This window comes from Scylla paramamosain, chromosome 15, assembly GCF_035594125.1.
Source record: "Scylla paramamosain isolate STU-SP2022 chromosome 15, ASM3559412v1, whole genome shotgun sequence".
NCBI lineage: Eukaryota > Metazoa > Arthropoda > Malacostraca > Decapoda > Portunidae > Scylla > Scylla paramamosain.
This window is the reverse complement of record NC_087165.1, coordinates 1,627,549-1,699,637: the sequence shown is the minus strand read 5'-3', so window position 1 is coordinate 1,699,637 and position 72,089 is coordinate 1,627,549. Positions and strand designations below refer to the sequence as shown.

At 40.7% G+C, this 72,089-nt stretch overlaps 1 protein-coding gene across 1 annotated transcript; it reads right to left on the bottom strand.

The window, feature by feature from the left end:
• Positions 1-13,030: 13,030 nt before the first annotated feature.
• Positions 13,031-53,241, bottom strand: LOC135107266 (uncharacterized). The gene is made up of 6 exons (XM_064016927.1): positions 53,094-53,241; positions 31,641-31,754; positions 31,347-31,442; positions 31,084-31,198; positions 26,784-26,962; positions 13,031-13,700 (listed from the first exon to the last, which is right to left on the bottom strand). The coding sequence occupies exons 1-6, from the start codon at positions 53,108-53,110 to the stop codon at positions 13,541-13,543; spliced, it is 681 nt and encodes a 226-aa protein (XP_063872997.1). The 5' UTR covers positions 53,111-53,241; the 3' UTR covers positions 13,031-13,540.
• Positions 53,242-72,089: the final 18,848 nt, after the last annotated feature.

Below are 72,089 nucleotides of genomic sequence, written 5' to 3'. Positions count from 1 at the left end.
AAGTATTTCTTGCTACCCATAAAGATCCTTTGCAGTGATGTTTTCCTTGTCCTCATTGGCCTTCACCTTCATAAGGGTTAGAGACCTGATGGGGTCCCTCCTATTGTTCTTGGACACCATGCCTCCATGCTTGCATCTCGCCTACTCAAACTATGCCAGCTGTCTATTCTTCTTGCTGAAAGTTTGCCTACATTCAGCCTGTTCCTAAAAAGAGTAACTGTTTTAATCAATCAAACTACCATTCTATTGCTTTAATTTCCTGCCTCTCTAAAGTTTTTAATCTACTCTCAACAGGAAGACTCAAGGCTGCAAAGCAGCTGAACAATTCACTGGTGGTCTTTCCATGGCCAGGGGGTAACAGCAGGCGCCGTCTTTGTCTGGAGTCTGGGGCAGGAGCGGAGGTGCGCCTAAGTGAAGGCTGGTCGGTAGTGGCAGTATTCTGTTGACTGCCTTGGGTAGATGGTGTGGGACAAGGATTCTCAACAATGTCCATGTCTTCCAGGGAAACTAACCCGTCTTCCACCACGAGAAGGTCCTCGGCAGGCATGGTGCTTTGTCTTGCTGGGACAAGCACGTGCCGACCACTCTTTGTTAAGAGGCCTGGTTAGGGTTGCTTGCTCTTGTCATCTAAACTATCAAGGCTTCCTATTTGTGGTTGACAAATCGTGCCTAGACCTCTCTAGTAGCCACTGATTAGGCGTGATCACTCAAAACCACTTCAGATTTCCGCTTTAAGGTAGGCGCACACTTGTTCGCATCGTACGGACGGCACGCATCGTACTCATCGGATTGTTTTTGGGGTCAGCGCACATTGGTCCACATCGTACGCACGGCACGCATCGGACGGATCGGATTTTCTGCGCACATTGTCGGCACTGGACCATTCACCACCCGCAGTTGTGAAGCTGAGCTCTCTCTGGAAGGACATACTCCGTATTTTTCTAGTGTATAAAGTTGTGAAAATGTTGAACAGTGATAGTGAAGAGGAAGAAATTGTAGTGGTTAGCTGTATGCTGGCAGAAGAAGAAGAACAGAAAGTTAAAAAAAGGAAAACATGGATTCACAACATAAACAGGAAAAGGCTGGAATTTGGAGAAAAATCTAAAAACAGTCAGTGAGTTAATATAACATTATATATTATGTATAAGCAAAGCATAGCTATGCAAACAGAAAAAATAAAATAAATACCGAAGAAGGTTTGCATCCGACCGCGACGGCGATCTGGCTGCAACTGACGATGGGGTCGCACATATGCCGGCAAATGCCGTAGAGGCCATCCGCATCGTTCGTACGCATCGGATTGAATGCTCTTTCGGGGATCCTCATCGGCATTGCCGATGTCCGATGCATACGACGCGGTCAAATGCACGCAGACCCATTTGAAATAATGTAAAGAATACTAAAATCCGATGCGTACGATGCGTGCCGTCCGTACGATGCGAACAAGTGTGCGCCTACCTTTAGAGGGCAGCCACTCATGTAAACAAGCGGAGTGGATAAAACTGCGTCCTTCCGACACAGCGGGCAGGACGCATCTGCAAAGCCTGATTAGAGCAAGTGGATGATGCGAGACTAGTGAGAAAGGTATTTCTGTGGAATGTTAGTAGCAGCAGTTGGGGGAAGAAGTGTGTTAAGATGGTAGTAAAAGAGTGGTTTGAAAAGTGGTTGGGCTTTTCAATGATTTGAGGGGAGGCATGTTGAGAGTGACTGGAGTATGATTGTCAGAAATGGGGAGGGTTTAGAATGGGATATTAGAAAGTGGAAAAATTGAGATAGACAGGGTGAGAAGCATGTAAGATTGAAGAATAAGATGAAACATAAGAGTACTTTGGAGTGGTATAGAGAGAAAAAGACCCCAATGTGGTATGAGGGAAGCATGGGTGGTGACCTCTTCCGGATGAGGGCACAGTGTATGGATGTGAATACAAGGAATTACAGATGGTCTGAGTCCTGCAGCAAAGTGTGCCAAATGTGTGACATGGGAGAGGATGAGACGGTGGAGCATGTGGTGCTTGAGTGTGTGAAGTATGCCAGACAGGAATGAGATGATGCAAGTGGTGCTGAGGGAATTGGGGCGTGCTAGAGTGGAGAAGACAGGAAGAGAATGGATGGTATTGCTGCTGGGACTGAGTGGGAAGACGAATGAAAGGATGATTGAGGCTGTGAAAGAGTTCCTGGAGAAAATGTGGCGTGCTAGATGTAGGAACTAGTGGTGGGATAGATGCTGTATGACTATGTATGCTGTTTTCTGTTGTTGTTGTTGCTGTTTTTTTTTTTTCTCCATCCCACAGGAGTGCCGATGCAAAGGCCTGACTTGAGAGGAATCCTGAGCTCCCTGTAATATCAAGATTCACTAGCCGAGTTAAAAGCTCGTAGTTGGATTTCAGTTCTGCATTGGCAGCTGGACTGACGGTTCACCACCCGGTCGGTGCACACTGTCACGCTCCGAACAGCCGTAACACAGCCCGCTGGCTCACACCGTGTGCTCTTTATCGAGTGTTCCGCGTGGCCGGCAGAGTTTACTTTGAAAAAACTTGAGTACTCAAAGCAGGCTACACTGATAGACCTGTGGAAGAGTGTGGCAGTGCCAAGTATAATGTATGGTATGGATGTGATTGCATGGAATGGAAGTGAAATTGAGAAGTTAGAAGTGGGCCAGAATAGAGTAGCAAGGATGGCACTGAGTGCAACGAGGTACACAGCAGTAGAAGCCTTGAGAGGTGATATGGGATGGAGCACCTTTAGGGAAAGACTCACAAAAGCCACACTTGGTACAAGATTAGGCTTCAGAGAATGGATGATGCAAGAATAGCAAAGAGGGTGTACCTGTGGAATGAAAGTGGAAGCAAATGGAGGAAGAGGTGCATGAGAATGACAGACAGGAGCGGATTACAAGTTGTGTGGAAGAGAAGAATGGCTGGGAGGAATCAAAATGAGCGTGAATGGGTGATAACAAGAGGAGGCAGAGTGGGAGCTGAATGGGATGTGAGAAAATGGAAAAATGAAATAGATGGAGAAGTGAAATGTGTGGGACTGAATAAATGGAAGATTGAGACGGAAAGAAAGAAGATCCTGGAATGGTACGAGGAGGATGCCCCGATATATGAAAGGTGGTATGATGGAAGCCTGGGCGGTGATCTCTTCCGAGTGAGGGCACAGTCTATGGATGTGAACGCAAGGAGTTAGAGATGGTCTCAGTCCAGCAGCAAAGTGTGCCAGATGTGTGACATGGGAGAGGATGAGACAGTGCTGGAGTGTGTGAAGAATGCCAGAGACAGGAATGAGATGATGCCAGGGATACTGAGTTAGGGCATGATAAGAATGAAAGAGTGGAGAAGACAGAAAAGGAATGGATGGTGTTGTCGCTGGGACTGTGTAGAGAGGCAAATGAAAGGGTAATTGAGGCGGTGAAAGAGTTTCTGGAGAGAATGTGGCGTGCCAGATGTAAGAACAATTAGTGTAGAGGATGTTGTTCGTTTTCTCTTTTTTCCCTTCTACAGGAGTTGCCGATCCAAAGGCCTGGCTTAGGAGTGATCCCGAGCCACTTGTACCATTAAGATCAAGATCAAGATAGCCATTAACTGCCAGATAGTTTTCATATTGGTTGAAAAATTGAGGATACTACAGCAAGGAAAATGATCATCTCAGCGGATAATGACTGACTGATTTTTCATAAGTGAAATATCATATAAGATTTTTTTGGAATATAAAGGTTTATTGCAATAACTTACCTTCAAAATTGAAAGTTAGGCAATGACATGTTTACGGCGGTAAAATTACGATGTATTACGATTAGTCTTCTCTCTCTCTCTCTCTCTCTCTCTCTCTCTCTCTCATTAATCATTAAAGGATCCAATATATATATATATATATATATATATATATATATATATATATATATATATATATATATATATATATATATATATATATATATATATATATATATATATATATATCGTCTACAGACACACTACATAAGCACACATCTATACTTCTCCATTCCTCCATTCTGGTCCATTCACTTCCCTTCCTAACCCCTCCAGACTCTCATGTACTGGCATTCTCCATCACCATGATTTCACTCTTTCACTGTATCACACATTCCAACTTTTAATATTTCATTACTTTCTCGTTTCCTAACTCTCCCACCCAAATATTTTAATCACATTAAACTATATAAAGAAATGATGGAAATCCTTCCATCATTCCTGTTCTCTTCAAACATTACTACTAAACATGGCTACTATTACACACTATGTAAAAACATCACCATGATGAAATTGTCAAGGCACAAAGTGAAGCAAGCTGGCTATGATGAGGGAGGCCGTGCCTTCTGACACTTTCGCCTTTGGCCATAATTCCTTGCAAAAGAAAGGACCATAGAATAGTTATATTCTAGGATGTCATTTAACAGCTCAAGGTAGGCAGAGGGTATGACTTCGAGAGAAAACAAACAGGCAACCATTCCCCTCAAAATCAGACCTCTAAATCTCAAAACTTTGTTATAGTTTTCTTTAATAGTAACTTCTTATAATTTTAATAAAATAATATCACTACAAAAGAAAATAAAACTTCGCTATTTCACTTTTTTTTTTTATTATGGATAAATAATCACAGATTATACTTTTATATAAAAATCCTTCGTTTAAAGAGGAATGGCATTCATCGAATACTTAACTGGTCAGTCACCTAGATTTTCACTGAGGCATATTTGACAATTTCTTCATTATTGCAAATAACTGCTATTATGAGTTACATTTCTGTACAAGATTTCTGTACAATATTTATTTTATTTTATTTATTTATCTTATTTATTTATTTATTTTATTTATTTATTTATTTTTTTTTTGCAGATGCGCATAGCACTGCAATGTATGCCACGGCATGGTAATAATCAAGAGACGGGACAACACTCCCTTTAAAGCTGCATCTTCAGAAGGAAGGATTGATAGACTTCCTAAAGTTTATATATTTTAAAATATCACAACTGACTTTTCTGTGAGACTATGAACAATACATAGTACACATACTGTACATGTAATAAAAATATCTGTTGTATTTTTTTATTTTTTTTTTATTTTAGATATAAATGAAAGCTAAAGTAAAGTGATTCTCAAATTTCGTTGCTTAAGGCCTGTCCACACCAGGAAACATTGTTTGGAAACGATGTTTGCAAACATTTTGCAGATAGTCTGCAAACTGTTTCTTGGAAACTTTGCAAAATCTGCAAAATTTGCAAACTGTTTACGAACTTTGTATTCTGTCCAGACCTCAGTTGTCGTCAGGATGCCTGTGAGTGTAGAGGTTGCTGCAGCAGCCTCTGTATTTTACTTATCACTTTTGCTAATATACTCAAGGAAGGGCAAGAAAAAGAAAAAAGAGATGGGTGAGGAAATTTTTAGAAAAAGGACCCTTTCATGGTGACTTGCTTCTGATAAATCACCAAATTTCTCCGGATGTCCACGACTGACTTTGAAATACAATGACTTTGAAATAAAATGCTGGGATGAATGCAGCAATTCAATAAGCTCTAGAGTTTTTTTTTTTTTCTGCTGACAACATAGTATTGTCACTCTAAGCAAACTGTTTGCAAACTGTTTGCAAACAGTTTGCAAACAGTCTTGTACAGCGAAGCTGCGAAAGGAGCTGAGGCATGCAGTTAGCAAGATCAGAAGAGCAGTTAGCATGAAAATAGCAGTAGAAGATACCTAGAGATGCAACATTGAGGCAATGAGAGAGGCTGAAGACAGTCAGTTGGAGGAGAGGAGTTGATGAGACGAAGCACTTTCAATTCCACATTCTTGAAGAATGGTATGAGTGGAATCCCCCCAGACATGTGAAGCATACTCCATACATGGACGGATAAGGCTCTTGTAGAGAGTTAGCAGTTATGGGGATGAGAAAAACTGGTGGAGACGTCTCAGAACACCTAACTTCATAGAAGCTGTCTTAGCTGGAGATAAGATGTGAAGTTTCCAGTTTAGATTATAAGTAAAGGACAGACCAAGGATGTTCAGTGTAGAAGAGGGGGACGGTTGAGTGTCATTGAAGAAGAGGGGATAGTTGTCTAGGAGGCTATGGTGAGTTGATAGATGGAGGCAGGGGCAGCTGGTCCATAGAGGCTGGTGGGCTGCAGACCTCCCTGTTTCAGCCTTACCAGGCAGTGATTAATTCATATAATTAATTTTATACAAATAAATAATATTATACTTTTATAGTCCATTCAGCATTTTTTTCATTGTTTTTTTTCCATCATTTTGTAACAAAATACTACCAGATTTGATCAATTAATTACAGAGTAAAACACTTCTTCCAGGATTGGCACAGCTCCAGCCTGATTGTAGCAGGGATGGAGTCAGTTGAGCCCTGCAATGCACCCTGAATGAGGAGTGTCAATCGCCCTCTGTGCTAGTTAAACAAATGATGCATTACGTCCGTGATTCGTGAATACTAGCCAGTGACAACCAAAGCTTAGCTTCAGTGTCATATCTACTTAATAACTTGATAAATATTCCTCATAGCTTTGGCAACGCATAAATTTTAAATTATGAGCCTATGAGTACAAAACGTAACATTTGTAATTCAAATAAAACTGCCTACAGCACGGCTTCATTAGTACTGTAATCTGAAATTATTATGCAGCCCCCACATTTTTTTTTTTTTTTTTTTTTTACCACGAGCCACCACTGGATGGAGGAATTGAGTTTTTGAGGCATGGAGTAATACTTAGTTTGCTCTGCCTCAATTAAAAATTTTAGAAAGATCACAAGTCATGCGTTCTGTGGCTTCCCCGCGTGAAATGTTTACTTCCTGACGAGTTGGCCATCTATGAAAAGACATGGAAAAGTTCAGTCTGGTATCATCAGCGTAGGAGTGGATAGGGCAAAAAGTTTGGTTTAGAAGGTCATTGATGAATGATAAGAAGAGAGTGGGTGACAGGACAGAACAAAGAGGAACATCACTGTTAATAGATTTAAGAGAAGAACAGTGACTGTCTAACACAGCAACAATAGAACAATCAGAAAGGAAACTTGAGATGAAGTTACAAAAAGAAGGATAGAAGCTATAGGAGGGTAGTTTGGAAATCAAAGATTTTTGCCAGACTCTATCAAAAGCTTTTCATATGCCCAAGGCAACAGCAAAAGTTTCACCAAAATCTCTAAAAGAGGATGACCACGACTCAGCAAGGAAAGCCAAATCACCAGTAGAGCAACCTTGACAGAACTGATGATAGAAGGTTGTGAAGTGAGAGATATTTAAGGATCTTCCTCTTGAGGATAGATTAAAAAAAAACTTTAGATAAGCAGGAAACTAAAGCAATAGGACGGTAGTTTGAGGGATTAGAACGGTCACCCTTTTTAGGAACAGGATGAATGTAGGCAAACTTCCAACAAGAAGGAAAGGTAGATGTTGACAGACAGAGTTTGACTAAGCAAGGTGCAAGCAAGGAGACACAGTTCAGAAGAACAGGAGGGACCCCATCAGGTCCATAAGCCTTCCAAGAGTTAAGGCCAGCGAGGGCATGGAAAACATCATTACAAAGAATTGAAATAAGTAGTATGAAGTAGTCAGAGAGTGGAGACGGAGGAACAAGCCCTGAGTCGTCCAAGGTAGAGTTTTTAGCAAAGGTTTGAGCAGAGTTCAACTTTAGAGATAGATATGATAGCAGTGGTGCCATCTGGTTGAAATAAAGGGGGAAAGAAGAAACAGCAAAGTTGTTGGAGATATTTGTGATTAGATGCCAGAAGTCATGAGGGGAGTTAGATCTTGAAAGATTTTGACACTTTCTGTTAATGAAGGATTTTTTGGCTAGTTGGTGAACAGACTTGGCATGTTCTGAGCAAAAATGTAAAGTGCATGATATCTTTTGTGGGCCACCTCTCTATCATGTATAGTACAAGAACAGGCTGTATTAAACCAAAGTTTGGAAGGTTTAGGCTAAGAAAAAGTGAGGAATGTACACCTCCATGCCAGACACTATCACCTTTGTCATACGCTCAACACACAGAGACGTGTCTCTAACACGGAAGCAGTAGTCATTCCAAGGAAAATTGGCAAAATACTTCCTCAAGTCACCAAACTAGCAGAGGCAAAACACCACAGGTTCCTCCTCTTAGGGGGATCCTGAGGAGGGATTGAAGTGATAGGACAAGATACAGATATGAGATTGTGATCGAAGGAGCCAAACAGAAAAGAGAGGATGACAGCATAACCAGAAGGATCAGAGGTTTGGAAAAAGTCAAGAATGCTGAATGTATCTCCAAGATAGTCAGGAATATGGGTAGGGTGTTGCACCAACTGCTCTAGGTCGTGGAGGATAGCAAAGTTGAAAGGCTAGGATGAAGGGAGAGGAAAGCCAAAGCTGGTGGTGAGCATTGAAGTCTCCAAGAATGGAGATCTCTGCAAAAGGGAAGAGTCAGAATGTCCTCCACTTTGGAAGTTAAACAGTCAAAGAATTTCTTATAGTCAGATGAGTTAGGTGAGAGGTATACAACACAGATAAATTTACTTTGAGAGTGACTGTGTAGTCGTAGCCAGATGGTGGAAAACTCTGAAGATTCAAGAGTGTGGGCATGAGAGCAAGTTGTTGCACACATAAGCACAACATAGAGCTTTGGATTGAAAATGAGATAGAGAAAGTAGGAGGGAACAGAAAAGGGACTACTATCAGTTGCCTCAGACACCTGTGTTTCAGTGAGGAAAAGATGAGGTTTAGTAGAGGAGAGATGGTGTTCTACAGATTGAAAATTATATCTAAGACTGTGAATGTTGCAAAGTTAATGAAGAAAAAGTTGAGGCTTCATTATGTGTTTTTTCTAGGAATAAACTAAAGGTAATATTATATAGTCAATACATTACATGTTTATATTGTTATAACTCAGGTTCAGCCCATCTCACAGCTGCTACTAACTTGGATCAGCTTCCCTAAACAACCTCATACATTACTTAGTGCAGGGCACAAAAATACTTGTATACAGGATCCTTATGGTCTCCAGTGATGACTAAATATGTGAGGTCTCTAACCTGTTTCACCCATACATAAATAAGGGAACACTACAGCAGCTGCCAAATAACTTCAACTTGCTGAAAAAGAATTGCAAAACCACGAGCTAGTGGGGGCACAGCTAGGACAAAGGACACACACAAGTATGAGGCTTATAATATTCTGTTAGCTACCTCCCACTAGATATAAAACCAAATAGAACATAACATGCTTCTGTTGGCAAGCAGTCAATTTACAATCTCCCAGAGGACAGGCAAGTACCACCTAAACATGGTAAAACCGAGGGAGAGAAAAACAACCACTAACCAACAAAGTATCTCTATATCCTGTGACTCCAAAGCTCCCAGCAGAGCTCCAACAACCAGTTGCATTTAACAACACAAAACACTAAAGATATGTGTGGACACTACAGCCAACAGACAAAAGAGGAGCTAGCCCACCGCTCCCAGATACACCAAGACACCAATTCCTTGGCCAGTGCCAAGTACTGCCTTGAATACTTACAAAATATCTAATCAAACAAAAGCCCTCTAACATATATATTACCCCTGGGTCTTCTTGCCTTTCTCTGCCTCTATCAATATCTAGGAGGGACACCAGCCAAGGGCAACAAAAATGCAATAAAATAAACCCAATGAGATGATGGTCCCCAAATAGGGTCCAAGACAGTAGTCAAAAATTGAAGGATAAGTGTCTTGAAACCTCCCTCTTGAAGGAGTGCAAGTCATAGGAAGGTGAAAATACAGAAGCAGGCAAGTAGTTCAAGAGTTTACCAGAGAAAGGGATGAATGATTAAGAATACTGGTTATCTCTTGCATCAAAGAGGTGGACAGAACAGGGGTGAGAGAAAGAACAAAGTCTTGTGCAGTGAGGCTGCAGGAGGGTAGGCATGCAGTTAGCAAGATCAGAAGAGCAGTTGGCATGACAATAGCAGTAGAAGATACTAAGAGATACAACATTGCAGCAATGAGAAAGAGGCAAAGACAGTCAGTTAGAGGAAAGGAGTTGATGAGATGAAAAGTTTTTGATTCCACACTGTCTAAAAGAGTGGTATGATTGGAACCCCCCCCCAGACATGTGAAACATACTCCATATATGGATGGATAAGGCCCTTGTGCAGTTAGCAGCTGGGAAGGTGAGAAAAACTGGCGGGGATGTCTCAGAACATCTAACTTCGTAAACCTGTTTTAGCTAGAGAGATGTGAAGTTTCCAGTTTGGATTATAAGAAAAGGACTGAGGACATTCAGTGTAGAAGAGGGGGTCAGTTGAGTGTCACTGAAGAAGAGGGGATGGTTGTCTGGAAGGTTGTGTTGAGTTGATAGATGGAGGAATTGAGTTTTGAGGAATTGAACAATACCAAGTTTACTCTGCCCCAACCAGAAATTTCAGAGATCAGAAGTCAGGCATTCTTCAGCTTCCCTGCATGAGTTGTTTAATTCCTGAAGGGTTGGACGTCTATGAAAAGATGTGGAAAAGTGCAGTGTGGTATCTTCAGCATAGGAGTGGATAGGACAAGAAGTTTGGTTTTGAATATCACTGATGAATAACAGGAAGAGAGTGGGTGACAGGACAGAACCAAGGAACACCACTGTTAATAGATTTAGAACAGTGACTGTCTACCACAGCAGCAATAGAATGGTCAGAAAGGAAACTTGAAATGAAGTTACAGAGAGGATAGAAGCCTTAGGAGGGTAGTTTGAAAATCAAAGCTTTGTGCCAGACTCTATCAAAAGCTTTTGATATGTCTAAGGCAACAGCAAAAACTTCACCAAAATCTCTAAAAGAGGATGACCAAGATTCAACAAGGAAAGCCAGATCACCAGCAGAGTGGCCTTGATGGAACCCATAATGGCAATCAGACAGAAGGTTGTGAAGTGATAGATGTTTAAGAATCTTCCTGTTGAGGATAGATTAAAAAAACTTTAGATAGGCAAGAAATTAAAGCAATAGGACAGTAGTATAAAGGATTAGAAGTCACCCTTTTCAGGAACAGGCTGAATGTAGGCAACCTTCCTGCAAGAAGGAAAGGTCAATGTTGACAGACAGTATTGAAAGAGCATGCATGACTAGGCAAAATGCAAGCACGGAGGCACAGTTTCAGAAAACAACAGGAGAGACCCCATCAGCTCCATAAGCCTTCTGAGGGTTTAAGCCAGTGTGGAAAACATTATTGCAAAGAATTTTAAAAGTAGCATGAAGTAGGGAGGAGAGGGAGGAAGTAGGGACAAGAGGGAAGAACAAGCCCTGAATTATCCAAGGTAGAGTTTCTAGCAAAAGTTTGACCAAAGAGTTCAGCTTTAGAGATAGATGTGATAGCAGTGGTGCTGTCTGGTTGAAATAAAGGAGGGAAAGAAACTAAGTTATTGGAGATGTTTTTGCTAGATACCAGATGTCACGAGGGGAGTTAGATCTTGAAAGATTTTGACACTATTAATGAAGAAGTTTTTGGCTAGTTGGAGAACAGACTTGGCATCATTTTGGGAAGAACAGAAATATAAAGTGCATGAGATTCTGGTGATGGAAGGCTTAAGTACCTTTTGTGGGCTACCTCTATAATGTATAGCATGAGAACAGGATATTTTAAACTAAGGTTTGGAAGGTTTAGTTCAAGAAAGAGTGAGGAATGTACACCTTCATGTCAGACACTATCACCTTTGTCATGCACTTGGCACACGGAGACAGGTCTCTAACACGGAAGCAGTAGTCATTCCAAAGAAAAACAGCAAAATACCTCCTCAGGTCCCCCCAACTAGCAGAGGCAAAATGCCAGAGTCAACTTTGCTTAGGCAGATCCTTAGGAGATTAGAACAATAGGACAAGATACAGATATGAGATTGTGATTAGAGGAGCCTAATGGAGAAGAGATGGTAACAGCATATGCAGAAGGATTAGAGGTTAGGAAGAGGTCAAGAATGTTGGACGTATCTCTAAAATGGTCGGGAATACAAGTAGGGTGTTGCACCCATTGCTCTAGGTCGTGGAGGATAGCAAAGTTGAAGGCTAATTCACCAGGATGAAGGGAGAGAAAAGCCAAAGCTGGTGGTGAACACTGAAGTCTCCAAGAATGGAAAGAGTCAGAATGTGCTCCACTTTGGAAGTTAAGTAGTCAAAAAATTTCTTATTGTCAGATGAGTTAGGTGAGAGGTATGCAGCACAGATTAATTTAGTTTGAGAGGGACTCTGTAGTCGTAGTTGGATGGTGGAGAACTCGTAAGATTCAAGAGTGTGGGCACAAGAGCAAGTTAAGACGTTGTGCACATAAATGCAACCCCCTAGCTTTGGATTGAAAATGAGGATAGGATAGAGAAAGTAGGAGGGAACAGAAACTATATAATACATCGGACTCAAGATGAGGGAGCAAACGGTTGTAGTTGAAATTAACAAGGGCAGATGATTAGGTAGGCACATAAGTTTTTTAAAGTAAACTGTTGAGAGCAAGCAGGCACTTATTGTGCCTCAGGCATCTTCTGTCTTCTCTCGTTCTCCCTCCTTCTCTCTCTTCTTGTCCTCTCTCTTTCCTTCTTACTATTTTGCGGCACATAACAGTATCTTCGTCACATAGTATCTTTTACGCATCACATCGCTTGTCATGTCCCTAGTTTATATAGCACGCTTCTCTATCTGAGCAAAGTAACTGTAGGTGTTGTAATCATTCCATCTACTGACTCATCATTGGGTCACTTCTCTAAAGCATGACTATCAATTTTTGTCCTCAGCCTGATAATGAAACAAATGAAATCAATGAAAAAGAATTCCAGATACATGGGTGTGTAATGTGTTAATGTCGTGATTACCCAGTAATGATCAGCAAATAAAAAAAATGACAAATAGATAAATAATTACATAAATTATACATGTATTACTATCTACTATGAAATAATTGGTTTAATGATGATGAAAATCAGGTGTTACAGATATTCATTCTTCTTTATAAGGATAATCAACTAAAGGGGATTCTACTGCAAAAAAAAAAAAAAAAAACATTGCATCTGCAACAGTAAATGGAATGTGAAAATCATTCATATTCAAAAACAGTATTTATTGGAGAGCTGGTTTCTCTTACAAAAAAAATCTACTGTTTAGCCTGTGATGCTTGGTTAATGCCACTTTGTGATAGTATCCCCAGGCAACCAGTCCTGGGTACCAAAGCTATCTCTTGCTATGGTGCCCCTCAAGCTTCTTATAGAAGTTTAAAGGGATATGGTTTCTATAAGAAAACAGATGCCCAAGTTACTGATAATAATATGATACATTAGGCAAGCATTCCAGCTCAAAGATGAACTTCACTAAGTTTGGGATAATCACACAAATTTGGTGAAAATTATATAAGTATAGTGTCACATACAAACAACATACCTTTCCATTATAAGTGTATGAGAAAAAATAATAATGATCTTGGTGGTGCAAGTAAATAACTATTGTAAAATCCTGGTTGGAATATGGGAATGCAGCAGAGTATTTGGTAAAATACTCTTCCCCTTCCTGTTGTTCATCCCTAGGAGTAGATGGGAAGTATGGCTGGAGGAGCACCACTACATGTAATCTTCCCTGACCTCCTGCACCAGCTTCATGTCTGATGGCATGATTGTGACACGATGAGCATGAATACAGCACATGTTGGCTCTCCCCAGAAGGCCAATCAAAAAGACATCGGCACTCTCCTGCAGAGCTTCCAATGCCAATGACTGAATCCTGCAGTAAAAAAGAATCATGTTTACATGTGTTAAACAGTGAAAGTTACGTAATTATAGTTACACTGTAATTTAAACGACACATTTATTATTGCAACTTCTACCCTCAAAAGATAGAATAATGGCTGATTACAAAGGTGGATTTAGTTTCATTCCACTTTCCTTCAGTTCTGCCATTCCACCATTTTTATAAATTCTCTTGATAGAATCCTCTTGAAATTACACTGAATACAAGTAGACCAAGATTTGATCCATCAAGTTGTAATGGTAGGAAAGTCAGCCTAACAAAAATTCATTTAGGCTTTTATGATCTCTTGTAAATTGAATGACTTTACCTACCTGCCAAAAGTTTAATAACTAGCATTGATCTCTCATGGACAATTAATCCTGCCATCGGGTAAATTTCTCAGTGTTTCCATGATGCTCCAGAGACCATGATGAATTAAATTTACACATACATCATTCCATTAACCTGTTTTTTTTTTTTTTTTTTATGTAGAAGGGGCACCAGCCAAGGGCAACAAAATTAGAAGAGAAAAAAAAAGCCCACTGAGGTGCTAGTCTAAAAAAAAAAAAAAAAATCAAACCTTAAAAGATTTTTTTTTTCTTTTTTTATGTAGGAAGGACACTGGCCAAGGGCAACAAAAATCCAATAAAAAAATATACCCACTGAAATGCCAGTCCAATAAAAGGGTCAAATCAGTGATCAAAAATTGATGAATAAGTGTCTTGAAACATCCCTCTTGAAGGAATTTAATTCATAGGAAGGTAGAAATACAGAAGCAGGCAGGGAGTTCCAGAGTTTACCAGAAAAAGGGATGAATGATTGAGAATACTGGTTAACTCTTGCATTAGAGAGGTGGACAGAATAGGGGTGAGAGAAAGAAGAAAATCTTGTGCAGTGAGGCCGCAGGAGGAGGGGAGGCATGCAGTTAGCAAGATCAGAAGAGCAGTTAGCATGAAAATAGCGGTAGAAGGCAGCTAGATATGCAACATTGCAGCAGTGAGAGAGAGGCTGAAGACAGTCAGTTAGAGGAGAGGAGTTGATGAGACGAAAAGCTTTTGATTCCACCCTGTCTAGAAGAGCAGTATGAGTGGAACCCCCACAGACATGTGAAGCATACTCCATACATGGACGGATAAGGCCCTTGTACAGAGTTAGCAGCTGGGGGGGTGAGAAAAACTGGCGGAGACGTCTCAGAACGCCCAACTTCATAGAAGCTGTTTTAGCTTCTATGAAGTCCTTCTATAAGGGGGACAGTTGAGTGTCATTGAAGAAGAGGGGATAGTTGTCTGGAAGGTTGTGTCGAGTTGATAGATGGAGAAATTGAGTTTTTGAGGCATTGAACAATACCAAGTTTGCTCTGCCCCAATCAGAAATTTTATAAAGATCAGATGTCAAGCATTCTGTGGCTTCCCTGCGTGATATGTTTACCTCCTGAAGGGTCGGACGTCTATGAAAAGACATGGAAAAGTGCAGGGTGGTATCATCAGCATAAGAGTGGATAGGACAAGAAGTTTGGTTTAGAAGATCATTAATGAATAATAAGAAGAGAGTGGGTGACAGGACAGAACCCTGAGGAACACCACTGTTAATAGATTTAGGAGAAGAACAGTGACCATCTACCACAGCAGCAATAGAACGGTCAGAAAGGAAACTTGAGATGAAGTTACAGAGAGAAGGATAGAAACCGTAGGAGGGTAGTTTGGAAATCAAAGCTTTGTGCCAGACTCTATCAAAAGCTTTTGATATGTCCAAGGCAACAGCAAAAGTTTCACCAAAATCTCTAAAGGAGGATGACCAAGACTCAGTAAGGAAAGCCAGAAGATCACCAGTAGAGCAGCCTTGATGGAACCCATACTGGCGATCAGATAGAAGGTTGTGAAGTGATAGATGTTTAAGAATCTTCCTGTTGAGGATAGATTCAAAAACTTTAGATAGGCAAGAAATTAAAGCAATAGGACAGTAGTTTGAGGGATTAGAACGGTCACCCTTTTTAGGAACAGAATGAATGTAGGCAAACTTCCAGCAAGAAGGAAAGGTAGATGTTGACAGACAGAGCTGAAAGAGTTTGACTAGGCAAGGTGCAAGCACGGAGGCACAGTTTCGGAGAACAATAGGAGGGACCCCATCGGGTCCACAAGCCTTCGGAGGGTTTAGGCCAGCGAGGGCATGGAAAACATCATTGGGAAGAATTTTAATATGTGGCATGAAGTAGTCAGAGGATGGAGGAGAGGGAGGAACAAGCCCAGAATCGTCCAAAGGTTTGAGCGAAGAGTTCAGCTTTAGAAATAAATGTGATAGCAGTGGTGCCATCTGGCTGAAATAGAGGAGGGAAAGAAGAAGAAGCAAAGTTATTGGAGATGTTTTTGGCTAGATGCCAGAAATCACGAGGGGAGTTAGATCTTGAAAGGTTTTGACATTTTCTGTTAATGAAGGAGTTTTTGGCTAGTTGGAGAACAGACTTGGCATGGTTCCGGGCAGAAATATAAAGTGCATGAGATTCTGGTGATGGAAGGCTTAAGTACCCTTTGTGGGCCACCTCTCTATCATGTATAGCACAAGAACAAGCTGTGTTAAACCAAGGTTTAGAAGGTTTAGGACGAGAAAAAGAGTGAGGAATGTACGCCTCCATGTCAGACCCTATCACCTCTGTTATGCTCTCAGCACAAAAATACGGGTCTCTGACACGGAAGCAGTAGTCATTCCAGGGAAAATCCGCAAAATACCTCCTCAGGTCCCCCCAACTACCAGAGACAAAACGCCAGAGGCACCTTTGCTTAGGGGGATCCTGAGGAGGGATTGGAGCGACAGGAGAAGATAAAGATATGAGATTGTGATCAGAGGAGCCCAATGGAGAAGAAAGGGTGACAGCATAAGCAGAAGGATTAGAGGTCAGGAGAAGGTCAAGAATGTTGGGCGTATCTCCAAGACGGTCAGGAATACGAGTAGGGTGTTGCACCAATTGCTCTAGGTCATGGAGGATAGCAAAGTTGTAGGCTAGTTCACCAGGATGGTCAGTGAAGGGAGAGGAAAGCCAAAGCTGGTGGTGAACATTGAAGTCTCCAAGAATGGAGATTTCTGCAGAAGCGAAGAGGGTCAGAATGTGCTCCACTTTGGAAGTTAAGTAGTCAAAGAATTTCTTATAGTCAGTTAGGAGTTAGTCTTATAGGAGTTAGGTGAGAGGTATACAGCACAGATAAATTTAGTATGAGAGTGACTCTGTAGTCATAGGCAGATGGTGGAAAACTCGGAAGATTCAAGAGCATGGGCATGAGAGCAGGTTAAGTCATTGCGCACGTAAATGCAGCATCCAGCTTTGGATCGAAAATGAGAATAGAGAAAGTAGGAGGGAACAGAAAAGGGGCTACTGTCAGTTGCCTCAGACATCTGAGTTTCAGTGTTCAGTGTTCAGTGTTCAGTTCTACAGATTGAAAATTAGATTTTAGACTGCGAATGTTACAGAAGTTAATGAAGAAAAAGTTGAGGGGGGTGTCAAGACACTTAGGGTCGTCGACAGAAAGGCAGTCCGACCTGGGGACGTTTATGGTCCCCTCCCCAGATGGGGACTCCGAGGCTGGTGTAGGAGTCGCCATGATGATTTTAAAATTTTTGAGTGAAGGGTGTGTGTGTTATTTTGTGTGGAGGAAGAGAGTTGTCTTTAGAGGGCAGGCTGTGACTGCCCCCTTGTGTTGTGAGACACAAAGGGAAACGTTCAGTGAGGTCACAGCTGGGTTTAATGATAAGTTCACAGCACCCCCTGAACAGTGTTTTAGACCTCACTGGGAGTAATTATCGTTTCGGCAGGTGTCTACTGGATAAAGTCTCTCTTTCAGCATGTAGTAATATGGACTGACAGTGAAGTCTGCCTGCACTGGATTAATAAAAATGAAAACAAAAGTCCATACATGAAAAATTGGCTAGAAAAAAAATATTGTTGATACAAAGGGACTTTGAATACCACTATATACCTACTAAAGAAACCTGGTTGATCTCTTGACCAGGGATATAACATTCCACAAACTATTAAATAGGGAGCAGAATCATTCCACTTGGCCTTTAGCTAGGATATTAAAATTATATCCTGATGAAAATGCTATCATTAGAATGGCTGAAATCATGGTTAAAGGACAAAGGACTCTTAGAACTATCAATAAAGTAATTCCGCTGGAGTACTCTCCTGAGCCTACCCCAATCAACCCTGCTGAGGTCAGTAGACCCAGAGGGTTGCCCAAGGTTCAGGAGAGAACAGATACTGAGATGTGGACCAGGCCACCCCGAGTAGCATCTCAAAGATACTGGAAGATGTGGAGGAATTTAATCCCAGGTGGTCATATTACCTGAATCTAAATTCAGGTAGCACCCAGCCCCAGGATGTGGAAATTTTCATGCATAATCATGCATAATATCAATGCATTATTGGTCTGTGTTATGATTTGTATATAAGTTGTAAAGTTGTGGTAAAGGGTAATTAAGATTAATTTAGTACAAACTAAGAATTAGTTACTAAATTAAATAAAAGCAAGATAGAAAGGTAGGAAAGGCATATAGCTTTTGTTCTGATGTGGCAAGCTGGGAGTTGACGAGGGAGCAAGCCTGCTAGCCAGCTCAGTAGTCACTAAGTAGTTGCCCAGCAGTCACCACTCAGACATCACCATCACAACAAGTTCTATTAAGATGTATTTTCCCACTCTACCAGTATTACTTAGTTAAATTCGCTAGGTTAAGAAGAACTTAAAAGCTTGGAACTATTGGATAATCTCAAGGAAGCATGTTAGCTATGAAAACACAGCCAACCATCAGCTTAGAACGCCCAGCGACACCAACTTGCCACTGATCCAAGTCAGCTCAAACCACAAATAAGTTATCAGTCATTTATAATTATATTTAGCAATGCTTTTGGTGATTGTGTGCATAGGCCAAAAAAGTTCGCACCTGAACGAATAGGATGTGCCAGTTTCACAGTTGGTTATATTTTCATTTTAGCATTCCCAACCTCATTGGATTACTTACCAAGGTTGGCAAGCTTGTATCACTCAAAATAGCAGTGTCAAAAAAAAACATAAACAAACCCATGTAGTGATGTCAACATGCACAAAAAAGAGAAATCTGCTTTCATGATTCATGAGCAAAAGCAAGCTCTCATGAGTCTGGTCACTAGTCATAGTGCTGATAAGAGTGACAATTATGCCCTCATTGGGAAGAAAAAGGCAACATTGTAGATGATAGCTGATGGGGATGGTGCTGCTCACCACACAAATGAGGCCAAGGCACTGCACCAGCTGAAGAAACCTTAGGGTTACCTCAGAAACAAATTAATATTTCATTGTTATTTATAACATGGAATACACAAATACATTTTAGCTCAGAACAAGTGTTTCCCTGATTGAAGAATAGCTCAACCCCACAGAAAATATATGAATTATATTTCATATTATTAGCCACAGGAGTGAATATTTCTGTCAATTGTAATATGAAATGGATTTTTTGGAAACTAACCCCATGGGCTAATCAGTTAAACCAGTTAAAACTGAAGTAATTATCCTCACTCTTTTAATTCTTTTTTTCTTTTTCTAGGCCTCCTAACATTTTTCAGTATGCCAAATTTTCTCTTAGAGTAGAAGAGATGTAACATCATAAAGTCCCCTTCTTTGGGAACCGAGAGAAGCAGGAATAAGGTGTAGGAGAGACAGGATGCTTTGGAATCTTATTTAAGAGGAAGAGAATACAATTAAAAAAGAACCTTTGAGTTAATGGTGAGGCATTCTAAAGTCTTGTAGACCCAAGCTCACCTGATTAGCTACTCCTGAAACACTAGTGTCATGGCCAGGGTAAAAGATAAATAAATAAATTCTGAAGAGAATGATTAGAGGTAAATCAGATATGCAGGCGTGCTACTCCTAAAAAAGTATTGCAGATAATATTGTACAGACACTGTATTATGACTGATATTATGCCTTTGACTGAACTCAAAATAAGGCAAAACCAGTAATAAGCAAAGCCTTAAAGAGCTTTAAAGATGCATGACAACATCACCAGTAGTTTTTTTTAGGACTGGTCAGTGAATATGAAAAACATATTCACCAATAAATAGTAGATTAATTTGCTGTTCAGAATAAAATTATATACATATTGTTAGGAGTTTCTGCTATAGTGTTTATTTCATGGTACAGACGGCTGCATCAGGGCACTGGTTATCTCTTGCAAGTTCCCATGCTTTTCTCGCTATTTTGGATGGTATCTAAATTTCTCTCTGTTCCAATGATAAAGCTGCAGTATTTCTCAGCTAATGTGCTTTAAATGACAGAGGGCAGGTACTATGTTGTTGTAGTTCCATGTAATGTCTACCATAATGGGGAAAATGCTAGAGAGCCATCCAATATAGTTGGGTAGCAGTTGTTAGATTTAAGATATAATATTTACTTCTAAGAAGTACACATTCAGTTTTCTATAATACAGTAATAAGATATTGTATTGTATCTAAGATTGGATTCAATCTTCTTACAAACCTTTATGTATGGGGTGTTATACCAATGTATGATATTCTTTTGTTTACCACATAGAACTAGACTGTTATGCATACCCTTAGAAAAAAGAATAAGGAACACTAGAAGACTAGGAGGACTAGGACTAGAAGGCAGTAGACACCTGCTGAAAACAATAATTACTCCCAGTGATGTCTAATGCATTGTTCAGGGGGTGCTGTGAACTTATCATTAAACCCAGCTGTGACCTCACTGAATGTTTCCCTTTGTGTCTCACAACACAAGGGGGCAGTCACAGCCTGCCCTCTAAAGACAACTCTCTTCCTCCACACAAAACTACAAGCACCTAATAACACACACACCCTTCACTCAGAAATCTTAAAATCATCATGGCGATTCCTACACCAGCCTCGGAGTCCCCATCTGGGGAGGGGACCATAAATGTCCCCAGGTCGGACTGCCTTTCTGTCAACGACCCTAAGTGTCTTGACACCCCCCTCAACTTTTTCTTCATTAACTTCTGCAACATTCGCAGTCTAAGATCTAATTTTCAATCTGTAGAACAGCACCTCTCCTCTTCTAAACCTCATCTTTTCCTCACTGAAACTCAGGTGTCTGAGGCAACTGACAGTAGCCCCTTTTCTGTTCCCTCCTACTTTCTCTATCCTCATTTTCGATCCAAAGTTGGATGCTGCGTTTATGTGCGCAATGACTTAACCTGCTCTCATGCCCACGCTCTTGAATCTTCCGAGTTTTCCACCATTTGGCTATGACTACAGAGTCACTCTCATACTAAATTTATCTGTGCTGTATACCTCTCACCTAATGCCTCTGACTATAAGAAATTCTTTGACTACTTAACTTCCAAAACTGGAGCACATTCTGACCCTCTTCTCTTTTGCAGAGATCTCCATTCTTGGAGACTTCAATGTTCACCACCAGCTTTGGCTTTCCTCTCCCTTCACTGACCATCCTGGTGAAATAGCCTACAACTTTGCTATCCTCCATGACCTAGAGCAATTGGTGTAACACCCTACTCGTATTCCCGACCGTCTTGTAGATACGCCCAACATTCTTGACCTTTTCCTGACCTCTAATCCTCCTGCTTATGCTGTCACCCTTTCTTTTCCGTTGGGCTCCTCCGATCACAATCTCATATCTTTATCTTGTCCTATCGCTCCAACCCCTCCTCAGGATCCCCCTAAGCGAAGGTGTCTCTGGCGTTTTGCCTCTGTTAGTTGGGGGGACCTGAGGAGGTATTTTGCTGATTTTCCTTGGAATGACTACTGCTTCCGTGTCAGAGACACGTCTTTGTATGCTGAGCGCATAACAGAGGTGATAGTGTCTGGCATGGAGGCGTACATTCCTCACTCTTTTTCTCGTCCTAAACCTTCTATACCTTGATTTAACACAGCTTGTTCTCGTGCTATACATGATAGAGAGGTGGCCCACAAAAGGTACTTGAGCTTTCCATCACCGGAATCTCATGCACTTTATATTTCTGCCTAGAACCATGCCAAGTCTGTTCTCCAACTAGCCAAAAACTCCTTCATTAACAGAAAATGTCAAAACCTTTCAAGATCTAACTCCCCTTATGATTTCTGGCATCTAGCCAAAAATATCTCCAATAACTTTGCTTCTTCTTTCCCTCCTCTATTTCAACCAGATGGCACCGCTGCTATCACATCTATTTCTAAAGCTGAACTCTTCGCTCAAACCTTTAATAAATACTCTACCTTGGATGATTCTGGGCTTGTTTCTCCCTCTCTTCCACCCTCTGACTACTTCATGCCACCTATTAAAATTCTTCGCAATGATTGTTTCCATGCCCTCGCTGGCCTACACCCTCGGAAGGCTTATGGACCTGATGGGGTCCCTCCTATTGTTCTCCAAAACTGTGCCTCCATGCTTGCACCTTCCCTAGTCAAACTCTTTCAGCTCTATCTGTCAACATCTACCTTTCCTTCTTGCTGGAAGTTTGCCTAAAAAGGGTGACCATTCTAATCCCTCAAACTACCGTCCTATTGCTTTAATTTCCTGCCTATCTAAAGTTTTTGAATCTATCCTCAACAGGAAGATTCTTAAACATCTATCACTTCACAACCTTCTATCTGATCGCCAGTATGGGTTCCATCAAGGCCGCTCTACTGGTGATCTTCTGGCTTTCTTTACTGAGTCTTGGTCATCCTCATTTTCGGCTGCCGAACCGATGAAGTACGTGCGTACTTCATCGGTTCGGCAGCCGAAAATTCACATGAAGTACTATGGTACTTCATCGGTAACGAAGGGGTTAAGGATGTTTATTTTTGCTTCTACTAATAATTCAGCAACAAGCCTAGTATGTAAGGACTTACCAGGACCTGACAGTGACAAGAACCACATATAATATTGGATTGTGTTTACAGATGAGTCAAGTGACAACCACAAATACATCAGCAGTGGTGCAGCCTCAAAGCAACTTTCCTTTAAGTAGGAACTGAAGTCTCTTTAGAATGCCATGGCCAGCCAAAGATAGGTTTGGCTAAGCTAGGTAAGGTTTAGTTTGGCTAGGTTAAGCTGTCCCCACTCATGAATTTCAGAATGCAATAGTTATAGGTGCTTTTCATATGATTGTAATATTAATTTCTGCTTGAGGGGGGAGGGTTATATGAGTGAAACTAATGCAGTTAGTAAGGCAGTAAAGCAAGTGAATATGGAATCATTTGGTAGACAGTTAAGAAAGTATTTGCTAATCAGGAGAATGAATTTTGCAGTCTTGTAAATACTGAACAAATATAGAAGAATGTTTTTATCACAGAATTAATGTATGAAAACTAATAACTAATAAAAATTGTAGGTATTACAAATGGAAAATCATGACCTCCCTAGCAGAAATTAATATTACAATCATAGGAACAACACAAATAATAACATTTACAATCTGAAATTCTTGAATGAGAAATTAAACCTAACTTAGTCAAACATCTAGCCAAACCTTACCTTGACTGGCTGAGGGCATTTTAAAGAGACTCAAGTTCCCAGTTAAACAGTTAAAAGAAGTTTCCCTTGAGGCTGCACACTGCCAATTAACCAACAACACCCAATCCCTGAGTTAACCAGGTGGTGATTCCCAATCCTCCCTCCTTCATTCTTCATTCTCCTTTCCTCATGTCTCTACAGCTCTCCCATGGAGCATCCCCTTTGAGTTTCTCTAATGTCTTGAGTAATTACAATACTTGAAATATATAGGATGGCAATCTAGAGCATTCTCACTACAGTAAATATTGTACAAAACCACAGAAACCCCACAGAGCTACAAAGGAGCTATAACATGGTATTTGCCCTCCCCCCCCATATTGAAGCACATTAGGCTGAGAAATGTTCCACCCTTAAAAAAAATTGAAGCAGAGTAAGAGCAATTATATATATATATATATATATATATATATATATATATATATATATATATATATATATATATATATATATATATATATATATATATAAAGAGAGAGAGAGAGAGAGAGAGAGAGAGAGAGAGAGAGAGAGAGAGAGAGAGAGAGAGAGAGAGAGAGAGAGAGAGAGAGAGAGAGAGAGAGAGAGAGAGAGAGAGAGAGAGAGAGAGAGAGAGAGAGATAACCAGAAAAGCAAAGAGATGGGCGAAGCTGTAAAGATGTTTGCTGTCAGCAGCTCCACTCACACTTCTGATTTTGATGCAAACCTCAATGCTTCACAAGAAGCATGAAAGTTGTTATTACATATGTAGTAGTCATTTCTCTTACTTTAAAAATTGCATATACTTTTCAGATCATACTACAGCAAATAACATGCATTTAATGCAAAAATTTGGAAATTTATTGTGGATCTCTACCAAAGTTCCAATTTTTCTAGTGCACTTGAACAAAGAGCAGTGGCCAAAGATGACAGTGGAACCCTATTACAGCTGAAAGAACCCAGAACTCAGTAAGGAAAGCCAAAAGATCACCAGCAGAGCAGCCATAACAGACAGAACCCATACTGGTGATCAGGTATAAGCATACCAGAGTGCAATAACAAAAAAAAAAAAATCACAACAACCAATAAATCAATAATGATAACCTTAACAGTAATAACCAGTAATCAATAACTGGTAATAAATTTATTCCCTGATAACAGGTAAGTGGTAAATCAATGTATCCAAAATTCCGACACCAGTGATAACAATATTGATATCTTAAGTAAAAAAAAATCAGTAAATCCAAATCTATATTTTCATCTTTACCTCAGAAAACTTAGAAAACCTTAGAAAAAAACATTCAAATTCAATGTTTATTATGTCTATTCACAAATGAAAAGTACTGTTTTAAGTAAAATAACTACACTTGATTTTGAAAGTTTAAAACTTCAACATGCTGGTGTTTCAAAAACTAAAATTATCAATTATCACTGGTTTGGAACCAAAAGTATTGGCAACACCGATGAATTGATAATGTGGGAAAAATAGTTATCAGATAACTAATAACCCAATATTGCTATTATGGTAAATTATCTCACTAATTTATTGTGATAACATCCACCTAAGGATATAAGGTTGTGAAGAGATGGATGTTAAAGAATCTTTCTGTTGGGGATAGACTAAAAAATTAAAGCAATAGAACAGTAGTTTGAAGGATTATAGCAGTCACCCTTTTTAGGAACAGGCTGAATGTAGGCAAACTTCCAGCAAGGAAAGGTAGATGTTGATAAAACAGAATTGGAAGAGTTTGACATGGCAAATTTTTACTTGGTACAATTTTGGAGAACAACAGGAAGGATCCCATTAGGTCCATAAGCCTTCTGAGGGTTAAAGACAGAGAGGGCATGGAAAACAACATTATGAAGGATCTTAATGGGTAGCATAAAGTAGTTGGAGGGTGGCAGAGAGGGAGGAACAAACATTGAATCATCCAAGGTAGAGTTTTTAGCAAAAATCTGAGCAGAGTTCAGCTATAGAGATAGATGAGATGAGATGGCACTGGGAGGAGGGTAGGTGGGAAAGAAGAAGTAAAGTTATTGCAGATATTTTTGGCTAGGTGCCAAAAGTCACAAGGGGAGTGAAAGATACTGACATTTTCTATTGATGGAGGAGTTTTTGGTTAATTGGAGAACAAACTTCGCATGATTCCAGGCAGAAATATAAGGTGCATGAAATACAGGTGGTGGAAGGCTCAAGTACCTTTTGTGAGCCACCTCCCTATCATGTATAGCACAAGGACAGATTGAGTTGAACCAAGGTTTGGAAGGTTTAGGTCAAGAGAGAGTGAAGAATGTATACCTCCATGCAAGACATTATCACCTATGTTATGTGCCCAGCACACAGAGACAGGTCTGACATTGAAGCAGTAGTCATTCCTTGGAAAATCAGCATAATACCTCCTCAGGTCCCCCAATTAGCAGAGGCAAAACACCAGAGACACCTCTTTAGGGGATCCTGAGGAGGGATTGAAGTCATCGGAGATGCAGATCTGAGATTATGATTGAAAGACCCCAATGGAGAAGACAGAATGACAGCATAAGCAGAGGGAATAAAGGTTAGGAGAAAGTCAAGAATGTTGGGCCTATCTCAAAGACAGTCAGGGATATGAGTTGGGTGTTGCACTTATGTTCTAAGTCATGGAAGACAGTAAAGTTAAAGGCTAGCTCACAAGTTTGGTCAGTGAAGGGAGAGGAAAGACAAAGCTTGTGGTGAACAATGAAGTCTCCAAGAAAGCAGATCCAGTAAAATAAAAGAGAGTTAGGATGTGCTCCACTATGGAAGTTAAGTAGTCAAAGAAATTTTTATGGTCAGAGGAGTTAGGTGAGAGGTATACAGCAAAGATAAATTTAGTTTGAGAGTGACTCTGTAGTTGTAGCCTAATGATGGAAAACTTGGAAGATTCAAGAGCAATGGCACTAGAGCAAGTTAGATGCAACATCCAGCTTTGGATTGAAAATGAGGACAGAGAAAGTAGAAAGGAACAGGGAAGGGGCTACTGTTAGTTGCCTCAGACATCTGCATTTTGGTGTGGAAAAGATGAGGTTTAATAGAAGAGAGGTGGTATTCTACAGATTGAAAATTATGTCTAAGGCTGCAAATGTTGCAGAAGTTAATGACGAAAAAATTGTGTGGGGTGTCAAGGCTCTTAGGGTTGATACAAAAAGAGCAGTCTGACCTGGGAACATTTGTGGTCTCCTCCCCAGATGGAGACTCTGAGGCTGGTGTAAGAGTTGCCATATTTTTTTTATTTTGAGTGAAGGGTGGATGTAGTTATATGAAGGAAGTGGGCAGGCTATGACTGAGCCCTTGTGTTGTGAGGCACAAAGAGAAACATTCAGTGAGGCCACAGCTGGGTCATTGGAAATTTCACAGCACCCCCTGATCAAGTAAGATTATTGTTTTGGCAGGTGTCTACTGCCTCTTCCTCCTTTGGCCATCCTTTACTAACATTCAGAGCAATGTTAGAATTTGTTTGTATGGACACACTGAGATAAGAATGAATAGATTATCTGTGTTTTTTCATAGCTAAAAGACTACTCAAGTGGCTATAACACAACAAAAAAGTTGCATGTGATTATAAAAAAAAGATATCTAGCAGTAGAATAATCATAAAAGTAGGCAAACCTGAGATCACGGTTGAGATCTGCCAGGATTTCTCGCACCAGCCGAGAGAAAGGCAGCTTGGGAATGAGTGTGTTCCAGGTGCTCTGGTAGTGGCGGATCTCTCTCAGTGCTACGGTGCCAGGACGACACCTGAGCTTGCGGGCAGGGGTGCTGCCACCTTTACTGGCTGACTTGGAATCCTGTAAGCAGTAACACAGATAAGTTACTGTGTTTGTTGACACATAAGACACAGGAAAAAATATACATTATGAAGCAAATAAATAAACCACCTGATGTCTAATGTGCTACAATACTGTGCCAATTTCCAGTCACATACTTTAAGAAAAAATAAAATAAAATGGAATAGATAAAAGAAAAGATAAAATACAGGTTTTGAGTGAAAAGAAAAAAATAAATATTTTTACTTCTAACTGCTCACAATGGATGGAAGTCTTAACGTTTGCCAGGCTGAGGAGGATCCCTCCCTATCACTTCCCCCTCTGATTAATTACCAGGAGGTGGGACTACCTGCCTATCTAGCCTTATGAGACTCTGAGATCCCATTCATGTTTTATCTGGTTGATAGCACTGGATGTGGATAAGCAAACCAACAGCGCTCCTCTCAAGCAGGTCCAGGATTCAGGATGAGTGACCAATGGTGGCCACCTTGTCTCACTGGTGGTGGTGAGGGTGAAGGGGTAGCCAGTGCAGCGTCCCTTGACGGTCCCTCATGGGCATCCCTTGACAATACCTCCAGCAGGATTGAGTTACTCCCCATGTCTGCCTGGGGGGTTACACTAGTAGGTGGCCTGGGCAGGAGAGTGGATGTCTGCCTGCTTGCGTGTTGTGGCCAGGAAGGAAAGAGGGAGGCTCGCGCAGTCCTGAGGTTAAGTGTTGGTATGGTTCTGTGCAAGCCTGGCAGATGAGGATTGGTTAAGGTTCTTATCAGCAATACTTAACAACAAAGGATCCATGCTGTTGTCTCCTTCTACCTCCTATACCTAGCTAATATCCTCCTCTGCCAGGTGTTGGCATGATTATGTCAAAGTACTCTCACTTTAGCAAATTACATTGTCCCTCATAATATGTTGTGTCCAGCATGTACATCTAGAACTTTCAAGAGGTGAGTGGAGTGTGGGTGAGAGACTTTTAGAGAAGACTATGGTAATCTCTACCTTCTCAAATAAAAAAAATGCAATACAATACCAATAATGTTGAAAAGAATCGTTATGCCAACTATTTTTTTCATCACCACATGTGCCTCTTCCTTTGCCTCACATCTAGAGCACATCTTATGTGCTCTAGATGTGAGGCAAAGGAAGAGGCACATGTGGTGATGTTGGTGCAAATATTACTGTAGTGAACTGTATGACACTAATAAACCACACTGAGTAATTCAAATCTCATGAACATGTTTCTTCCACACCATGATGAAACATAATGGATTCATGAATATTGTTTCTTCCACACCATGAAGAAACATAACTGAAATTTTTAATAGGCTTGTTCACTGAGCAGCAATGTCATTTGGTAGCATACTCGGAATCATGATCAGGCACATGTATTGTGTAATTAGAAGAAAATTTTTTTTTATGTTTTACCTTGTGTGCTGATTCCCCAGTCACATATTTCAAATAAAAAAAAAAAAATACTTAAGAAACAACTTTGTGTGTGTATATCACTTGCTGGTGTAACTTGAAGACTTCAGTATACCCAAAAGTTGCGCCCCCCACAAAAAAATTATTGGCTTAAATGAAAAATAAATAAAGAAATAAATACTTTCACTATCATGCTCAAGACAACAAAAAAAAAAAAAAAAAAAAAACAAGGAGGATCCCTATCTGTTAAAGTATCTTTTGGGGCTGCAGCACCTAGCTAGCTAGCTAGCTAACTAAATAAATTAATTAATATTACAAATCCTGGGGTTCTTATCTGTCTCTATATTGAGTGGATGTCCCTGCAGTTCTTGTAGGCAGGTTGGGGTCTAGGTGTATGGTGGCCATACACCTGGACTCACCAGTAGTGAAGATACAGTGGGAGGTGGCAACATTAGGGAAAGGCTCACAGGCAGCCCTGGTGATTCCTCACAAGTTCCACCATAGCCCTGTGGTGTCTGTGGCTTCCTTGCTTGCACCTTGCTTCCCTGCAGTGACCTGGCTTCACCTCATCCAGCTGCTGGTTGACCAGGTCCACCTGGTCTCTTGACAGCACCTACAAGGAATGTTTTGTGTCACCTCTCTGCTGGTCGCTCCTCAGAGGGGTGTTGTCAGCACATGGTGGCCACCAACTCATCATTCATGCCTTCACTGGATGTCTGGGGTGAGATTCTTGGGAAAACAGTACACATCCTTGATTGCTGTGTGTCAGGGCCAAAGAGAGTGAGGATGGTGGCTTGGGTCATCTAGCTTAGTGCTGATATTGCTCTGTGCCCATCTGGCAGCTGGTGATTGGCCACGACTTGCTTCCGTACTACTTAAGGTGGGTTTTCACGGGGCTGAGTTTCCACCTGACTGCTTGCAGCCACCTGGAGTAGCCGGCAGGTTTCACCCGAAAACATTCACACGGTTGAGAGCAGCCCCTAGCCTGCTAGCCAGCTGCATGAAAAATAAACAATCAAGATGGAGTCCTGCTCCTCCAAGCTGGTTGCTATAATTGTGATTGTGCTGCGCTTGAAGAAAAAGCAAAAGAAAAGATTGTAGACTTGTTCCTGGTATATATAGCCTTGCAGGGTGTTGTGCTCATGAAGCCTTCTGGTACACACATGCTAGGCTGCTTGCTTCCTCAGTGATGATGTAAAGAAACCAATTTCATGTCTATTTTCAATTTTTTTTTGTAAATAAACTTGAATATTTTATTTACTTATTGTATATAATGGTAGAGTCAATGGTTATTACTAAAATTCTTTCCAATAATATTCTTCCTATTTTCAATTTCATATTGGTAGTTGTTCTCATCTGAGCCTGGAAAATTGCTGGGATGGCAGCTGATCAGACTGACAGAGCAGTTTCCCAGCTGCTCCAGCAATTCAGCAAATCCTGGCTGTGTTTCACTCCTGGCTACACAATCCTGGCTGCAAGCAGCCACAAACTGCACTCCTGGCTACACAATTCTGGCTGCAAGCAGCCACAAAATGCCCTGTGTAAACCCCACTTCAGTCCTCTAGAAAAAATCCTCCTGTTCCCTATTTGCTTTTCCCAAACCTAACTAATATCCTCCTCTGCCTGGGCTTGGCATTATTACTGCACAATATTCACATTTCAGCAAGTTCTCTGGCTATTTCGAGTGAATGGCCAGTAACACATGCTTTTCAAAACCTGTGAGATTTTTAGGGAGAACTAGTACAAAATCCACCCTTTAAGTATAAAAACCACAATACACTAACATTTTGGAATCACAATATTTTTTTGTATATTTATGATCTCCATGCATATTATATGCAAACATACTGAGACCTTGAGTATAGCATTTTGGAAAAGACAAATTTCTACACACTCCTACTTACTGTTGTTGTTTGATTTACATTTTTTTAATCATATATAAAACAATGTACATTAGTAACTAGGAGTAAATAATGTTCTTTGAAGCAATGAACTGTTACTATAAATCAATGCCAAGAGTGGTACAGCCAGTTCTACTAAACAAAAACTTGCCTTGCACCACCCTTGGGCTCTGACCCATTTTTGGATCAAGTGTACAGCTGGCAAAGTAGACAAAGACCGAGTGGCAAAATTTAAAAAATAAAGACTCCCACCGTGATACACTCTTACCAATAATAACTGGGTGTTCCTACACAGATTATTGAATATTATAATTTTCCCAGATTTAATATAATAATACATTCAATGATGCAAAAACCCTAGTAATATTTAGCAAAACCTAATATAAACTATTAAAATAACAATCTTGGTCAGTTTGGGTGAGAATAATGGAAAATAAGGATAATGTGTATCTCAAAGTCTTCAGTCCCAGGTTGAGACAAGACTTTCCACAAAAAAAAAAGTTAAATTAACAAGTGTAATAAGATAAATCCAGTATGTGGTAGATGTTTCAAATGACAAGAAATCAAGTAATTTTGGATGATTTTCCTGCAGCCCCAATGTCTCAGAATAAGGGAGAGTACTGGTCCTCTAGTAAAATACAGCAGATTGTTACAGATAATACAGATGTTTGTGTGGATAAAGAGGGAAGGTGGTAGAGTTGGTGAAAGATTGGGAGTGTGAGGAAAAAAAGAGGAAAAACATAATTCTTAAATATGATTTCTAGGAGAAAGTACCAGTATTCCATAATGGATGGATGAACAAATAATGAGAAATATGTTAACCTTCTTTTTGCGATAGAAAGAAGAGCGGCAGTGCTTGGAGGGCATGGTGGGCAGCCTTGGTAGTTCCTCAGGTGGTTTGATGCCTCTCTTGTTGGTAGAGTTCACCATCCGTTTCCTACATGGGTGAGATGCATGTTAAATACGGTTGATGAAAGGCTGGGAGTGTGAGGGAGAAGAGAAAAACCTAACTCCTAGAGAGAATTTTTAGGAGGAAGTACTAGTATTTTGTGATGGATAGACGAACAAAAAGAGGAATACTGTACTGTTTTTTTGTGATCTCCACTGCAGTGCTTGGAAGGGGTAGTGATTCCTCTGGCAACCTGGCGTCTCTCTTGGGGGTGGAGGTCACTATGCGTGCCCTGCAAGGATGAGATGCATGTCAGGTACAAATGAACATGGAAAGAGGCTTCAAAGTAATTAAGCTAAGAGAGTTAGTGAATTAAGTGTGAGGGAGTGTGAGGGAGAAGAGAAGAAAACATAACTCCTAGAGAGGATTTTTAGGAGGAAGTACTAGTATTCCATAATGAATGAATGAACAAAAAGAGGAATATGTGAACCTTCTTTTAGTGATTTCCACTGCAGTGCTTGGAGGCTGCAGTGGAGATGGAAGGGGTAGTGATTCCTCTGGCAACCTGGTGCCTCTCTTGGGGGTGGAGGTCACCATGAGTGCCCTGCAAGGATGAGATGCACGTCAGGTACAAATGAACATGGTAAGAGGCTTCAAAGTAATTAAGCTAAGGGAGTTGGTGAATTAATTAACAATATTGTTGCGGTATTGGGGTGACGTTGGTGGTGCTGTACCACCGAGTGGTAAAGTTGGGTGTTGGCAGCACTGTAGTGAGCTGCTGGGTGGTAGTGAAGCTGGAGGCCACCAGTTGGCTAGAGCGCTAGCCAATCATCCACGAGCCAAGTCTATGCAGGGAACTGCTGCTGCCAGAGAGGCTGAGCTCGACCGTCTGCTACCTACACAACACGTGTGCTGATAAGCCAAGAAGATGCCCGCAATACACTCCCCTTGTGCTACATTACAACACTCTTCCCCCGCCGCTGCCACTATGTGATTCTGTGCCCCAAAGCACGCTGTGAGGATTGCGTGCCCTGGCAGCCTGAGACAGTGGCTACTGGGAGCTGAGGAGTGTGGGTGACAACTGTGTTGTCTGTAATAGTGCAGACTGTGAGTGGAGACAGTAAGTGACACCACCTCTGAGTCGTGATACTTTTGTGTGCTGTACTGCTGCACTGTGAGGTGAGACACATTACCCTGCGATAATAGACGCTTTGCTGAGTACGGCCATGTGGAGTGTGGTTTACTTGTCCTGTGACGTGTTAGTGTGCCTTGTGCCTTGTAGTGCTGCTCTGTGCTGTAAATAAAGACTGGAGTGCCAGTGAGATGGTGTCTCATTACCTTTCCCCTCTCAGTAGTCTGTAGAGTTCAGACAGGGACTGGGATGATTGGTACTTACATACAGTATATAAAGATAGATGATTTAATGAGTAATTACATAAATGCCAGATATAATGTCAGATCCCCATTAATTTACATTATGTCTGCTAAAGAGCCATTTATGGGGTGGCAAACCAGGCCATTATTTTTTAATATATAATTTACCATATAAAATATTTACTATGGCAATAGAGCAATCAATCTTGTGGACATATTCAAGTGTCTCTTTGTCTATTCACCCTTTGTTTCTGCTGGGACCCAAACAATCACATTTGTGGGGTAGTTATACTGTGTCATAGTTTTTGCTTGAAGACCCCACACATTTTTTCCTCACAATTCACTGCTGACAGCTTCAAAAGGTTCAAATCTGTCTTGTTGTAGTTACAGTGCAGTAATTTTGGAACTTCCTCATATCCACAGCTCAGAGTAATCTACAGCACGAAGTAATCAATTTTCCAGATTTTAGATATTATTGTAAAATCATCAATGATATCCTCTCTATCGATAGAGATCAAGTCTAAAATACTTGCCCTCTGTCTTTCCCTGTAGCAAGTAGGTTCCATTTGGTACCGAATAACGAAAATGATTATCACCTTCATGAAGGCTGTTATTGGTTGACTGTGTCCACCCTCACTTGAGTTCATGTCCCAATTAATTTCTGGATACTTGAAGTCCCCTATCATCATCAGGTTGGTAGATCTCAAATCAGTGACAACTTGAATAAGTTCCATGAACTTGATATAATTTTCTGAGAAACTACTACTATCCATTTCAAACCCTATGAGGCATTATTTTTCACAATTATGTTATAAACAAACTGTTGAATCAATATGACATTTTGGCAAAACTTTTTGAAGTGTCCCCTAATTCATGGAACTACAGTACACTGCCAAATGTGTTTCATTAAGGAGTTTATTTTTGTCTTTAAAGGCAAAGCCAGTAAAAGCCAAGTATACATTCTGACAAGGGGAGGTTTTACATGATGTAGTTGTGACATGTAAAGGGGATATGATGTTGGAGTAAGGTAAGAAAGGAAAGAGAGCTGATGAAGTAATACACACCACAACCACTCAGGGTTGGGAGAGAGAAAAAAAAAAAAGAAAGAAAGAAAAGAAAAGAAAACCTAATTAGGTTTTTGGGGCAAAAAAAAAAAAAATTTACATACGAAAATTTATTTTTATGTCATATTGATAAATAAGGTATATGTACATATACATAAATAAATAAGGTATATGTACATATACATAAAAAGTGTAAGGGCAGTCAAGCCTGACCCATTCATTTCCTGTACAGTACAAGTTAACATAGGCTTTGTCCAACTGGACCAACCTGCATCAGCACGACCTAAGCAAGTGTCTGTTTTTCATTAATAGAAAGTGTCAAAATCTTTCAAGATCTAACTCCCCTCATAACTTCTGGCAGCTAGTCAAAAACATCTCCAATAACTTTGCTTCTTCATCTATCCCTCCTTTATTTCAACCTGATGGCACCATTGCCATCTCATCTATCTCTAAAGATGAACTCTTCACTCAAACCTTTACTAAAAACTCTACCTTGGATGATTCAGGACTTGTTCCTCCCTCTCCTCCACCTTCTGACTACTTCATGCTACCCATTAAAATCTGTCACAGTGATGTTTTCCATGCCCTCATAGGCCTAATCCCTCAGGGTTCTGTCCTGTTACTCACTCTCTTCCTATTATTCATCAATGATCTTTTAAACCAAACTTCTTGTCCTATGCACTCATATGCTGATGATACCACCCTGAACTTTGCCATGTCTTTTCAAAGATGGTCAACCCTTCAGGAAGCAAACAGTTCACACAGGGAAGCCACAGAATGCCTGACTTCTAATCTCTCTAAAATTTCTGATTGGAGCAGAGCAAACTTAGTGTTGTTCAATGCCTCAAAAAGTCAATTTCTAATTTCTCCATCCATTAACTGAACACAACCTTCCAGACAACTATCCCATCTTCAATTACATTCAACTGTCCCCCTCTTTTACACTGAACATCCTTGGTCTGTCCTTTACTTACAATCCAAACTGGAAACTTCACATCTCATCTCTAGCTAAAACAGCTTCTGTGAAGTTAGACTTTCTGAATCATCTCCGCCAGATTTTCTCAGCCCCCCCAGCTGCTAATTCTGTACAGGGGTGGTATCTGCTCATGTATGGAGTATGCTTCACATAAATGGGTGGAAACAAAAGCTTTTCATCTTATCAATCCTTCTCCTCTAATTGACTGTCTTCAGCCTCTCTCTCTCATTACCACAATGCTGCATCTCTTGCTATCTCCTACCATTATTTTCATGCCAATTGCTCTTTTGATCTTGCTAACTGCATGCCTCCCCTCCTAACGTAGCCTCGCTGCACAAGACTTTCTTCTTTCTCTCACCCCTATTCTGTCCACCTCTCTAATGCAAGAGTTAACCAGTATTCTTAATCATTCATTCCTTTTTCTGGTAAACTTTGCTTCTTTATTTTTACCTTCCAATGATTTGAACTCTTTTGAGAGGGAGGTTTCCAGACACTTATCCTGTAATTTCTAATTACTGCTTTTGACTGTTCGGGGACCAGCACCTCAATGGGCTTTTTTTTTTTATTACACTTTTGCTGCTCCCTCCTGCATGAAAAAATAACAAAAAACATTTCAAACCTTGCTTCACTCTAGATTACTTCTTAATTGCTTATTTAAGCTGATTCAAATATTAATATTATGAATAAACAAAAAACAAATAAAATCCCAAAAAAAAAACAATAAACCCCCCTAAAAAAAACAGTGGGCTAGGTTTTTATTTTTTAAACCCAGGTTTTTTCTAACCCTGCAACCACTACTGTCTGAATGTCTACTTGGTGCTTGCCAGCCAGTTCATGCTCTTCCTTAATTTCTCATGGAGTGTGGTCTTTTCTTATACTCCTCTTGGAACATGTTTTTGTCACTATTTCCATTGTTCCTTCCTGTTTTCCTGTCTTTGTGGTACAGTTTCATTATCTCATCTCTGATCAACTTAGATGTGAAGGTAAGATGAATCAGTCTTGGCATTGGATTACCCGTTTCTTGGATCCTTCCAATGTGGTAGTGTTACAATGGTCCATAATCTATTTTTAATTCTTGTAAAAGATTTGTTATTTGTATCTTGTCATCCTTTCCTCCCTCCTTCCTGTCCTTTGTCCTATTTTCTGTTACACTAAAGACCATTAGATTACTTTCTTCTCACTCTCCCTTCCCCTTCAGCAATAAATTCCTTTACTTTAAATTCTAAAATGTCTTGTAAACTAGCTTTATGAGCATTCACCCTCCCAGCTGCTAACTCTGCAACCATTGTTACCTGTTCACTTGTAGAAGGCACTGGATGAGCAATCTGCTGAGATACTTCCCTTATAGGTTTTTAGAAGGAAACTAGCCATCTTGAATGATCAACTGCCTCAATTTTACGTCATCAAATTCCCTCTGCTGTGGTGAGTGTTCCCATGAGATGAGCTGCACTGCACCACAGCACCAGTTGCTTGCCCATAGCCATGCCAGAAGGTCATGCTGTTGGGTTCTGTGGTGTTTTCTCCTGCAGCGTCTCCTTTTCAGCAAGGCCACATCACCTGTTACGCAGGTACAGTGCCTACAATCCGTTATCTAAGTTTGGAGTGGATTGTGCCGTCCAAGTGTCTATTTTGTATGCTGCTGATTACCAGCAATCAAGCTTATGGCTTGTTATTGTTTTCGCTGGCCAGTGGCTGTTATCATGCTGTCCTCTGATTCAGGGGAAGAGTGGGCCTCTTTACCTCTTACTACCAGGGGGACCTGTAGATCTTCCAATGATCTTAGGGGCAGGGGCAGTAGCTCCAGTGAGGGTGCTGCTCTTGGCGCCAGCAGGAGGGTGGCCAAGCACTCATCTCGTCATGGGCCTTGCCTTTCAGGTGAAGTTAACACCCCCTCCTGCCCTCTTCCCGTGGCAACACATGCTTCAGTCCCTCCTTCCCAATGGAATGTGGTTCTGGACACTCTGGCAGAGCTGAGGGGTGAGATTGCCCAGTTAAAAGTGAACAGGCAGGCCCCTTTCCCCCCTTCATGGTTGCTGGAGGTGACTGCTGCTTCTTCCCCTCCACGGCCTCAAATGGTTAATGATGGTGCTGGCCCCTCTCATGGGCCGATTCGTTTCGGTTTCCCTGCTAGTTTCTTGGGATTTTTAGAGGCCAGTAGTGAGGTTGATGATGATTGTGTGCCGTGCCCAAGTGATAGTACCTTGCAGCTGGGTGCCAAGGCATTTGGCCTGCCTGAGACTGTTTCGGACGAAATTGACAGTAAGGTGGCAGACATAGCTTCCTGTTTGACAATGGTCTATGGGAGGACAACTACAAGTCTATCTGTGAAGATGAGATTGTAATGAGACCTTCCAATTGTCCTGCCCTTGCCCCAGTGGAGTCCAACCCTCTGATCCTGGATGCACTTAGGGGGAAGTTAAAAAGACTGATTTCTGCTTGAAGGAGGTTAACAAGGATATCCTGAGGGCAGCGACTACTATTACCAAGTCACTGTTAGTCCTCGATAAAGTGGCCCAGAAAGACAATCACCCAGTGGTGGCCCATGAAGTGGGCATGATCAATGATGTCCTGACCTTGTTGGGCAATGCCAACTTCAGGAATAATTTAGCAAGGCGTTGTGTCATGAAACGTGAAATTAATCACAGATTTACTCATCTTTGTACCAAGAAGGTAGCGATGGTAATGATGAATTGGTTCCTCTTTGGTGATGATATTCCATCCCCCAGTCTGTGAAGCATATCGAGGAATCCGTGAAGCTTAAGAATGCAATTACATCCAAGAAGCAGATCAAGAGGTTTTGGGGCCTCAGCTAACTTCAAGGGGTTCTCTTCAAGGTTCCAGCCTTATGGTCTTTGGAAGCTTCAGGGGTGATCAATGATCTTCCTCTGCATTCCTCAAAACAGACTCAAAAAATGCCAAGAGCCAGGGCAGCTTCAAGCCTCGGCAGTAAATCAGGCAAGTGAATGTTTTGTGGGTGGAAGGCTTCACTACTTTGCTCATGAATGGTGTTCCATTAATAGTGACCCTGTTATTTTGGATGTAGGAGAGCACTAACATCTAGATATTAATGAGGATGATATTACACATTTATTTCTTGGCAATCTTGAGTACAGGTTCAATAAAGCAGAGCAAGACATTATTAATGGGGAGATCAATAAATTGTTGGCACTTAAGGTCATTAAAGTTACACATAGGAAGAAAGAGCAAATTATCTCCCCCATTTTTCTGATGAAGAAAGAGAATGGGGAATATAGGATGGTTCTGAACTTAGAAAAACTGAATTCTTATATCCCATACAAACATTTTAAGATGAAGGACTTTGAACATGCCAACAGACTCATTAATGCAGGTGACTTTCTTGCTTCTGTGGATTCGAGACATGCCTACTATTTGATTAAGATTGCGAAAGAACAACAAAAGTTTCTGTTTCAATTGGCAAGGCATAACTAATCAATTCACTTGTCTCCCAAATGGGGTATCAGAAGACCCTAGGATCTTCACCAAGGTCATGAAGCTGGTTTACTCTTCTCTGAGGAATACGGGTCTCACAATCACCAGTTTCATTGACGACTCTCTTATCTGCAGTAGTTCAATGTCCGGTTGCCTTGTGGGCATGCATAATACTATTGCTCTCTTGAGGAAATTGGGCTTCTGTATCAATGAGAGCAAGTCAGTTCTGGTCCTAACTAAACGGATTGAATATCAAGGCAACATTATTGACACTGACAGCATGAAAATTTCCCTGACCAAACGTTGAGTAGTGTCTTTAGTGCAAGGTTGTGAGCCACTCTTGTGCAGGGACAAAGCTTCGATTAGACAAGTGGCCTGTGTCATTGGTCTTCTTGTTGCTGCCACTCCAGCGGATGTGCTCAGTAAACTTCACTACAGGAAACTTGAAAGAGCCAAAATTGATGCATTAAAGCAAGAACAGGGTAACTTTGATGCTAGGATGACCATTTCCGAGGAAATGAAGACAGAACTCCGATGGTGGTGCTCTAATGCTGCTGTTCAGGGCAGGGACATTTTTCTGTCAGCCGCGGACATTGAATTGTTCACAGATGCCTTCTCAGTTGGCTGGGGTGGTTACCTTAACCATCAGTCTACAGGTGGTAGTTGGTCTTTAGAGGAGAGCCTTTTACACATTAATGTGCTGGAGCTTAAAGCAATTTTGTTTACTCTTCAAACCTTTAGCCAGGAGTTAAGGGGTAAACACATTAAAGTCTTTTGCGATAACACTACGGCTGTAACCTATGGCAAGGAAATGGATAGCACCAAGTCACTACTCTGTAATGACAACTCCACTTTAATATTGGGCTGGTGTGAAATGTTGTTAACAATTTTTTTTTTTTTTTTATGTAGGAAGGACGCTGGCCAAGGGCAACAAAAATCCAATAAAAAAATATGCCCACTGAAATGCCAGTCCCATAAAAGGGTCAAAGCAGTGGTCAAAAATTGATGAATAAGTGTCTTGAAACCTCCCTCTTGAAGGAATTCAAGTCATAGGAAGGTGGAAATGCAGAAGCAGGCAGGGAGTTCCAGAGTTTACCAGAGAAAGGAATGAATGATTGAGAATACTGGTTAACTCTTGTGTTAGAGAGGTGGACAGAATAGGGGTGAGAGAAAGAAGAAAGTCTTGTGCAGCGAGGCCGCGGAAGGAGGGGAGGCATGCAGTTAGCAAGATCAGAAGAGCAGTTAGCATGAAAATAGCAGTAGAAGACAGCTAGATATGCAACATTGCAGCAGTGAGAGAGAGGCTGAAGACAGTCAGTTAGAGGAGAGGAGTTGATGAGACGAAAAGCTTTTGATTCCATCCTGTCTAGAAGAGCAGTATGAGTGGAACCGAGAAAAACTGGCGGAGACGTCTCAGAACACCTAACTTCATAGAAGCTGTTTTAGCTGGAGATGAGATGTGAAGTTTCCAGTTCAGATTATAAGTAAAGGACAGACCGAGGATGTTCAGTGTAGAAGAGGGGGACAGTTGAGTGTCATTGAAGAAGAGGGGATAGTTATCTGGAAGGTTGTGTCGAGTTGATAGATGGAGGAATTGAGTTTTTGAGGCATTGAACAATACCAAGTTTGCTCTGCCCCAATCAGAAATTTTAGAAAGATCAGAAGTCAAGCGTTCTGTGGCTTCCCTGCGTGATATGTTTACCTCCTGAAGGGTTGGACGTCTATGAAAAGACATGGAAAAGTGCAGGGTGGTATCATCAGCGTAGGAGGAGTGGATAGGACAAGAAGTTTGGTTTAGAAGATCATTAATGAATAATAAGAAGAGAGTGGGTGACAGGACAGAACCCTGAGGAACACCACTGTTAATAGATTTAGAAGAACAGTGACCATCTACCACAGCAGCAATAGAACGGTCAGAAAGGAAACTTGAGATGAAGTTACAGAGAGAAGGATAGAAACCGTAGGAGGGTAGTTTGGAAATCAAAGCTTTGTGCCAGACTCTATCAAAAGCTTTTGATATGTCCAAGGCAACAGCAAAAGTTTCACCAAAATATCTAAAAGAGGATGACCAAGACTCAGTAAGGAAAGCCAGAAGATCACCAGTAGAGCAGCCTTGACAGAGCCCATATTGGTGATCAGACAGAAGGTTGTGAAGTGATAGATGTTTAAGAATCTTCCTGTTGAGGATAGTTTCAAAAACTTTAGATAGGCAGGAAATTAAAGCAATAGGACGGTAGTTTGAGGGATTAGAACGGTCATCCTTTTTAGGAACAGGTTGAATGTAGGCAAACTTCCAGCAAGAAGGAAAGGTAGATGTTGACAGACATGTCCACATTTTTAGGCTGATCTGTGTTATCTTTAGCAACCCTTCTATTGATCTCTTTGCTTCCCAGCTGAACAAGCAGATCACCCCTTTCTGCTCCTGGAAACCCGACCCAGAAGCAGCTTACTTTGATGCCTTCTCTCTCAATTGGGCAAAGTTTGCACTTCCTTATCTTTTCCCACCTTTTTCATTGATCTCTAGGTGCTTGCAGAAAATGCAGGCAGAACAGGCAAAGGGGTGGATAGTGGTTCCGGTTTGGACGTCACAGCCATGGATGGGTATGCTACTCGGCAAGCTGATCGATTACCCCAGGCTGGTCAGGAAGTGGAGGGACATCTGACGCATTGTCCTCACCAGAAGGGAATTCCCTCATGAGGCACACTCAGTTGATGGCATGCCTTCTGTACGGGAGTCCCTCCAAGAGCGAGGCATAGCGCTCTGGACCCTTTTCTTGGACTGGCATTTCAGTGGGCTCTTTTTATTGGATTTTTGTTGCCCTTGGCCAGTGTCCCTCCTACAAAAAAAAAAAAAAAAAAAAAAGAGGGTGCAGATATCATCATGGCATCCTGGAAACCAGGTACAGAAAAACAGTACCGACCACATCTTAAGAGATGGTCACAATTTTGTTGTCGAAGGCACATCGATCCCCTTAATCCCACTGTGCCAATCATTATAAACTTCTTGACCTTTACTTTCCACAGGGGTGTGGGTTATAATTCTATCAACACAGCGAGAGGTGCACTCTCATCATTGGGCATTGTGGTAAATGGATTCCCCGGTAGGTAGCCATCCCTTTATGAACAGATTCTTAAAGGGGGTGTTCAACCTACAGCCTCCCAAGCCTCGGTACACCAAGATGTGGGGTGTCCAACCAGTACTTCACACACTTCTATGTACCCCTTGACTACACTTTCTTTAAAGGAACTCACACTCAAGCTAGTTATGCTGATGGCACTGACTCAGACAGCCAGAATACAAGACTCAGACAGCCAGAATACAAACACTTCACTCGCCTGTGCTTAACGGAATTCATATTGAAGAATCTTCTATCTCCATCCAGTTAGGGGACAACATTAAACAATGCAGACCTAACTTTAATATTCAAAGTGTTATTTTTAAGTCTTATGCAAAGGATGCTAGCCTCTGTGTGTGTGAGGCCCTGTGCACATACATTACCCAAACAGAGTTGCTCAGGCCCAACATCCCAAAGGCAGTGAATAAGTTAATCATCAGTTTTGTTAAACCTCACAAGCCTGTCTCTAAGGATACTATAGCAAGATGGATTAAAGTTATGTTGTGCAGGGCTGGGACTGACACCTCTATTTTCACAGCAGGCAGCATTAGATTGGCAGCGGCTTCAAAGGCAAAGGATTTGGTGGGCAAAGGATTTACCTATCAAATGTATCATGGCAAAAGCTGGGTGGACTCAACAGGCCACAGTTGCAAAATTTTATGATAAACAAATTGTTAAGGGATCAGACCCTTTTCAGGAGACTGTCTTTCACCTTGACTGTTGATGTCTCTTACTTGGGTGACTGGTGTTTTATATACAAATTGTTCATGTTAAGGGATCAGACCCTTTTCAGGAGACTGTCTTTCACCTTGACTGTTGATGTCTCTTACTTGGGTGACTGGTGTTTTATATACAAATTGTTCATGTTCCTCTATTTGTGATGTGGTTTGGGCCTTATTAGGTGTATTTAATAAGTTACTTGTAGGGTATAATTACTGGTTTTCTACATTTATACAAATCTCCCATGTTCCTTGGGCACAGTACAACTCATGTAACTGCCATTAATGAATGCTTTCTTTGCTCATTCATGTTTCTTTTCAACAATGCATGTGTTCTAGTGACAGGGGTCCAAATCAAGTAATTACATTCAGATACGACACTTATGTGGCTTCAAAACCTCATGGGAACGCTCATCACAGCACAGGAGATTTGATGACGTAAAATTTAAAAAGCATACAAGACTTGCCGTAGGTCATTTGAAGCATGCTTGTAATTTTACAAGGCAAATCATCTCTGCTGGGGGGAGCTTTCACATGCCCTCCTCTCCCCCCCTTTTCTTTCTTTTTTTGGCATTTTGTTATGGTCATTACAGGCCTAAATTTTGTGTCATGTGGGGTGATCATGGTCTTTAAAGTATGGTGCTGTGGCGCAGTGCAGCTAATCTCATGTGAAAGCTCCCACCAGCAGAGGTGATTTGCCTCATAAAACTGCATACTTCAACTGACCTACAGTAAGTATCTTATACTTTTTAAATTTTACTCAATATTTTCCACTTCATTGCTTGTTTCTTCTATTCCCTTTATATTCTCCAAGCTGTGTTCAGTTAGAGCCTTCACCTCATTCTTTAAGATCAGCTGATTCCCTGTAATGCCAACAAGCTGTGTGTTGTTATTTTTACTCCTCTTTTACATGAGCAATGCTATGAGCATGACTTATCCTCACTCACAACCTTTAATGCTCATACACTTTACTGAGCTGACTCCTGATTCCCAGACACTGCAGCTTAGTTATCATTACAGTGTCACAAACAAAATCAAAACTAAAACTATAATGGTGAACTTATATTATTTGACTATTCAAAGGCTTTTGAATAGTCAAATAATATAAATTCACCATTATAGTTTTAGTCCACCTATTTGGTGATGATCTTGTAAGTTAATATTAGCTGGTTCTTTGCTGATCTACCTGATCTAAACTTAAATTGGTCCTTAATAAAAAATCATGAGATTTAATATATTCATAGATAAATTGAGTGATTATATGTTCCATTGATTTGACACAAACTTAAGTTAGGGACACAGCTCTATAATTCAGGATGTCATAACAGGAGCCTTTCTTGAAAACTGGTATAACCTGGAATATTTTCCAAATCTAAGGTAAAGTGCCAATATTGTAGAAAAAATGGAAGTTTCATAAAAGTGAATACACCAATACAGAAATACAAGATATGAGGAGAATGGGGTAAATGCTGTCTGCAGCCAGAGAGCAAACTAGACAGTTGTCTAGTCTGCTAAATGCAAGCCTAACACTGTCAGTGGTAATGACAAGGTCTGAAATAGTACCATGAGATTCTTGATGTGGATCTTAGGACTCAGGAGTGCCTGATGTGTACAGAGATACAAAGGAGGTTGCGAATAATTCAGTCAGAGCATTGGCATCATGGACAACCTGCCTGGATGGAGACCTTAAGGGACCAATACTAGGTTTGCCTTTTTTTCCTCCAAATCTAATAAAACACTTTGGTATTGGAAAGAAGATAATTGTGAGAGATGCCTCATAGTTTGGTTGGTTATTAAAACAAAAAATTCTTCACAGGTGGTTAACATCTAGTTATTATTTTAGTGCCACATCAGCTTTATTAGAATTTCTGGGAAGGTTGTACATATGGTGTTATAACTTATCGAGGAAACACACAAATAAGAGGAAAAAATTATATCCCCAATTTTTTCTGCAGAGGAAAAAGGATGGAGGTTTTAGGATGATGCTTAATTACAAATATTTCAAAATAGAAAATTTCAAACAGGCAATTTGGCTTATTAACAAGGGTAATTACATGACCTCAGTTGATCTAGCATACTACTCTGTCAAAGTAACTGAAGAGCAACAAAAATTTCTTTGCTTTAAATGGCAAGAAATATTTATCAGTTTACCCATCTTCCTAATGGGACTGCAAAAGGTCTATGTCTGTTCACCAAACTAATGAAACCTGCACTGAGAGAGATCAGATACACCATTACCAGTTTCACTGACAACACACTTATATCCCACAGTTCATTAGAATGCTATGAGTATACATTCAACAGTGGAAGTTAAGAAATCAGGGATTCTGTATAAATGATAATAAATCTGTCCTAATATCTACAAAAAGTTTGAAATATTTGGGGAATGTCACTGATTCAGAGACAACGACAGTTACCTTACCTGAATGGAGGAAAGAGAAAATAGTTTGAAGTTGCAAACATTCAGCTATTTCATAGTAATAAAGACAAAATCTGGAATGTGACCAAAGTAACTGGGCTTTTAGTTGCTGCAATTCCAGCAGTAGAACTGTAGAAACTACATTATAGAAAGTTGAGAACTGCTAAAATTTCAGATTTAGAGAAAGAAAAAGGTAACTTTAAGAAATGGATGGCTATCACATATAAAATGAAAACAGATCTGATTTGGTGGATAAATCATATTGCAGCGCAATACATAAAAAACCTACAGGTCAGGTACAGAAATAGACTTATATAATGATGTGTCAAATTTAGGTTGGGGTAGTTACCTAAATCATCAGAAAATTAATGGAAGATGATCAACAGTAGAAAAGAAATGCACATCAATTCAAAGGAACTCAAAGCCATTTTACTGGTAGTGAAAGCAATTGCACATCAGATCAAAGAGAAACACATTAAGATATTTTGTGATAAGAAGACTGCAGTGAATTACGTAAATGAAATGGGAGGCACAAAATCTACATGTAATAACATGTACCTCAAAATTTGGAAATGGTGTGCAATAAATGATATTTCAATTACATGCTCTCACATAACTGGTAAAGTTAATTTCATGGTAGACACTGCATCTTGAAAGTTTAATGACAGACATGAATGGAAATTGAATGAGGCCATTTTTTGAGAACTTTGCAGAATTTTTGGAGTCCCAAGCACTGATATATTTGCCTGAAGACTGAATAAACAAATACCTTGTTTTTTTTCAAGGAAACCTAACCTGAAACCAGAATACTTTGATGGTTTTCAATAAGATATTCACAGTTTAATCTAATCTACATTTTTCCCCCCTTTTGCCTTGATTGCCAGATACCTTCAGAAAAGTGATTGATTGTGCCACTGTGGACATCCCAGTCATGGATGGGGACTCTACTCACGATGCTCATCAAAGAACCATGGCTAATAATGAGATAGAAGAATGTGTTGTGGCAGCCACTGATAGCAGATGAACACCCCATAATGAAACACGCTAGGCTGATGGCATGTCTACTGTCTGGCAACAGCTGTGAAAACATGGCATACCTGCAGCAGGTACAGACATTATCATGGCTTCCTTGAGACCAATGACTGGAAAACAGTATTGCCCACATGTCAACAAATGGATACAATTTTGTGGAAGATGGCACATTAATCCCCTTAGTCCTGATAAAACAGATATTGTAAATTTCTTCTCAAACACTTTTCCAGAGAGGTGGGGGCTATGACTCTGTCAACACAGTAAGGGGAGCTCTCCCCTCACTAGGGATAGTTGTGGTGTGGACAGCTGCAGAGTGGGAAACTACCCTCTTGTCAACAGGGCTCTTGAGAGGGGTATTCAACTTGAGACCATCAAAACCTAGATATACAGAGACCTGGAATGTCAAGCTGGTGCTGCAGAAACTGAGAACTATGGAATCATTATGCAATCTTTTCTTAAAAGACCTAACACTAAAACTAGTGATGCTAATGATACTCATGCAAGAAGCCAGAGTGCAAACATTACATTTGTCAATGTTAAAGAACTTTAGCATTGGCATGGATTGATTCAATTTGTGTTTGGTTAGGGGGCAATATTGAATAATGTAAGCCAAAATCCAATGTGCAGTTTGTGAGGTTTTAAGGCATACACTAAAGATAAAAAAGACTGTGTGTGTATAAAACATTGAAAATGTACCCTGAACAGACTGAACACTTAGGATATAGGGTGGGTCAAGAAAATAGGCAACTACTCATTAGTGTTATGAAGCCACACAAAAATGTAACAAAAGACAGTGTTGCAAGATGGATTAGGTTAATGCTTGATATGTCAGGAGCAGACATAGGAAAGTACTCAGCTGGTTGTGTTTGGCCAGCTACAGCGTCAAAGACTAAGGCCATGGCTGTAAAGATTACACACATCATGGCAAAGGTTGGATGGTCAAGGGCAACCATCTTGCCAAGCATTGAGACAAGGTAATAGTTCAGGAACTTGACACATTCCAAGAAGCAAAACTAGAATAGTGAGGAGGTTCTTATTGTCACAATTCTTTTGGAAAACACTGAATTTTGTGAATTTCCTACAAAACAAGGGATTTTGGCTCATGGTTGTTTTATTTCACCAAACTCACATACAGTGATACCTCAGTATATGTCCTTAATCTGTTCCAGATCCTTGGACTTACACCAAACAGGATGTATATCAAACAAATTTTCCGATATGAAATAAAAGGAAAATTATTAATCCATTCCTATGAAAAAAATAAATAAATATTGCTATTGGCATATTATACAGTATATTGATGAGGCTGTATAAAATAATTTAAACACTGCTTAATACTAAAATACATACCATATCTGATGACATATAAGACGTACTCCCTTTTCAGCAGGGCATATTCAGGAAAAAAAAAAAAATTTTATGTATGCATGTAATGTTTAAAGCAAGTTAGCAGAACAGCTGAACAAAAAGCAAGCAATAACAATAGTAAAAAATCAATATCCTACATGATTGCAGTAACAAAACAAAGGTAGCAGCCTAGTCATTGAGGCGAGGCAAAGAACACAGCCCAGCTGCCGAGATGTCAACAACACACTAAACAGGTTGCGTTTTCATTTTCAACATTTACTTACATCATATTATGCTTGAAAAATACCTATACACTTATACGGTGGTGTAAATCTTCGGCTGTACAGGTGAAGAAAATTTCAAAATTAAATCTATGGGAGGCCTCACATTCGCATATAAGATGTAGGGTAATTTTTTGAGCCATAAAAAAAAAAAAAAAAAGTGGGTCTTATATGCCATCAAATACAGTATTCCAAAGCACACATATACTGAGATACCACTGTACATACAATTTCAAGATGTCACATACAATACCTGCATGGCTTCAAAACCTCATTGCAAAACAGACTGTAGCAGAGAAGTCATTTCCTGAAGTAAAATTGATGGAGTACATGAGACTTACCATAGGTCAGTTGAAGCTGATTTGCATCATAAAACTTGAAGCACACTTAATGTGACCTGCAGTAAGTCTCATGTACTTCATCCCATTGTTTTGTTAGTTTTTTTTTTCCCCTTTTAGAAAAGATGGTGGTTTCACAAGCCCGCAGGGTTAAAAAGGAGGTGGAAGAGATTTCGTTGCCACAAATCTGTCAATTAACTGAGTTAAGATGTCTACAAAGCAGATTCAGTATTTTGGTCAAATCTTACAAGAAAATAATAAATTTCACCATAGTTGCATCTGAGTTCAATCTAATGAGGGATTATTTAATATTACTGGGTGTACCCTGAAAGATATATTCAGTTGAAACTGGGCCATGGCCACAGTTGGGGATGAGAGGTAGTACATGAATTTCATTAGGTCAGTTTCTGAGATACAAACAAGTCATGCCTGATAGAGGAAATGTAGGTTCTTTGACTAAATGCTGACCTCTAAGGAGGAAAGCAATAAAAAATAATGAATCAAGATGAGAGAGGCTTCTACAAGTTAAATTTATATTTCAACTGGGACACTTGGTGTTGGAAGGATGAATTCTGCAAAATGAGGTTTTGAGTTACTGGGATTTGAAATATTACCTCAGCACAAATTCCTTTACTGTTGTGCGGGCGAACCCAACAATATGCCGTTTTGTGATATTTTCTAATATGTTTTAACATCTTTGTAACTAATTTCATGAATATAATTAATTTTCTAATTAATACATGCGGATGAAATTTGTCTTTATTGTGAAAGTATGTATCATTATAAATCATGATAAAATATGTCTGTTGTGTCATTAAGGGATTGTCTGTATCAGGTTGATTTTGTATGTAATTCCACTGAATTTGTGACCACACTTCATCACTCATTTTTGTTTATCACATGCATGCCAGGTGATGTAGGTGGAATGAAGGATGATGACTTCCCAGTCTGATGGAGCCAGCACTGAATGCAGAGACCATATGGTGAAAGTATGACTTGACGATGACCATTTGGATCCTGGGGTCCTCCTATTTGTGTACTGTGATCAGGTATGTCTTTGGGTGTAGTCATGTTTATGTATTGGCTGTTTGGGGATTTTGTGAGGGATGTTGTTAGATCCAGTGTCAACCATATGGGTTAGTGTTAAACCAATCTTAAAAACTGGAAATATCTGATGTTCTCATGATATCATTATGAAAACAGATTTGATATTAGTGTGTGCTAAGAGGTGGTTGTGGTTGAAGGGACTTTGTTTTCATTATGAGTTGATGCCTTATTTAGGGTACCTGTGGGGATGAGCAGACTTAGGGTCATTCGATGTTTAAAACTATGCAACACACAGGTGTTTGTGTTGATTATAGCCACTGTAACTTGCCTTATAATTAAATATTACATACTTTTGTCTCCACATGGTGTCTTGTGAGTATTCATTGGTGTGAAGGACTGAACTTGTGTTTGAGCTCTATAAATTTTACAAAATTGTTTGTCTATGTACAACTGATCAGTCTTTTATGGGTGATAATGCAAACTGTCATTGACTATGCAGGACCATGTCAGTGTTATGTTAACATTACTCTGAATCTGGACATTGAGTTACTATTTCCTTAGGAATTTTACTGTCTTGTTGTCTGTTCATGTCAGTGATTGCAACGTGTTGAACTGCATACATTCACCCCGGCTGTGGGGTGTGGTGATGTTGGGATCTGCTCTACTGCTCATTTCCATAGATCAGTGTTATCAATATTGTGAGTAAATAATCCATGATTTGAGTGTGTTTGCGCTTCATATTCCTGGTATTTGTTTGATCTCTTCATTATACATTCCACAAAGCTAAATTATGTGATTGCATATAAATTTTACTGTTCAATAATGTTACATTTTATATGATTATATGATACTTTATATTAGTAATGAACTGGTTTAGAATATGCTGTTCAGTAATTATTCTATTTTCTTATATCATGATGAATCAATTTTGGGGTGTTTCCAGTGTGACTGGGGGTTAAGGGGTTTTGAGCCAATATTGTGCAAGGTTTGGTGAGTAATGTAATGTGCATCTTAGCAAGTAACTGATCCTCTTGTAGGTTGAATCTTGCTATTCTATTTTCTTGTATTATAACGAGTCAGTTTTGGGGTATGTTTTCTATGTGATTGGGAGTTAATGGGTTTTGAGCTAATATTGTGCAAGGTTTGACAAGTATTGTAATATGCATCTTAGCAATTAACTAATCCTTTTGTAGGTTGAATCCTGCTTCAATAAATGGAGCTAACTCAACAACAAATTTGGTGTGCCACAAAAACAATGTATAACTAATAAAATGTCATTTTTTCATGTGTTTAATAGTCTTTAAATAAAAAAGTTATTACTATTTCAATGCTAAGTAACTATACAAAAATGTAGGATTCGAACTCATTTGTTTTTATAGACTAGTTTGTCAAAACACTCACACTTGCATGGCTCACCAAATTTCACACTTAGGAACATTTTTCTTGTTCCAGTAGCTTGAGTAGCCCTGGTAAAGATTGCATTTTTTTTTCTTTTTTTTTACGTTCCTTTCCCAGGTCTTAGGTTCTTACTTCTTCCTGGAATGTCCATGTGACTCATGGTCACTATCATTGCTCACATTTTCAATTCAGGTGATATTCACAGGTAATTTTTCATAAATTTAATGATTTATGAGCAAATACAAAGGCACTGTCTGTGTTTGGTAGACTAGCAGGACGTGCTCACATCTGATTGGCTGTGTGGAAGGTGTGGCATGATGTCAGAGTGCTGCTGAGGTATGACAATACTGTGAGACATGACCTGGCATATCCTGGTTTAAAGGCAGGGTTTGCCCAGCTGGGGCACTGGCCTTATGCTCAGAGTTCTTGGAGCGACACTGAGTTCCTGTCCTGTTATAAATCAAATCTCTGTGTATAGGGATTATCGAAAGCTCTTTCAAAATTCCTTAATTCAAAAGTGTTTGAAAGTAGCAGCTATCTATCACCATCATCACATACACAATAAGCAGTTGAAAAATATTGAAAAAATAATTGTGTAAGTAAAAATGTACTTGTACCTAAACTCGAGTACAGCACAAAGTACACATACTTGGACTCAAGTTCAAGTATAAAATAGAATACTTGTACTTGGACTTGTGATATTGTAATGTAAATGTACTTCAATTAAGTAGAAAATAATATACTCTAAGAATAAAGTGAAGATGATATTCATATAAATAATCACAGAGAAGGCCCTAGAAAGTTGCATTAAAAGGGTTAAGGCCATTCAGCTCAAGTACTATGGAAAAGAGAGTTCCATGTACCAACCATATGCATTAAGAAGAAACACCTGTGACACTCAAGTGTGCAAGGACTATGAACAAGTTTACATGCATGGCCACTGTACCCATTTCTGGTGCTTAATGGAACAATTTGGTAGAGTCAAAGGGGCAGCATCATGCAAGGTCTTCCAACAATCAATAAGATCAGCCCACAATATCCTACCATGCACATAAAAGAGATCCAGTGCTTTAAGCCTTTCCCCATAGGAAAGATCCTCCAAGCCCTCTTCATTTCTTGTCCACCTTTGTTGGATCAAATCCAGCAGCTTATTGTCCCTAAATGTAGCCAGTGTTCCACGCTACTCAACTGTACTCATATGTGCAATGCATAAAGATATAATATCCTGAGAGCTGCAAACTAATGAGTTGAGTAAATCAGAAGCAACATTTTCTGATTTATCAGTCACCATGTCTTTATGTTTTTTTTTTTTTTTTTATGTAGGAAGGATAGTGGCCAAGGGCAACAAAAATCTAATAAAAAAATGCCACTGAAATGCCAGTCCCATAAAAGGGTCAAAGCAGTGGTCAAAAATTGGTGGATAAGTGTCTTGAAACCTCCCTCTTGAAGGAATTCAAGTCATAGGAAGGTGGAAATACAGAAGCAGGCAGGGAGTTCCAGAGTTTACCAGAGAAAGGGATGAATGATTGAGAATACTGGTTAACTCTTGCGTTAGAGAGGTGGACAGAATAGGGGTGAGAGAAAGAAGAAAGTCTTGTGCAGCGAGGCCGCGGAAGGAGGGGAGGCATGCAGTTAGCAAGATCAAAAGAGCAGTAAGCATGAAAATAGCAGTAGAAGACAGCTAGATATGCAACATTGCGGCGGTGAGTGAGAGGCTGAAGACAGTCAGTTAGAGGAGAGGAGTTGATGAGACGAAAAGCTTTTGATTCCACCCTGTCTAGAAGAGCAGTATGAGTGGAACCCCCCCAGACATGTGAAGCATACTCCATACATGGACGGATAAGGCCCTTATACAGAGTTAGCAGCTGAGGGGGTGAGAAAAACTGGCGGAGACGTCTCAGAACACCTAACTTTATAGAAGCTGTTTTAGCTAGAGATGAGATGTGAAGTTTCCAGTTCAGGTTATAAGTAAAGGACAGACCGAGGATGTTCAGTGTAGAAGAGGGGGACAGTTGAGTGTCATTGAAGAAGAGGGGATAGTTGTCTGGAAGGTTGTGTCGAGTTGATAGATGGAGGAATTGAGTTTTTGAGGCATTGAACAATACCAAGTTTGCTCTGCCCCAATCAGAAATTTTTGAAAGATCAGAAGTCAGGCGTTCTGTGGCTTCCCTGTGTGATATGTTTACCACTATGGTCATAAAACTTCAGCTTAGTATCAACCTAAATTCATAAGTCTTTGGTCAAATTAGTAAATGGTATAGGATTGTTGCCAATATAAAAATTATTGTGTGGTTCATGCAGAGCTAGACCTCTATCAAATTTTAGTGTAATACATATATCTGGGAGAAGGAAAAGACCCCATAACTTTACAACCACATTCAAATCATCAGTATCCTGCTGGAGAGAGAGAGAGAGAGAGAGAGAGAGAGAGAGAGAGAGAGAGAGAGAGAGAGAGAGAGAGAGAGAGAGAGAGAGAGAGAGAGAGAGAGAGAGAGAGAGAGAGAAAATGAACAGTAATAATGAGTTTTCAGATCCTGTGCAAAAATTTTGCATTAGCAATGTAAAGATGTAGCTAAATGGTTTATATCTATTTGAAAAAGAGCAGGCCCCCAGGCTGAACCTTGAAGGACACCACTAAATACCATGGGCGGTCGAGGGTAACGAAGCTCCCCAGTTGGGTTAGTGTCCCTAAAGGGAGGAGGGAGTCCAGGGGCAGTTATGTTACGTTTGCGCTAGTTTTTCAGGAAATGTTCAAAAGTGGAAGTTATACTTATTACATTTTAAAAAATCTGAAAGCCTATATTTCATTTAATCTCTTCTCTACCACCCAAAACCCCCCAATGCCCACAGGACAACTTGTTTGAGGGGTTTGCTGACACCACATTTCAGTATGTTCAATACATAAAGATGCATGCCATGAGCGTTAACACCCCCTCAGCATCACATCAAAATATTTAAAAACCCCTTATTGCAATATATCAGGTGTTTTATTGTTTATGGAAGTCTTACTAATACAATGTCTAACTTTTAAAGATATATGTTTAATATCCAGGACAAGCATGGGTAGCAAGCCTACAACACCGGAAGGCGAGAGCTCAGGGATGGTGTTACAATGATCAGATCCTTGAAGCACGCCTGTATTTCTCCTCCTTCCTCATTGTAACTGTTATCTTACTTATAACTGGTGAGCAATGCTCCTCAGGTGTTGACGAAGTAACTTTCATGACCGGCTGCAGGTTCACATGGGTTAAAATAAAACATACGCCATATTAAGATTCACCACTGTTCTGTCTTTTGACTGTTTTATCTGAAATTCCAAAGCACCAAGAGGACCATTAACTTACTCTAACACACCCATATATCTATGAACACTGCCACTTACCTTGATCTTGTAATCATTATACTTATCTTGCACTCGCAAGTCTTCAGGTGAAGTCTGGCCAGCCCAGGATGGTCTTGCTTTGCCGGTGTCGTGTGAAATCTCTCCTGGTTCCAAATTCTCCCACCGGGTGACGCCACTCGTCGTAAACCGTGACTTGTTGTCAATATCCATATTCTTATTTGTTTGATGCTTGTTTAGAGTAATAAATTTATCAAGTCAAATAAAATCAAAAGGCTTTAAAAATCGTTAAATATACTGACAAAATCAACAAATTGGCAACTCTGCCGCAGGGCAGGCCAACAGGGCGCATGTTGCATCCAGCCAACCAGTCTCGAACGTGTGAGGCTCTGGAAAAAGAAAAAAAAAAAAATCCACACGCGTGCCTTGCCATATTTCAGCCGAATTTCATTCATACCTTAAAATTACCTTAATTACCTTGCACTTTTCGTCATATTACCTGAAAATTACCTTGAAAATTCTCGGACCTTAAGAATTACCTTCAAGAACCCTCAATTACCTGAGGTGAGGTAATTACTCTGAAAGTGAGAGAGCCGCCCACAAATGATTTTCTCAACTGATTACAGTTGAGGAAACTACTAGACTGCCAAAGTGAAACATGTTAATATGATTTATTTATTATTTAAATTATAGCTATTTATTTCCTTTCAACAATTGCTAGTGACAACGCACTTTTATTGCAATCCAAAATAAAAGAACATTAGAAGTTCGTTTGAAACCGACGACCATGCCTGTGCTCTTAGATTATAGAGGCTGATAATAATGAAGTATTTTTTTTTTATAATGTTGAATGATGATGATGATGACACACTTGAAACATTTCATTATAGCTATAAGTATTGCACATGATATTTGTAATGCTCAGCTGCGCACGAATTATCTATACCAGGGGTTTTTAACCGGGGGTATCCATACCCCTTGGGGGTATGGGAACCAAAGGCCGGGGGTCTGGGACTCGATTTCTGGGTACTGGTAGTTTCCCCCTCTGCCAGTGCGATGCGCGCGCTACCCTACATGACGGTGGTTGACTCTTTCCAGTTTTTTAAAAATTAAATAAAGTTTAAATAATAAAACGGAACTATAACTTTATTAATTTTGCTTTCAGTAAAAAAAATAATAAAATTATCAATGGTTATGTTTTTTTCCTAGTAATCCGTATCTAAAGTACAGTAAATTCAAGCGATTGAAATACTCGTATCTGGAAGACATACTGGCAAATAATAGGATTGGTGATAATTATTTGAACAGTCAAGTGAAGGGGGTATGGGACCATATTCGACAATCCATTGGGGGTATGGAACCATCAAAAGGTTAAGAACCCCTGATCTATACTCTTTAGGCAGCCCAATTTTTGGGCAGTAAAATAAAAATAAATAAATAAATAAATAAAGAAAGAAAGAAAGAAAGAAGGATTTGTGATGTATATGCACACAAAGTACAAATGAATAATATTTTCAGTATACTTATGTATGTAATTACATTATCGGTAGAAATCATGAGATTATTATCTGAAGATATTTCATAATCAAATATTGGATGAAGAAAATAAGAAAAGAAAACGAAAATGAAAGTATTAATAGAGAAAGACGTCAGTATGAGGAAATGATATGTTGTTTATAGTGTTTTTTAAATGTTTTCAATGATGTATGAATTTTGGTTTGCTCAGGAATGGAATTCCATGTTTTAAACCGTATATATAACAGAGAGGGTTTAGGAAGCGGGATAAAAACCCAGGGAGGAGTTAGGATTCTTTTAATCTCTAACGTTTCGGCTGAATAGCCATCCTCAGAGAGACTGATTTACATGAGTGAAAACACACTATTTATAACAACATACAAAATTTTCTCATTTGACATTCGTACAGAGTATTGCCATCCTGGCGTGTACCTCACCTAATTTTATTTTCCTAGTCAGGTGGCATTATCCGCCTACGTGACGAGCCTTTACTGGGGATTTTCCTTGTACCTGACCTGAGGGCCAATTTGGCGGAATTACCCGCCCACCTGATTAAACCTTCTCTGTGGTTAATGATTTCCCTAGTTGTTATGAGGGCTGCCTCTATAGCTTTTCTCATTCTTTTCTTCAATCCAACTCTAATTTCTTTAGCCTCTTCCCATTTTGGTAGGTGTTTACATTTTTCTATGTGTAATACAAGGGAGTTTGATGTGTTGTGTTTTAAAACATCTTTCCTATGCTCTTCTATTCTTGTTTTAAGTCCCCTGCCTGTTTCTCCTATGTACTGCTTTGTACAACCTTTGCATGGTATGCTGTACACTACGCTGTTATTATTAACAAGTCCGGTCTCTTTAGTCCTCGTTAGCTCACCAATTTTCTCTCCCGCTAATGTTGCTATTTTTAATCCTGTTTTAGACAAATATTTATTAATTATGGAAGCCTTGTCCGAATTTGGTACACATATATACCTCTCTCTTTCGCTGGTTGTACAGGGATCTTTATTCTCTTTGTTTTCAGTTGTTATTTTCTTTGCCTTATTCTTAAGCCTAACAAGGAGCCCTTCAGGATAATCCAGCTTTTTGAAACTTGATATGATATATCGTATTTCTTGCTCTAGTAAGTTGTTGCTGCAAATTCTGAACGCTCTTAAGTAAAAACTAATAATCACACCAGATTTGACTCTCATGCTAAGGGCTGAAAGGTAGTGAATGAAATCGTCCTTATTGCAGAAATCGTCCTTATTTATAGAAAACCCACCAATAAGGACGATTTCATTCACTACCTTTCAGCCCACAGCCTTCCCCCTTCCTAAACCCAACTACTTGTCAACATGAACAGTTCACATATAACAGAGAGTGTTGGGAAATATTCAGACTATGAGCAGGGACTCACAGATTTCTGTTACGTGTAGGATCATTGTGTTGGACTTTTGTATATGTATTATTATGTTCTCATACATTTTTGTGCATAAAGATTGCTATTTTCATTTTATTTAGATTTTTTATATTTTTTTATATTTTTTTTTAGAATATTAGTATCTTTAAAGAAAAGGTTGTGTATGTTCGAAGAAACTACCGTTAGTAATAATCCTTAAGATTTTCTTTTAAAGTCTAAAACAGAGGTAAGTTAATAAATATGATGGGTAAGTATTGCACCATATAGGAATGCAATAGGAAAGATAGGGTAGTATGTGATCATGGTTTAAATTTTCAAGTACTGAGGTAGGCATGAAGTCTTTCACTTGATAAAGAAGGGGAACATTACGAGTTAATTTAATACAAAGTTCAGATAGATGTGATTTGAGGGACAGTGCGTCGTCGAAAGATACACCAAAGGGTTTATGTTGCCTAATGCGTTTGATAATCTTATAACAACAGGAAAGAGGAGGTAATGTTACGTAGATTTATTTATTTATTTATTTATTTATTTTTTTTTTTTATGTAGGAGGGACACTGGCCAAGTGCAACAAAAATCCAATAAAAGAAAAAAAAAGCCCACTGAGATGCCAGTCCCAAAAAAGGGTCCAAAGCAGTAGTCAAAAATTGAAGGATAAGTGTCTTGAAACCTCCCTCTTGAAAAAAAATTCAAGTCATAGGAATGTGGAAATGCAGAAGCAGGCAAGGAGTTCCAGGGTTTACCAAAGAGAGGGATGAATGATTGAGAATACTGGTTAACTCTTGCATTAGAGAGGTGCACAGAATAGAGGTGAAAGAAAGAAGAAAGTCTTGTGCAGCGAGGCCGCGGGAGGAGGGGAGGCATGCAGTTAGTATGATCAGAGGAGCAGTTAGCATGAAAATAGCGATAGCAGATAGCTAGAGATGCAACATTGCGACGATGAGAGAGAGAATGAAGACAATTAGTTGGAGGAGAGGAGTTGATGAAACGAAAAGTTTTTGATTCCACCGTCTAGAAGAGTGGTATGAGTGGAACCCCCCCCCTAGACATGTGAAGCTTACTCCATACATGGATGGATAAGGCCCTTGTACATAGTTGGCAGCTGTGTGGTGGGGGGGCATGGAGAGGGCTGAGAAAAACTGGCACAAACTTCTCAGAACACCTAACTTCATGGAAGCTGTTTTAGTTAAAGATGAGATGTGAAGTTTCCGATTTAGATTATAAGTAAAGGACAGACTGAGAATGTTCAGTGTAGAAGAGGACAGTTGAGTGTCACTGAAGAAGAGGGGATAGTTGTCTGGAAGGTTGTGTCGAGTTGATAGATGGAGAAATTGAGTTTTTGAGGCATTGAACAATACCAGGTTTGCTCTGCCTTAATCAAGAATTTTAGAAAGATCAGAAGTCAGGCGTTCTGTGGCTTCCCTGCATGAAATGTTTACTTCCTGAAGGGTTGGACGTCTATGAAAAGACGTGGAAAGGTGCAGGGTGGTATCATCAGCGTAGGAGTGGATAGGACAAGAAGTTTGGTTTAGAAGGTCATTGATGAATAATAGAAAGAGAGTGGGTGACAAGACAGAGCCCTAAGGAACACCACCGTTAACAGATTTAAGAGAAGAATAGTGGCCGTCTACCACAGCAGCAATAGAACGGTCAGAAAGGAAGCTTGAGATGAAGTTACAGAGAGAAGGATAGAAGCCGTAGGAGGATAGTTTGGAAATCAAAGCTTTGTGCCAGACTCTATCAAAAGCTTTTGATATGTCTAAGGCAACAGCAAAAGTTTCACCAAAATCTCTAACAGAGGATGACCAAGACTCAGTAAGGAAAGCCAGAAGAACACAGTAGAACAACCTTGACGGAACCCATACTGGCGATCAGATAGAAGATTGTGAAGTGATAGATGATTAAGAATCTTCCTATTGAGGATAGATTCAAAAACTTTAGGCAGGCAGGAAATTGAAGCAATAGGACGGTAGTTTGAGTGATTAGAACGGTCACCCTATTTAGGAACAGGTTGAATGTAGGCAAGCTTCCAGCAAGAAGGAAAAGATGTTCACAGACAGAGTTGAAAGAGTTTGACTAGGCAAGGTGCAAGCACGGAGGTACAGTTTCGGAGAACGATAGGAAGGACCTCATCAGGTCCATAAGCATTCCGAGGGTTAAGGCCAGCGAGGGCATGGAAAATATCATTATGAAGAATTTTAATAGGTAGCATGATGTAGTCCGAGGGTGGAGGAGAGCGAGGAACAAGCCCTGACTCGTCCAAGGTAGAGTTTTCAGCAAAGTTATGAGCGAAGAGTTCAGTTTTAAAGATAGATGTGATAGCAGTGGTGCCATCTGGTTGAAACATAGGAGGGAGAGAAGAAGAAGCCAAGTTACTGGAAATATTTTGGCTAGATGCCAGAAGTCACGCGGGGAGTTAGATTTTGAAAGATTTTGACACTTAGTTAATGAAAATTTTTGGCTAGTTGGAGAACAGACTTGCCATGGTTCCGGGCAGAAATATAAAGCACATGAAAATTTTTGGCTAGTTGGAAAACAGACTTGGCATGGTTCCGGGCAGAAATATAAAGCACATGAAAATTTTTGGCTAGTTGGAAAACAGACTTGGCATGGTTCTGGGCAGAAATATAAAGCACACGGGATTCTGGTGATGGAGGGTTTTGTAGGAGTACACAGAAGTTCGAGGTAGGTTCCAGTAATGCGGTTTACAACTCGTTGGGTACTGCCACGGTCTCGGTCATTCGGCTGACTGGACGCCTACCTAAAACACCACACACACACGCCTGCAATGGTTTTCCTTTATTGTGATTTAAGCACCACCTGGAGTTTGGGCCTCTGTTGTTGTATACTTGCTGTGACCATGTCTGACGAATCTAACTGCGCCTGTGAACAGCCCCCGCAAATTAAACTCACTGGCACCTGTCTGGAAGTTTCTGTACCGAGGAGAAGGAGGAGGCAGTAGACACCTGCCAAAACGATAATTACTCCCAGTGAGGTCTAAAGCACTGTTCAGGGGGTGCTGTGAACTTATTATTAAACCCAGCTGTGACCTCACTGAACGTTTCCCTTTGTGTCTCACAACACAAGGGGGCAGTCACAGCCTGGCCTCTAAAGACAACTCTCTTCCTCCACACAAAACTACAAGCACCTAATAACACACACACCCTTCACTCAAAAATTTTAAAATCATCATGGCGACTCCTACACCAGCCTCGGAGTCCCCATCTGGGGAGGGGACCATAAATGTCCCCAGGTCGGACTGCCTTTCTGTCGACGACCCTAAGTGTCTTGACACCCCCCTCAACTTTTTCTTCATTAACTTCTGCAACATTCGCGGTCTAAGATCTAATTTTCAATCTGTAGAACACCACCTCTCCTCTTCTAAACTTCATCTTCTTTTCCTCACTGAAACTCAGGTGTCTGAGGCAACTGACAGTAGCCCCTTTTCTGTTCCCTCCTACTTTCTCTATCCTCATTTTCGATCCAAAGCTGGATGATGCGTTTATGTGCGCAATGACTTAACCTGCTCTCGTGCCCACGCTCTTGAATCTTCCGAGTTTTCCACCATCTGGCTACGACTACAGAGTCACTCTCATACTAAATTTATCTGTGCTGTATACCTCTCACCTAACTCCTCTGACTATAAGAAATTCTTTGACTACTTAACTTCCACAGTGGAGCACATTCTGACCCTCTTCCCTTTTGCAGAGATCTCCATTCTTGGAGACTTCAATGTTCACCACCAGCTTTGGTTTTCCTCTCCCTTCACTGACCATTCTGGTGAACTAGCCTACAACTTTGCTATCCTCCATGACCTAAAGCAATTGGTGCAACACCCTACTCGTATTCCTGACTGTCTTGGAGATACGCCCAACATTCTTGACCTTTTCCTGACCTCTAATCCTTCTGCTTATGCTGTCACCCTTTCTTCCCCGTAGGGATCCTCTGATCACAATCTCATATCTTTATCTTTTCCTATCACTCCAATCCCTCCTCAGGACCCCCCTAAGCGAAGGTGCCTCTGGCGTTTTGCCTCTGGTAGTTGGGGGGACCTGAGGAGGTATTTTGCTGATTTTCCTTGGAATGACTACTGCTTCCATGTCAGAGACACATCTTTGTGTGCTGAGCGCATAACAGAGGTGATAGTCTGGCATGGAGGCATACATTCCTCACTCTTTTTCTCGTCCTAAACCTTCTAAACCTTGGTTTAACACAGCTTGTTCTCGTTCTATACATGATAGAGAGATGGTCCACAAAGGGTACTTAAGCCTTCCATCACCAGAATCTCATGCACTTTATATTTCTGCCCAGAACCATATCTGTTTCTGCCCGGAACTGTCTGTTCTCCAACTAGCTAAAAACTCCTTCATTAACAGAAAATGTCAAAACCTTTCAAGATCTAACTCCCATCGTGACTTCTGGCATCTAGCCAAAAATATCTCCAATAACTTTGCTTCTTCTTCTCTCCCTCCCCTATTTCAACCAGATGGCACCACTGCTATCACATCTATTTCTAAAGCTGAACTCTTCGCTCGAACCTTTAATAAATACTCTACCTTGGACGTTTCTGGGCTTGTTCCTCCCTCTCTTCCACCCTCTGACTACTTCATGCCACCTATTAAAATTCTTCGCAATGATGTTTTCCATGCCCTCGCTGGCCTAAACTCTCGGAAGGGTTATGGATCTGATGGGGTCCCTCCTATTGTTCTCCGAAACTGTGCCTCCGTGCTTGCACCTTGCCCAGTCAAATTCTTTCGGCTCTGTCTGTCAACATCTACCTTTCCTTCTTGCTGGAAGTTTGCCTACATTCAACCTGTTCCTAAAAAGGGTGACCGTTCTAATCCCTCAAACTACCGTCCTATTGCTTTAATTTCCTGCCTATCTAAAGTTTTTTAATCTATCCTCAACAGGAAGATTCTTAAACATCTATCACTTCACAACCTTCTATCTGATCGCCAGTATGGGTTCCGTCAAGGCCGCTCTACTGGTGATCTTCTGGCTTTCGTTACTGAGTCTTGGTCATCCTCTTTTAGAGATTTTGGTGAAACTTTTGCTGTTGCCTTGGACATATCAAAAGCTTTTGATAGAGTCTGGCACAAAGCTTTGATTTCCAAACTACCCTCCTACGGTTTCTATCCTTCTCTCTGTAACTTCATCTCAAGCTTCCTTTCTGACCGTTCTATTGCTGCTGTGGTAGACGGTCACTGTTCTTCTCCTAAATCTATTAACAGTGGTGTTCCTCAGGGTCCTGTCCTGTCACCCACTCTCTTCTTATTATTCATTAATGATCTTCTAAACCAAACTTCTTGTCCTATCCACTTCTACGCTGATGATACCACCCTGCACTTTTCCACGTCTTTTCATAGACATCCAACCCTTCAGGAGGTAAACATATCACGCAGGGAAGCCACAGAACGCCTGACTTCTGATCTTTCAAAAATTTCTGATTGGGGCAGAGCAAACTTGGTATTGTTCAATGCCTCAAAAACTCAATTCCTCCATCTATCAACTCGACACAACCTTCCAGACAACTATCCCCTCTTCTTCAATGACACTCAACTGTCCCCCTCTTCTACACTGAACATCCTCGGTCTGTCCTTTACTTATAATCTGAACTGGAAAATTCACATCTCATAAGAACATAAGAACATAAGAAATAAGGGAAGCTGCAAGAAGTGACCAGGCTTACACGTGGCAGTCCCTGTATGAAACACACCTACCTATTTCCATCTGCTATCCCCATCCATAAACTTGTCTAATCTTCTCTTAAAGCTCTCTAGTGTCCTAGCACTAACTACATGATTACTGAGTCCGTTCCACTCATCTACCACTCTATTTGAGAACCAGTTTTTTCCTATCTCCTTCCTAAACCTAAATTTTTCAAGCTTGAACCCGTTATTTCTTGTTCTACCCTGGTTGCTGATCCTAAGAATTTTGCTTACATCTCCCTTGTTATAACCCTTATACCACTTAAAGACTTCTATCAGGTCCCCTCTTAACCTACGTCTCTCTAAAGAATGTAAATTTAACAGCTTCAACCTCGCCTCATAAGGAATACTCCTCATCCCCTGTATCCTTTTAGTCATTCTCCTCTGTACTGATTCTAATAGACCTATATCTTTCCTGTAATGTGGGGACCAGAACTGCACCGCGTAGTCTAGATGAGGTCTGACCAGCGCCAAGTATAACTTTAATATTACTCCCGGCCTTCTACTTTTAACACTCCTAAAAATGAATCCTAGTACCCTATTTGCCTTGTTTCTGGCTTCTATGCATTGTTTCCCTAGACGGAGTTCAGAGCTAACTATAATTCCTAAATCTTTCTCGTACCCTGTACCTACCAGAGTTTGGTTGTCTAATGTGTACCTTTTGTGTGGGTTGCCTCTACCTACGCTAAGCACTTTGCATTTATTGATATTAAATTGCATTTGCCATCTATCCGTCTATTCATTCATTCTATCTAAGTCTGCCTGCAAGGCGATGGCATTGATTCTGACCTAATTAATCTACCTATCTTTGTGTCATCCGCAAATTTACTAACATCACTACTAATTCCACTATCCAAGTCATTGATATACATTAGAAATAACAATGGACCTAATACTAATCCCTGTGGCACCCCACTAATTACATGACCCCACTCGGATTTCGAGCCGTTCATTACCACTCTCTGTCGCCTGTTACCAAGCCATGATCCTATCCAGCCTAACACCTTCCCATCTATCCCGTGTGCCCTAACCTTTCTCAGGAGCCTTTGATGGGGTACCTTGTCAAATGCTTTACTAAAGTCCAGACATAAGATATCATAACTATCACCATTATCTACTGCCTCGTACACCTTACTGTAAAAACTTAACAAGTTTGTCAGGCAAGACTTCCCCTTCGTGAAGCCATGCTGTGACTGATTTATCAAGTTATGTTTGTCTAAATGTTCCCTAATGTTCCTCGCTATTATTGACTCTAACATTTTACCTACAACTGAAGTTAAGCTGACAGGTCTATAATTAGACGCTAAAATTTTATCTCCTTTCTTAAAGATGGGTACTACATTAGCCTGCCTCCACATTACTGGTACCTCACCCGACTCCAGTGATTTCCTAAAGACAGAAACTAACGGCTCACTAATAATCTCTTTACATTCCTTAAGTACTCTGGGATATATTTCATCAGGTCCTGGTGACTTGAACTTTTTTTGCCTATCTATCTCCTGTTCCACTATCTCCCTAGTTATGGAAATATCTGTCAGCTTCTCATTCTCATCTACTCTAAACACCTGTTCACTATCTCATCTCTAGCTAATACAGCTTTTATGAAGTCAGGTGTTCTGAGACGTCTCCGCCAGTTTCTCTCACCCCCCCCAGCTGCTAACTCTGTACAAGGGCCTTATCCGTCCATGTATGGAGTATGTTTCACATGTCTGGGGGGGTTCCACTCATACTGCTCTTCTAGACAGGGTGGAATCAAAAGCTTTTCGTCTCATCAACTCCTCTCCTGTAACTGACTGTCTTCAGCCTCTCTCTCTCACCGCCGCAATGTTGCATATCTAGCTGTCTTCTACCGCTATTTTCATGCTAACTGTTCTTCTGATCTTGCTAACTGCATGCCTTCCCTCCTTCCGCGGCCTCGCTGCACAAGACTTTCTTCTTTCTCTCACCCCTATTCTGTCCACCTCTCTAACGCAAGAGTTAACCAGTATTCTCAATCATTCATCCCTTTCTCTGGTAAACTCTGGAACTCCCTGCCTGCTTCTGTATTTCCACCTTCCTATGACTTGAATTCCTTCAAGAGGGAGGTTTCAAGACACTTATTCATCAATTTTTGACCACTGCTTTGACCCTTTTATGGGACTGGCATTTCAGTGGGCATTTTTTTTATGAGATTTTTGTTGCCCTTGGCCAGTGTCCTTCCTACATAAAAAAAAAAAAAAAAACCGATCCCCGCTCTACAAGTGGTGACCCCGGAGTGACAAGACGTGATGTGATCATCGTGGAGCAGGGACGGCCTACGGACTGTGGTGATTGGTGGCAGACTATAACTACACAGTGACTATATGCTGGTCGTCCAGGTACTCTATTATTTTAACTTTTGTCTTGTTTGGAATCTATGCCCTTGGAACTATGCCGAACCAGGACGAGGGTTCGCTACTTACATCTGGTGTGTTTTACAGTACTTGAATCACAGTTTGTTCTTGCCAAGATCACTGTTTCAAGTACTAAATTTCACCATATATTATCAAATTTGCCACTTAGAGTAATCAATCAATTGAGTGATGAAGTCATCAATTCTTCAGACTATGGTGAATTAAAGCAATCTTTGATATCTCTTTTCACCAGGTCAAAACCTGAACTTTTTGACTCTCTTGTTAATCAAAATAACATAATGTGTGACAGACCTTCCAGGTATTTGAGAGAGTTGCGTAAAATAGCTGCTGAACTAGGGGTGGATGATTCCTTTATAAAGTTGAAATTTTTGAAAGCACTACCTAGTAGCATCAGACCTCTCCTAGTGACATATGAGGAGAGCTCTACACTAGAGGAAATGGCTTGTGTAGCTGAGACATTGTTGGCCTATGGCTCAAGTAATGCGCTAATGTTTCCATGGTGGAAGGTAGACAAGGGTCCAGGCCTGCGAGCCGGAACAGAGATAATGGTATAGAGGCCCAAATTTCACTTCAGCTTGTCAGGATAATGTATTTTCTAGAACTTGTGTTCCCATTGGAGTGCGCGCCTTTCATGAAGGGCAGCGTCCTCAGGTGTGCAGGTACCATCTGTCTTATGGTAACAGGGCAAAATCATGTAAACGATGGTGTATACTTTCTTCTACAGCTTCTAATATTTTGTCAGATTCTCGTCCTAATTCTCGTTCTTCTTCTCCCGCTCGCGTATTCCACCAGGCGGGAAACTAGTAGGGCAGTCTGTAGAAATATCAGTTGCGACCGTCGGACTGCCACTTAAAGTAAGTGCCACAGTCGGTTGCAAGAATTACCAATTTTTGATAGATACTGGTTCATCACTTTCGCTGCTTCCTAATGAATCAGAACTTACTCCGTTCCTCAGGCCAACTGCTGTTACTCTTACTAATGCTTCAGGTAAACCCATACATTGTTATGGTGAAGTCGATGTAGACCTTGGGATACGATGTATTAGGCATTCCTTCCCTTGGTGTTTCATCATCGCTGACGTTATACATCCAATTTTGGGAACCGATTTTCTTGCAGCTAACTCACCAATAGTAGACTGTAAAAACCAGTCGCTAATAGACTCCTCTACCCAATGTAAGATTCCTCTTGAAGTTTCTTATTCTCCTATTTCTTCATATTTGGTTAATTATAATGGGGTAGACTCAAAAGCTGCTGAACTCCTTTCTCAGTTTCCGGTTCTCACTTCACCTTTGCAGTTGTCAGCCACTACACCTCCTGTGGAAACTATACACCATCGTATTGATACAGGTGACTCGCCTCCTATACATTTCAAAGCAAGACCTTTGACAGGTGAGAAACTCAAAGCGGCTAAAGATGAATATAAGTTTTTGCTTAATGCCGGAATCATTCGGCGCTCTAACGCACCTTGGGCGTCTTCTCTGCATTTCGTGCCTAAGAAGGAGCCTGGTGCTTGGAGACCTTGTGGTGACTATCGCGGACTCAATAACGTAACTGTGAATGATAAATATCCCATACCACATTTGCGCTGTCTCACCATGTCACTTAAGGGTAAGACCATATTTTCAAAGATCGATTTACAGCGTGCATACTTACAGATCCCTGTGGCCAAAGACGATGTACCTAAGACTGCAGTATGCACACCGTTTGGTCTGTTTGAATTTCTGTATATGCCCTTTCGTCTTAAAAACGCAGGTTCCACTTTTCAGCGCTTCATTGACACCATATTAGTTAATGTTAAGAACACTTTCACCTACTTGGATGACATCTTAGTAGCTAGTACAGCTCTTGAAGAACACATTGCTGATGTTAAGACTGTTCTTTCTACTTTAGCAAAACACAACTTAAGACTATCTATAGATAAATGTGAATTTTTCAAGTCATCGCTCACCTTCCTTGGCTATGAGGCCAATGCTCTTGGAATTAGACCACCTCAAAACCGCGTCACTGCAATTTCAGAGTTTCCTTTACCTCAAACTTCAACTGCATTGCGCCGTTTTATGGGGATGCTAAATTTCTTTAGACAAATGATCCCTAATTTTGCCGATGTTGCTTATTCATTGACAGAACTCTTACAGCATAATCCATCTTCTAAATCTCTCTTATGGACAGATGTTGCAAGGGTCTCCTTCAACAATTTGAAGCAAGCCCTAGTCACTTGTCCTACCCTCGCCTATCCCTCTCAGAAGGCAACAGATTACCAGCTTGTGACTGAGAGCTCGAGCTTCGCAGTTGGCGCAGCTCTATACCAGATTATAGATGACCCGCCTACGCCTACGCCTCTAGGATTTTATTCCAAAAAGCTCTCTGACACTCAGAAAACCTATTCCACCTATGACAGAGAACTCTTAGCTTCTTATTTGGCTGTCATTCACTTTAAAACACTCATTGATGGCCACTCGGTCACCTTGTTCCTTGACCATAAACCTTTAGTTTCTGCCTTTCATTCTAAGTTAGTTGCAAAGTCTGATAGGTAACAACGGCAACTTTCTTTAATCTCTGAATATGTATCATCAGTAGTGTACATCCATAGGGACAACAATGTTGCTGCTGATTGTTTATCACGACCATCATGTGCAATTTCAGTTGATTCTTTCGACTTGTGTGGCATAGCTCGTTCCCAGGAAGGTGACACCAAGGTCGGTTTGTACAAGGAAAGATTATCCAATTATACCTTGCCCTCTAATCTTACTCTATGGTGCGACACATCTACCAATGCACCAAGACCGTTTGTTCCTTCTTCTCTTAGGATAAATGTCATTCATTCATTACACGATCTACGAGTATCTCATCCTGGTATTAAGACCACTGCTAAACTAATTAAACAACGTTATTTCTGGCCTTGTATGAACAAAGATATAAGGGAGTTTGTAACGAATTGTCTTAAATGTCAACAAGCTAAAACACACAGACACACAATATCACCAGTTTCTCCTATTTCTACTCCTACTGATCGCTTCCAGACTGTTCATATAGATATTGTTGGACCATTGCCTCCTGCTACTCTTCCTAACTACCCATACCCTCTCCCATACAGTTACCTTCTGACTTGCATTGACAGAGCGACAAGATGGACGGAAGCTATACCTGTAATAGACACCACCGCGAGCTCCGTCGCTATTGCATTCGTGGCTGGTTGGATTTCTCATTTTGGAATCCCGCTACAGGTAGTGACAGACAGAGGTGCTCAATTTGAAAGTGAGTTGTTTTCTGAGCTTTCCTCAATTACTGGCTTCCATCACATGCGAACAACTGCTTATCATCCTCAAGCGAACGGTATCATTGAACGCCATCACCGCTCTCTAAATTCAGCGATACGTGCTAGACAAGAGAACTGGTTTTATGCTTTGCCCATAGTCTTACTTGGATATCGTTTGACACCTAATATGACCAGTTACTCGCCATTAACTGCTGTCACAGGAACTCATATGTTGTGTCCTTCTGCAATTATCACTAAAGACTCGCCAATATCAACGAACAAAGATACTATACACCACTTGATTAAAGAAATGCAGGTCATTGATTTTTATAACTTTTCATCAGGTGAATGTCACTCCTCATTTATACCATATGTTCCTAACGTTCTGTTTTCATGTTCAAAGGTCTGGGTGCGGATTGACAAAGTTCGCAAAAGTTTAGAAGCTCCTTATTCGGGACCTTATGAAGTAATACAACGTGACCCAAAATATTTCATCCTCAAACTTCCTCAGGGTGACACATCTGTATCTATTGACCGTCTGAAGCCAGCTTATATACCAATCACCAGACAAGCAACATCTAATGATAGAGATGACCTGACTACGTCTACCTTAGACTCTAATTCATCTCCTTTGCCTGATATCTCTGCTTCTGCACCTTCCCTTTCTGCTCATTTCCAGTCTGATCTTCCTCGCCATACCATACCTAACTTCCCTCGTACAACTCGTTCAGGGAGGACAGTGTATTTCAATCAACACCCTCACAATTTATATTACTAGGTGAACTCCGTTCTTGAGGGGGAGTATTGTAGGAGTACATAGATACACCATTAGAAGTTCGAGGTAGGTTCCAGTAATGTGGTTTACACCTTGTTGGGTACTGCCATGGTCTCGGTCATTCGGCTGACTGGACGCCTACCTAAAACACCACACACACACGCCTGCAATGGTTTTCCTTTATTGTGATTTAAACACCACCTGGAGTTTGGGCCTCTGTTGTTGTATACTTGCTGTGACCGTGTCTGAGGAATCTAACTGCGATTGTGAACAGCGCCCTGCAAATAAACTCACTGGCACCTGTCTGGAGGTTTCTGTACCGATCCCCTCTCTACAGTTTAAGTACCTTTTGTGGGCCACCTCTCTCTCATGTATAGCACGAGAACAGGCTGTGTTAAACCTAGGTTTGAAAGGTTTAGGTCGAAAAAAAGTGAGGAATATACGCCTCCATGCCAGCCACTATCACCTCCTCTGTTATGCGCTCGGCACACAGAGACGGGTCTTTGACATGGAAGCAGTAGTCATACCAACAAAAATCAGCAAAATACCTCCTCAGGTCCCCCCAACAGGCAGAGGCAAAACGCCAGAGGCACCTCCACTTAGGGGGATCCTGAAGAAGAATTGGAGTGATAGGACAAAATACATATATGAGATTGTGATCAGAGGAACCCAATGGAAAAGAGAGGGTGACAGCATAAGCAGGATTAGAGGTTAGGAAAAGGTCAAGAATGTTGGACGTATCTCCAAGACGGTCAGGAATACGAGTAGGGTGTTGTACCAATTGCTCTAGGTCGTGGAGGATAGCAAAGTTGAAGGCTAGTTCACCAGGATGATCAATGAATGGAGAGGAAAGCCAAAGCTGGTGGTGAACATTGAAATCTCCAAGGATGGAGATCTCCACAAAAGGAAAGAGAGTCAGAATGTGCTCCACTTTGGAAGTTAAGTAATCAAATAATTTCTTATAGTCAGAGGAGTTAGGTGAGAGGTATACAGCAAAGATAAATTTAGTTTGAGAGTGATTCTGTAGTCATAGCCAGATGGTAGAAAACTTGGAAGATTCAAGAGGATGGGCACGAGAGCAGGTTAAGTCGTTGCGCACAAAAACGCAACATTCAGCTTTTGATTGAAAATGAGGATAGAGAAAGTAGGAGAGAAAAGAAAAAGGGGCTACTGTCAATTTCCTTATACACCTGTGTTTCACTGAGGAAAAGAAGATGAGGTTTCGTGGAGGAGAGGTGTTGCAGAAGTTAATGAAGAAAGAGTTGAGAGTGGGTGTCAAGACACTTTGAATCGATGTCAGAAGAGCAGTCTAACCTGGGGAGATTTGTGGTCCCCTCCCCAGATGGAGACTCCGAGGCTGGTGTAGGAGTCGCCATGATAATTTTTAATTTTGAGTGAAGGGTGTGTGTGTAATTAGGTGTTTGTAGTTTTGTGTGGAGGAAGAGAGTTGTCTTTAGAAGGCAGGCTGTGATTGTCCCATTGTGTTGTGAGAGAGAAAGGGAAACGTTCAGTGAGGCCACAGCTGGGTTTAATGATAAGTTCACAGTACCCCCCACCTCTCCCTTCACTGACCATCCTAGTGAACTAGCCTACAACTTTGCTATCCTCCATGACCTAGAGCAATTGGTGCAACACCCTACTCGTATTCCTGACCGTCTTGGAGATACGCCCAACATTCTTGACCTCTTCCTGACCTCTAATCCTTCTGCTTATGCTGTCACCCTTTCTTCTCCGTTGGGCTCCTCCGATCACAATCTCATATCTTTATCTTGTCCTATCACTCCAATCCCTCCTCAGGATCCCCCTAAGCGAAGGTGCCTCTGGCGTTTTGCCTCTGCTAGTTGGGGGGACCTGAGGAGGTATTTTGTTGATTTTCCTTGGAATGACTACTGCTTCCGTGTCAGAGACCCGTCTTTGTGTGCTGAGCGCATAACATGGTGATAGTGTCTGGCATGGAGGCGTACATTCCTCACTCTTTTTCTCGTCCTAAACCTTCTATACCTTGATTTAACACAGCTTGTTCTCGTGCTATACATGATAGAGAGGTGGCCCACAAAAGGTACTTAAGCCTTCCTTCACAAGAATTTCATGCACTTTATATTTCTGCCCGGAACCATGCCAAGTCTGTTCTCCAACTAGCCAAAAACTCCTTCATTAACAGAAAATGTCAAAACCTTTCAAGATCTAACTCCCCTCGTGATTTCTGGCATCTAGCCAAAAATATCTCCAATAACTTTGCTTCTTCTTCTTTCCCTCCTCTACTTCAACCAGATGGCACCACTGCTATCACATCTATTTCTAAAGCTGAACTCTTTGCTCAAACCTTTGCTAAAAACTCTACCTTGGACGATTCTGGGCTTGTTCCTCCCTCTCCTCCACCCTCTGACTACTTCATGCCACGTATTAAAATTCTTCGCAATGATGTTTTCCATGCCCTCGCTGGCCTAAACCCTCGGAAGGCTTATGGACCTGATGGGGTCCCTCCTATTGTTCTCCGAAACTGTGCCTCCGTGCTTGCACCTTGCCTAGTCAAACTCTTTCAGCTCTGTCTGTCAACATCTACCTCTCCTTCTTGCTGGAAGTTTGCCTACATTCAACCTGTTCCTAAAAAGGGTGACTGCTCTAATCCCTCAAACTACCGTCCTATTGCTTTAATTTCATGCTTATCTAAAGTTTTTTAATCTATCCTCAACAGGAAGATTCTTAAACATCTATCACTTCACAACCTTCTATCTGATCGCCATTATGGGTTCCGTCAAGGCCGCTCTACTGGTGATCTTCTGGCTTTCCTTACTGAGTCTTGGTCATCCTCTTTTAGAGACTTTAGTGAAACTTTTGCTGTTGCCTTGGACATATCAAAAGCCTTTGATAGAGTCTGGCACAAAGCTTTGATTTCCAAACTACCCTCCTACGGTTTCTATCCTTCTCTCTGTAACTTCATCTCAAGTTTCCTTTCTGACCGTTCTATTGCTGCTGTGGTAGACGGTCACTGTTCTTCTCCTAAATCTATTAACAGTGGTGTTCCTCAGGGTTCTGTCCTGTCACCCACTCTCTTCTTATTATTCATTAATGATCTTCTAAATCAAACTTCTTGTCCTATCCACTCCTATGCTGATGATACCACCCTGCACTTTTCCACGTCTTTTCATAGACATCCAACCCTTCAGGAGGTAAACATATCACGCAGGGAAGCCACAGAACGCCTGACTTCTGATCTTTCTAAAATTTCTGATTGGGGCAGAGCAAACTTGGTATTGTTCAATGCCTCAAAAACTCAATTCCTCCATCTATCAACTCGACACAATCTTCCAGACAACTATCCCCTCTTCTTCAATGACACTCAACTGCCCCCCTCTTCTACACTGAACATCCTCGGTCTGTCCTTTACTTATAATCTGAACTGGAAACTTCACATCTCATCTCTAGCTAAAACAGCTTCTATGAAGTTAGGTGTTCTGAGACGTCTCCGCCAGTTTCTTTCACCCCCCCAGCTGCTAACTCTGTACAAGGGCCTTATCCGTCCATGTATGGAGTATGCTTCACATGTCTGGGGGGGTTCCACTCATACTGCTCTTCTAGACAGGGTGGAATCAAAAGCTTTTCGTCTCATCAACTTCTCTCCTCTGACTGTCTTCAGCCCCTCTCTCACCGCCGCAATGTTGCATATCTAGCTGTCTTCTACCGCTATTTTCATGCCAACTGCTCTTCTGATCTTGCTAACTGCATGCCTCCCCTCCTTCCGCGGCCTCGCTGCACAAGACTTTCTTCTTTCTCTCACCCCTATTCTGTCCACCTCTCTAACGCAAGAGTTAACCAGTATTCTCAATCATTCATCCCTTTCTCTGGTAAACTCTGGAACTCCTTGCCTGCTTCTGTATTTCCACCTTCCTATGACTTGAATTCCTTCAAGAGGGAGGTTTCAAGACACTTATCCACCAATTTTTGACCACTGCTTTGACCCTTTTAAGGGACTGGCATTTCAGTGGGCATTTTTTT

Coding starts and splice junctions, on each gene's coding strand:
- LOC135107266 (XM_064016927.1), bottom strand. Junction 31,199..31,346: donor GTGGAGATCACAAAAAAACA/GTACAGTATTCC, acceptor TCACCCATGTAG/GAAACGGATGGTGAACTCTA. Junction 13,701..26,783: donor GATCTCAACCGTGATCTCAG/GTTTGCCTACTT, acceptor TTTTTACTGCAG/GATTCAGTCATTGGCATTGG.